Source organism: Nelumbo nucifera, chromosome 1 (genome assembly GCF_055504915.1).
Source record: "Nelumbo nucifera cultivar China Antique chromosome 1, China Antique-T2T, whole genome shotgun sequence".
NCBI lineage: Eukaryota > Viridiplantae > Streptophyta > Magnoliopsida > Proteales > Nelumbonaceae > Nelumbo > Nelumbo nucifera.
The window spans coordinates 64,817,660-64,889,748 of NC_142649.1; the positions used below are offsets into that span (position 1 = coordinate 64,817,660).

Genomic DNA, 72,089 nt, shown 5'->3' on the forward strand with positions numbered 1-72,089 from the left:
GAAAGAAATAAACTTGGGTGATGAAATGTTCACATTTCTGGTGGACAAGGACCCAATAACTTATCAGGAAATCATTACCTTACATGATGCAATATTTCGGAAAGAATCTATAAAAAGTGAAATAGACTCTTTACTCACTAATCACACTTGGGAACTTATAGATCTCCCTCTTGGAACTAAGGCATTAGATTGTAAATGGATCTTTAAGAAAAAAATTGAAAACAGATGAACAAAAGATAAATTCAAGGCCAGATTAATTGCTAAAGGGTTCAAACAAAAGAAAGATGTAGATTTCTTTTACACTTATTCCCTGATTGTAAGTGATGGAGGTTGATTTGGCCCGACCTCGCAGCACGGGTACACGTGGGCGTGACCTTGCTCAAACAGTGACTCAGCATGACAGCGCAAAGAGCGTGAGCACAACTCGGAGGGAAAGTCCCACCGAGTCCAGCTCGGCAACTCGATAGGTAAACTACTCGTCGGAAGCCTCCTTACCCGCACCTCCTCCCCAGGGTTAAGGCACTTCGGGGCATCCCGAGGTCGGGGCGCCCTGACCTCTCTTAAGGCCCGAGCTCCTCCCAATAGACCTCGGGCCACTCCCAGGAAAGAATGCACCGATCCATCTTTGGACACCCCGAGGCATAGACACCTCGGGTCAACTACCTCGGCATAACTGGCTACAGGCAACCCGTCACTCAAAGGATAGCCCGGCTCAGGGTAATTCGCGGGAGGCCAGTTCGGTATACCACAGGAGGGCTTCCTGCTTGACCGCCATACCCGACAAATCTGTGGACAGCAGACATGTCCCTCGTCAGATAGCGTCGCGTCTGCCACCTTTAGAAAGGTGTCCTGCACCTGACAGGCACATACCCTGCAACGACGGCCCCGCGCGTGCCACCTCAGCCTTGCCTGTAACGGATGTGGTAGACTGACAGTGGCGGTTATACCTGCCCTGTCAGAAGTCAGAGGGCCTGAAGCAATGGAATTCAGTTATAAGGGGCTTATTCTCAAGGAACAAGGTATCTTCGAATCATCTGCACAACCTGCACTCTTAGCCTTCGTTTTCCTTTTGCTTCTTGCACACAATACTGACTTAAGCATTAGAGCATTCCCGCCGGGAAACCTCCCAGGAGTTCTTCCTCTTTCCTCTCGTCTCAAGTACCTCTCAGGAGCCACGCGAGCGCCAGCTAGGAGTGACCGGATCGCGCTACATCAATTGGCGCCGTCTGTGGGAATATGCTTTAAAAGGCCTTTCTCTCTAAACTTTCCCAGTTCTTTTCTTCCTTGAAACAATCCAACGCTCATGGCTTCCTCTAGCAGCGTCGGACGAAGCACGAAAATGGATAACTCCAGGGAACAACCCCAGCTTCCTACTATCTGTATCGGATAGTTCACCATCCCCCTCTCAGCGGACGGAATCCCCAGCTTGAATGTGCCTCTCACAGTGGCACCTGTCATCGCCCCACTCCCTGCTACAGTCGGAGCAACTTTCATCGAACCTTTGGTCGTGCCCCCAGTGGCCAGCCCAAACCAACTATAAGACTTGATGCGGTGCATGCGGGCCATGCAGGCCCAAATGCAACAGTTCCAGCAACTTCAGCTCTATCAACAACACGTACTGCATCAGGTCTCCCAGTATCAGTATCAGCAACAGTTCCCCCAGTTGCCTCAACCTCAACTTCAGTAGCCGCAGTTCCCGCCTCGGCACCCAGCCTCGCAGCAAGACAAGTCTCGCCGCCAGGACGAGCGCCCCTCTGGCCAAGGAGAGGCCCCCCAAAACCTCCCAAAAAACCAAGCCTCCCCTTGCGGCAGACGAGAGAGACCGGCTACCCCAATCTCACCGCGGGCGGACAGGTCGGGAGGACCCCAGCTCGCCAGGTCTACATCACCTCGGCAATAAAAGTTTGAAACCCCGCTCCTTGAGAACCGGTTCGAGGTCCTGGCAACAGACTCCAAGCAGGATCCCTCTGTCCGCAGCCATCACCAGTAGACCGGGCTACTTCCTGCACAAACCATTCCGGACAGCGTAGAGGTGAGCAGCATGAACACTGAGCACACCAAGAAGCAGAGACGCCGCCGCCGAGCTCGCCGATCTGTCACCCGTGATTTGCCCGAGCTCATGGGCAAAGAAGAGGCAAGCTCGCCCGAAGTCAAAGTTCCCCTCCTCTCGGTTCCATCCCCCTATCTTTCGAACTCCTGGCAGTCCCAATGCCCAAAGACTTCAAGCTCCCCCGTCTTCATAATTATGACGGGTCATTTGACCCAAATGATCACGTAGATGCCTTTCAGTCACAGATGCACCTGGCGAGAGCCAGTGAGTCATGCATGTGCGTGGCTTTCTCCATTACTTTTAGGGGAGCAGCCCGCACGTGGTACCGGAACTTGGCACCTGGGTCGATAAGAAATTGGACACAGTTCGCACAAGCCTTCACGTCCCACTTCGTCACCAGCAAACGGTGCCCGTGAACTGAAGAAAGCCTCCTCAGCATAGTGCAAAGAGAGGGAGAGTCCATCTGGGGCTATATCAAGCGGTTCAATGATGCTTGTATGCAGATACCGCGCCTGGACCCCACCGTACACCTTGCAGCAGCCAAGAAAGACGTGACACACAAAGAGTTCAAATGGCACATGGTCGCCAACTAGCCAGCGACCATAACCGAGTTTCTAAAGCTCGCGGATAGGTTCATAGCCACCGAAGAGGAGATCAACCAAAAGGGCAAGGGCGCGCCCGAAAAAAGAAAGAGGGAAGGAGAGCTTTCTAGTCAAGGGGACAGCCGAAAGAAAAAGGATATAGTTCGGGGGGCAAAGCCGAGTCAATTGTTTCGAGCTCCTGTAGCAAACCGAGTTGACTACACCCCACTGAATGCGAAGCAAGCCGAAATCCTGATGGCGATCAAGGATGCCCCCATACGTGAAGTGGCCACCCCGTCTGAGGGGGAATCCCAATGAAAGAAATAAGAATCTGTATTGCAGTTTCCACAAAGATCACGGTCACAGTACCGAAAGTTGTAAAAACCTTCGCGACAAGATAGAGGAGCTCATCCATCGCGGATATTTGAGAAATTTGTACAAAACAATAATAACAGTAGTAATAAAACAGGTCGGCAAGGGGAGCACGATAAGGATGCTCCCGAGTCCAGCGGCAGGCCGGCCGAACAACTGCAGAGGCAGCCCCCGGAGGAGAGGCCAGTTTGGGGGACCATCCACATGATATGGGAGCTTCGATCGTCGCGGGTTGCACGTCTGCAGTAGCTCGGATGTCAGTTCGTGAGGCCACCCGGGAGGAGCTGAACCCCACAAAACGGTCGAGGACAGAAGAGCCAATCTTCTTCATAGAAGATGACGTGCGAGGGGTCCACTATCCCCATGATGACGTGCCTGTAATAAAGCTAAGAATCAACGACTTCGAGGTCAGACGTGTACTCGTCGACTCAGGCAGCTCAACCGACATCCTCTTCAAAGCCACGTTTGACCAGCTTCAGTTGCAGAGAGGCGACCTGAAGCCTGTAGACACTCCTTTGGTGGGCTTCAGCGGAGAAGAAGTCCGGCCCCTTAGGAAAGTAACATTACCTATGGAAGTCGGCACATGGCCCTGTGTGGCCAGTTTCAAACACGACTTCCTGGTGGTCGCGACCCCCTCCCCCTACAATGCCATAATAGGTCGACCGATCACCCATGTCCTGCGGGCGGTGGTCTCCACCTACCATCTGGCAATGAAGTTCCTTACAGACTTTGGTGTGGGGGTAGCGTGGGGCGACCAGCTCGAGTCCCGCAAGTGCTATGTCGCCGCCTTGAAAGGAAAGACCAAGGTAGTCGACGACCTCGAACTGGAACGACCTACGGAGCAAGGCGAAGAACGAGCCGCACCCACAGAAGAAACTGTCGCAGTCCCGACCTCAGCGGCAGACCCAACTCGGACGCTTCAAATCGGTGCTTCCGTCCAGGAACCTTTACGATCCGAACTGGTGAGCTTCTTACTCCAAAATTTAGATATTTTTGCATGGTCCGCGGCGGAGATGCCCGATAAAGACCCCGAACTCATAACTCACAAGCTGAATGCTGATCCTGTAGTTAGGCCCGTTAGACAGAAGAAACGCAACCTAGCCCCGGAGCGGTGGAAAGCGGTCGACGATGAGGTTGAGAAGCTCCTCGCAGCTGACTTCATAAGAGAAGTCCATTACCCGAGCTGGGTAGCCAACCCTGTTCTAGTAAAGAAGGCTAACGGCAAGTGGCGCATGTGCATCGACTATACTGACCTAAACCGAGCCTGCCCGAAAGACTGCTTCCCGCTCCCCAGAATTGACCGTTTGGCGGATGCGACTTCAGGGCACGAGTTGTTGAGTTTCTTAGACGCCTATTCGGGCTATAACCAAATCAAGATGTACCAGGCGGATGAAGAAAAGACTGCCTTCATCACAGAGTTCAGTCTGTACTTACAAGGTCATGCCCTTCGGGTTGAAAAACGCAGGGGAAACCTTCCAAAGACTTGTAAATAAGTTGTTTGCGCCATTAATTAGCAGAAAAGTAGAATGCTATGTAGACGACATGGTCGTCAAAACTCAATTCTCACATGAATTAATACAAGATTTGCCTTTTGTTTTTGAAATTTTGCGTAAGTTTAATATGAGACTAAACCCAAACAAGTGTGTGTTCGGCGTGACCTCAGGTAAGTTCCTAGGATACATTGTTAACCGGCGCGACATTGAGGCCAACCCGGATAAGATTAAGGCCATTTTAGATATGAAACCACCCCGGAAGTTGAAGGAGGTTCAGAGTTTGAACGGTCTTATAGCCGCCCTGAGCCGCTTCATGTCCAAGTCGGCGGACCGCTGCCTGCCGTTCTTTAAGGCAATTAAGAGCAAAGGGTTTGAATGGACCCAAGACTGCCAGCTCGCGTTCGACGAGCTCAAGAAATACCTCGCTAGTGTGTCGATCTTAACCCGGCCCGAGGAGGGCGATGTTTTAGAACTGTACCTCTCGGCGAGCGATGAAGTGGTCAATTCGGTACTAATAAAGGAAATAGATCGGGTCCAATGACCCATCTATTATGTTAGTAAAGTATTGCAAGGAGTAGAGACGAGATACCTGGAGATAGAAAAGCTAGTATACGCATTGGTAATTGCAGCTCGGAAGCTCCGCCCGTACTTCCAAGCTCATACTGTTATCGTCCTAACCGACAAACCTCTGAGGCAAGTATTACTTAAGCCCGAGGTCTCTGGTCGGTTGACGAAGTGGGCCGTTGATCTCAGCGAGTACGACCTCCAGTACAAGCCGCGAACTGCCATCAAGGCCCAAGCCTTAGTAGATTTCATAGCCGAATGCACATTCAGCTCCGAAGTCCCTAGGCCGGTTGAGCACAAGGCCCCCAGCTCGGTCGAGCCCGAAGCTTCCAGGTCGGTCGAGTCCGAACCCCGTGAGGTAGCAGCCAGTGTGGCATCTCTCCTAGCTCAGCCAACCGTGAGCTGGGATGAGGAGCCATGGATCCTTCACGTAGATGGCTCCTCCAACCAACAGGGCAGCAGAGCCGGAGTGGTTCTACACGTCCCAAGCGGCACGAAACTGGAGTACGTGCTACGCTTCGGGTTCGTGGCGTCTAACAATGAAGCAGAGTACGAGGCGTTGATAGCTGGACTAGTCCTAACCAGAGAAGTAAAAGCAAAGCACATTGTTATCTGCAGCGACTCCTAGCTCGTGGTCAACCAGGTCACCGGCGAGTACAAAGCTCGCGAGCCAACCATGATTGCCTACTTGACCAAAGTCAGAGAGGCCCTGCTCAACTTCCGGTCACACTTCATCTAGCAGATACCAAGGTCAGAGAACGCTGAGGCCAACGCCCTGTCCAGACTAGCCAGCGCCAGCGACATCACCATGAGGACTGTGTACATAGAGAACTTGCTCCGGCCTAGCATTCTCGGGGGGGGGGGGGGGGGGGGGGTAGAGGAGGTCACTCCCGTCGTTCAAGCAGAGCCGAGCTGGATTGACTCACTCACGAGCTTCCTGCTACACGGGACCCTCCCTGCAGATCGCAATGCAGCCAGAAGTGTGCAGCGCCAGGCAGCAAAATACGTCATGATAGACGAACGGCTGTACAGGAGATCCTACACGCTTCCCTATCTGCATTGCTTGCGACCTACCGAAGCCGAGCTCGTACTCCGTGACACTCATGAGGGATTATGCGGCGGACACTTGGGGGGAAGGGCCCTTGCCCAGAAGGCACTTCGATAGGGGTATTATTGGCCAACAATGAAAGCAGACGCTATTGAGTTCGTCAGAAAATGTGACAAATGCCAGAGACATGCTAATATTCACCATCAACCCGTTGCCGACCTCAAGTATCTTACCAGCCTGTGGCCCTTTGCACAATGGGGCATCGATCTACTCGGGCCATTCCCGCCAGTATCGGGTGGAAGGAAGTTCTTAGTAGTGGCAGTGGACTACTTTACCAAGTGGGTAGAGGCCGAACCCCTTGTAATGATCACAATCCGAAATGTCCAAAACTTCTTTTGGAAGAACATCGTGTGCCGCTTTGGATTACCTCGGGTATTGATTTCTGACAACGGCAAGCAGTTCGAAGATATCAAATTCAAGACTAGTGCCAGAACATGGGAATCCGACAGAATTTTACTTCAGTCGCACACCCTCAAGCAAATGGCCAGGCAGAAGTTACGAACAGAGCCATCCTCCGTGGACTGAAAGCACGACTGAACCGAGCTAAAGGATTATGGGCAAATGAACTACTCAGTGTTCTATGGGCCTACCGGACCACGGAGAAGACCGCCACGGGAGAAATGCCCTTTAATCTCACCTACGGCACCGAAGCGGTGATCCCCGCAGAGATCGAAGTACCTATGCTACGATTAGAAGCATACAGTGATCAGACAAACGAAGATGAGCTACGTACCAACCTCGATCTACTTGACGAAGTAAGGGACCTCGCGTACATCAGGACTGCAGCCTACCAGCAAAGAGTAGCCCGGTACTATAACGCCAGGGTCAGGAGGCGGAACCTCCGCATTGGCGACCTGGTCCTTCGTAAAGTTATGGTACCTGAGCCCGACGCTAGCAAGCTCGGGTCCAACTGGGAAGGTCCCTATAGAGTGAAGCGAGTGCTCGGGGAAGGAACTTACGAGCTCGAGACCCTCGAAGGGAAACAAGTACCTCGGGCATGGAATATTGTCAACCTAAGACAATACTATCTGTAAGAATCAAGTAGGCCACGAACCACTCCCAAAGCCGAAGGGCCAGAATACCGAGCTAATATGACCTCGGCACAACAGGACCCAGTCGCCTCTATGCCGTGGGCAGACTCCGAGAGTAGGCCACGAGCCACTCCTCCAGCCTAAGGGTTGAAGCGCCAAGCTAATGAAGGAACCTCGGCAATATTCAAAGCTAAGTTTCCCCATCAGCACGAACTAAGTACCAGCAACGCCTGAGGTGTAGGCGGCTCGGGCACGAACCTTACGACAAATAGCCTGCCCCGGCATGCGAAGAGTTAAACCCGTAAGGACAACTGACAGCAAACTACCTCGGGTGCAGACAGGTCGAGCATGAGCCCTACTATGCCCCTCACCCAGGCATACACAAGGCTACCCCTACTAAACAGTTCGGGGCCGCGATGGCCATTAAGGAACTCCCACTCGGAAGTTCAATTCGATAAATTAACAGTTTGGGGTGAATGACCACTCCGACAAGATAGAATGCATTCTTGGCAAAAAGAAAGAAAAAATCTCTTCATTACGGGAAGTTTGGCACACAAATTTCATTAAGAACGTCTTGATTTCAAGGGAGATTAAGTTTACAAATACAAGGAGCAAACTACTTCGGAAGCTCGTTGCCCCTGTTAGGGACCTCCTCGGGGGCAGTAACTGGGCCAGCATCCTCTGCTTCATACTCGGCACCCTCGTCTTCAAAATGTGGATCATCTTTTGACTGACGCACGATGTCGTCAGTGATCCGTGAAGTGGTGATGGCGCTCGTATCCTGGTCGGGGTAGAGGTGCCTGATCAGCCACCCACTAAGCTTGAAGCCCTTATGGTAGGCCTCCATCATCATGTCGTCGAACCTTGAAGAGTTGACATAGTCAATGACGGCCTGAGTCTTGGCCTCCTCGAGAGCACCCTCGAAGATTGCAGTCTTCTCTCTTATCTCTTCCAGGAGGTACTCCACTTCATGCTCCAGCTTCCCCTTTGCCCCCTTGAGGCCTTGCACCTCGAGCTTCAAGGCATCCCGCTCAGCCTTGAGGCTGTTCACCTTGAGCCCTAAGGCCTCCTGACCGACTTTGAGGCCGTTCACCTCGGCCCTCAGCTTGTCTTCGTCTTGGGCCAGGTCCCCCTTCTCTGCCATTAACACCTCGATGAAGCTCTTTTGAGCCGAGGCGTCACTCTCCAGGCGGTGGACCTGACAGCGAGCTGCCCTCAACTCAGTATGGGCTGCGCGGGATGACTTCTCAGCCTCTAGAGCCTGCCTCAGGTGCCAATCTGATTGAAGGGTCAAGGCGCGAATGGCGGTGTTCACCTGCAAAAGGGAAACCGGTCAAGAAGAAAAAAAAAAGAGAAAAGGGAAGGAGAAGAAAGACTCACCACCATAGTATGAGTAACAGCTCGGGCGCCGAGCTGACCAGGAGTGAGTTCAGCCCAATCGCGGACCTCCCCCGGGTATGCAGCCAGCTTGCTCTTCTTCAGGCTGCACTGGGGGTTCAGGACGGTTTGGCTCCCCTGACCCTCCGAGCTGGAAGCCGTCATCTCCACATCACGAGTGGAACTCTCAGAGGCCTCGGTGGTAGCTTCGGCAAGATGAGCCCTAGCGGCAACAGTAGTATTGGCCTCGGCAATGCTTTCACCAGTAGGTCTAGTGGGCTTGGCAGCAGGCTCGGTGGGCTTAACGGCAGCTTCCGCCATCACCTCGGGCCCCTTAGGCATGGCCCCTTCTTCCAAGTCGACGACAGGTGCGGCTACCACCTCGGGCCCCAAGGCAGAAGTCTACGGAGGTTGGGGCTCGGCTGAAGCTCGTGGGGACTCAATGCATGCCTTCTTGGCTATACGTTTTTTTCTCTTCATCTGGCGGAAGAGCTTCTGGTTGTCTATTCTCTCCGCCTCCATGGGACCTGCAGCGAAACACGACATCAGCAACCCGAAGTAAACATATGAACAGAAAGCCGAAGTGGAGGAAAACCTACCCGGGCTCAAGCTCGCCTAGACGAGCTTCTCCTCAGAAGTGAACTCTTTATAATTCAACCCGAGCTGAGCCAGTGAATGGAGCACCTTGTTGGTCTTTCCGTCTAGGATGACACCAGGGTCTTGAACGGCTATCCTCCAATCGGTGGGGAAGGGCCACCCCGTACTGCTCCGGACTACAAAGTAGTCCTGCTTCCAAGCTGAGACTTTGCTCGGGAGCTTGTGCATGAGTTTGAAACCCGGGCGGGGGGACAGGTAGTAGGATCACTTGTGCCCGGGGAGAGCGCCCAAAGCGCTCTTCTTTATAGCCAAAATTGTACTGAGAACATCTAAATCTATGGAGAGGGAACGATCAAAGCAAAGAGAGATGGACCCCACCACATTCCGTATGGAGTTTGGGTGGAGTTGGTCCAGGGTGATGTTAAAGTGTACCAACACCTCAACGATCAGAGGGTGAAGAGGAAGTCGGAGCTCGGCTATCAGTTGCTCCTTGAAGATCACGATCTCGTCAGGACCGTGCTCCCATGGGAAGTTGCCGGTGGGAAGGCTATACGAGTATTCCTTAGGGAGGTGGAACCTCTATATAAGGTCCTGAAGCCTCTCCGAAGTCATTATGGAAGGCCCGAACTGATCTGGTTCCCGACCTCGGTGGGAGGTGGACGCTAGATGACCCGAAGCCACCCGTACTTCGGATGGCTGGGCAGCAGAGGAGTCACCCCGAGCCGACGTACCCACCTCGGGCTCGTCGATCAGGCTGTCTACACTAGACGACATAGCGAACTAAAAGGAAGAAACAAATTGAAAAGGGGAAGGAAGCTTGGGGAGACTCACCAAAAGAAACGCGACCGGACTGGGAGAATAGGACGAACCGGAAGACCCGAGCTAAGAGACCTCCAACGCGAGCTCAAACGATAATGACGAGAGCTTTGTGGCGAAGAAAATGGCCAAGGGTCCCCCTATTTATAGCCAAAGCTGCGGGTTCCTCGAGGCGAAAACGGTTGAGCGCGGTTTTGACGTCCGCGAAGTCCAAATCGCGTGAGATCCGCGCGCAATCCAGACACGACTCGAGTCTTTTTTTATTAAACTGGGCGCTAGACCGGTCCATCTGGACGAAGCGCGCGACAAAGCGGCATGAATACCAACGCCAAATCCACCTAGTGCATCATGACCTCCCCGTGCTGGGTCATCGCTGCCAGCGCAGGGAGTGGGGGGCAATTTGGCCCGACCTCGCAGCATGGGTACACGTGGGCGTGACCTTGCTCAAACAGTGACTCAGCATGACAGTGCAACGAGCATGAGCACAACTCGGAGGGAAAGTTCCACTGAGTCCAGCTCGGCAACTCGGTAGGTAAACTACTCGCCGGAAGCCGCCTTGCCCGCACCTCCTCCCCGGGGTTAAGGCACTTCAGGGCGCCCTGACCTCTCTTAAGGCTCGAGCTCCTCCCAATAGACCTCGGGCCACTCCTAGGCAAGAACGCACCGATCCATCTCTGGACACCCCGAGGCATAGACACCTCGGGTCAGCTAGCTCGGCATAACTGGCTACAGGCAGCCCGTCACTCAAAGGACAGCCCGGCTCAAGGTAATTCGCAGGAGGCCAGTTCGGTATACCACAGGAGGGCTTCCTGCTCGACCGCCGTACCCGACAAATCTGTGGACAGCAGACATGTCCCTCGTCAGATAGCGCCGCGTCTGCCACCTTTAGAAAGGTGTCCCGCACCTGACAGGCACGTACCCTGCAACGACGGCCCCGCGTGTACCACCTTAGCCTTGCCTGTAATGGCTGTGGTAGACTGACAGTGGCGGTTATACCTGCCTTGTCAGAAGTCAGAGGGCCTGAAGCAACGGAATTCAGTTATAAGGGGCTTATTCTCAAGGAACAAGGTATCTCCGAATCATCTGCGCAACCTGCACTCTTAGCCTTTGTTTTCCTTTTGCTTCTTGCACACAATACTGACTTAAGCATCGGAGCGTTCCCGCCGGGAAACCCCCCGGGAGTTCTTCCTCTTTCCTCTCGTCTCAGGTACCTCTCAAGTTTCACGCGAGCGCCAGTTATGAGTGACTGGATCGCGCTACATCAGTAAGGTTAAGTACATTTAGTCTTGTTTGCTATAGAATCCATTTACAAACAGGTAGTTCATCAAATGGATGTAAAAACAACTTTCTTTAATGAGGATTAAAGGAAGAAATATATATTAAGCAACCTGAAGGCTTCATAATGACAGGACAAGAAAATAAAGTATGCAAGCTAATTAAGTCTCTATATGGCTTAAAACAAGCTTCCAAACAATGGCATGAAAATTTTGATAATGTATTAGTAACAAATGGATATAATAGAAATGATTTCGATAGATATGTCTATAGCAAGCTTGTAAATGATAAAGGGATTATGATTTGTTTATATGTTGATGATATGCTAATAATGGGAACAAGTCTTGAGGTAGCAAAAAAAAAACAATTTTTAATGTCCAAATTTGATACCAAAGACTTGAGTGATGCTGATGTAATATTAGGGATTAAAATCCATAAAAAAACAAGAAAACTTTATTCTCTCCCAATCACACTATATAGAAAGTATTATTAAAAATTTTGAATACTATGATTGTAAAACTGTTAAAACACCTCTTTACTGTAGTATTCACTTAAGTAAACATGTAGGAGAACATATTTCACAAAAGAAATATGCAAGTATAATTGGACCTGTGTCTTACTTAATGAATTGCACAAGACCATATATAACTATAACTGTTAGAAAATTAAGTAAACATACTCATAATCTTGGAAATGAACATTGGGAAGCTCTAGTAAGGTTATTAAAATATTTAAAAGGAACTATAAATTTTGGTTTACACTATTCAGGTTTTACTCTTGTTTTATAGGGCTTTACTGATTCGAATTGGATTTCAGATTCAAAGGATAGTACTTCCACTAGTAGATATGTTTTTACCCTAGGTGGTGGAGCAGTATCGTGGAAATCGGTAAAGCAGTCCTATAATACAAGCTCAACAATGGAGGCTGAATTCATTGTATTAGATTTGGCAAGGTCAGAGAAAGAGTGGCTAAGGAACTTATTAGCAGATATACCACTTGGGCCATGGCCGGTTCCATTTATATCTTTCCATTGTGATAGCTAAGCAACAATAGTTAGAGCCAAGAACAAAACTTACAATAGTAAAAGAAAGTATACCCGCCTAAGGCATAACCTAGTAAGCCAATACTTGAACGAAGGTACAATCGCTCTAGATTTTGTGAGGTTTGAAAAGAACCTTGCAGATTCGTTAACCAAACCACAGACTTCTAAAGTGGTTTATGAGGCATTGGTAGGAATGAGGCCCATTACATAAGTCATTAGTGATGGACACCCAACCTATGTGAAAGGAGATACCTAGAATTAGGTTGAATGGATAAAAACAAGTTGCTAGATGACTTGGGAAAGCACTATCATTTTGTGTCCCATTTCAGATGCTGAAGTAAGATAGTTCCTATTATAATTTGAGGAGGTTGAGTGTAAGGCTCTTAATCACTTAAGAATAGAGTATGCAATGCACACTAAATAAATGACCTAGGTGAGTGTGAAGTGTAGCCACTTCTAAGAGAGATTTAAGGGCTGACTCTCTAAAACACTCATGATTCCAAGAGGGGAATAAGGCTGAAATGATCTAAAAACAAAAGAACCACTAAAGAACTAGTGAGTTGAGTTGGTTGGTAAGTTAGTTACGACAAAGAGGAAAGGTTGGAGTCTGACTTCACTCGTACTTTGTAACATTGTATGTCATACCTAAGTGTTGATTAAAGTCCAAAAGACATCACCATGAATACTTTTCTCACCGTGATGCTTAGATTTCTCGATAATCTTGTGATTTTGAATCTTGTGGGGGACTGTTGAAGGGAGATTCAAAATTTCAAGAACTTCTCCTCCCTCCCTTGTACTCTTTTTGTCTTTTCCTCTTCCCTCCTTTGAATGCATGGAAAGACTCCTTGTCCCACATTGCTTGGGAAGGGTGTTGAGTTTGAGTATATCTATAGACTTGCTCTCTCTATGGGTAGGGACCCATAGGAGGAAAGCACTATAGATGTTCACACGTGCGTTGAGCCGAGTTGGGACGGGACGGGATTGTGCATGCACATGTACATGTATACGCACGCTACACCGAATCGTTCTAGTTTTGACCGATTTAAACAGTTTGACTTTTGAATTTCAAAAAAGTTATCTTTAAACGTTTTCCTTTTCTGTTTTGTGCCTTTTCAAATAGGTGCATTGTTTTGAAGAGACATCTCTCTAAAAGTGCACACAAATTAGTGCACACAACACAGCTTTCTCTCTCTGTCGAGTGTTGATTTTTTGAGCATATCCTTTGTGGTTTGCAGAGGCCTAGTAAGTGAGTGCACACCTACTAGTGGCCAATGGGCTGTTTTATCTTGGCAACTAATTTGTAATCACCCGGTTGCACTGTAGGGGGCAAATGCAGTTTTAAGGAGAGTGAGCAAGTGATACGACTCAACCCTCCTCTCTACAATTTCTTAGATCTATAGTTCTACAAGTTCTCGGTTTGGAAAGCGATTACCGATAAGTTCCATTCTGCCTTTTTTATTATTTTCCAACAGGAGAAAAATATGCAAAGGATGTTCAAGATATACTGGAGTTTGGGACATGCGACCATATCGATGGTTTCATTTATGAAGCCATTCAAGTAGCATTCCTATGTTTTTGACCCATCGTAGTGAGGGGATCATGAATACAAGTGAAGCTAGTGAGAAGATCATGAATGTCACCTTGACTAAAGAGATATTTTTCTCTTAACAAATTGACAAACCATAATCTTATCTTTTTGTTTTCCACATATCATTAAAGGAACCCTTTGAGTTTTTTTTTTTTTTTTTGAAGTGCCAATTCTGTCCACCTTTGAATGAAGCATGTTGTCTTGTTAGAGAGCTTGAATATGATATGCTTCTTTCCCTCTCTCTTGATCCTAAAACTCTTAAGACTCCTTTTGTAATCATGATTACTATTATTATAAATATACAGGGTTCGGCCTCTCATGGTCACTCATCCATTCTGACTTCAATCTATTGCGCTCTAGTTTCTTTAATTTGGTATCAAAGCCAAAATGCCATGGCTTCCAATGGTGACATAGCTTCAGTTCAAAACTCAGTACAATGCTCTCAGTCTATCACTTCCTTGCCTAGTGGTTCGATTTCTTCTTCAATCTTGACTACATCGCATTACCTCCCTATCAAGCTAACGGGAGAGAGCTATCTATTATGGAAAGTGCAATTGCTTCCGGTTTTCTATACCCACAAGGTCATGGGTATTGTTGATGGCACTACCGAAGCTCTTCCAAGGAAAGTTATTGACACAAATGATCCTAACAACAAACTGCCGAACCCTGCCTTTGCCAAGTGGTTTCAACAAGATCAACTTGTCCTTAGTTGGATTATTTCCATGCTCACTGAAGGGATTTTCTCTCAAGTGGTAGGACTTTAGTCATCTCATGAGGTATGGGCTGCACTTGTGAAATCATTTTTTTCACACTCTCATTCTTGTATACTTCATATGCGTAGATAGTTGTAAAGTCTTAAGAAGGGAACTCTTTCTATAACTGAATATATTAATCGAGCCAAATGTCTTTCTGATAATCTATCTGTTGTTGCCTACTATGTTAACTCTACAGATCTTATATTTTATGTTCTAGCTGGACTAGGTCCAAAATATGAATCGGTGGTTACCATTGTATCCAACCGATCTGATATGGATCAACTAGGAATCGATGATGTCTTGGGTATTTTACTTAGTCATGAAGCATAGCTGGATCAGCATCATACCCAAACTCTAGATAAATCATCAGTGTCCAACCACACCTCTTTCAAAGGAAAAAATCAGTCACCCCAGGAGTAGAACCGAATTTTTTCAAATAACCAAGGCCAGGGCCATGGTCATGGTGGTGGCTCCAATGGTTGTTTAAACAATAATGGTGGCAGGGGTTGTGGTCATTCTACCATTGTCTGTCAAGTTTGCAATGCTCCTAGACATGGAGTTCTTAAATGTCAATGATGGTATGGTCTTAATTATAATAATCTACAAGCTGATGATTCTTAAATGTCAAGTTTGCAGCTATTATGAGGACCCAATAGAGACGGGCTTTACTACTTCCCAAGTAGTCTTAGCATCAAGAACACTTCTCCAGGTCCTTTTTTCGGTGAACGCACTACAATACATGGTTAGCATCAATGGTTGGGTCATCTTACTCTTCGAGTGGTGAGGCAAGTGATATCCAAATTTGGGATACCGTTCTCTTGTAGCAGTGTTACCTTTGTTTGTGAGGCGTGTCAGTTAGGTAAAAGTCATAGATTGCACCTTTCTTCTTCCAATAGTTAATCTAGCATTCTAGAGTTAGTTTACTCAGATGTTTGGGGTCCTGCTCAAGTTCAGTCAAATAATGGTTATAGATACTATGTAATTCTTATTGATGATTATAATAAATTCACATGGTTGTTCTTGATGCAAAACAAATTTGATGTATTTGATATTTTTCTTAAGGTCACGAGTCATGTAGAAGTTTTATTTGAGAAAAAAAAAATTAAATTCCTCCAATCTAATTGGGGAGGAGAGTACTGACGTGTATCACCCTTTCTTGTTGCTCATGGCATCACACATCGACTTGCTTGCCCTCACACTCATAAATAGAACGGTGTTGCCGAACGCAAACACCACCACATCATCAAGTCTTCCCTGTCTCTACTGGCTTCCTCAACTCTCCCATATTCCTTCTAGGATGATGTCGCCTCCATTGTAGTCTATCTAATCAACCAGCTTCTTACACCCCTGCTACAAGGCACATCTCCTTTTGCCATGCTCTTTGGTAAGACACTCAATTTTAATCTGCTTCGTACTTTTGGTTGTGCCTACTACCCACTTCTCAAGTGATACAATCGCAACAAAGTATCTTATCAATCTCTTCAGTGCACATTCGTTGGCTATAGTGACTTTTAGAAATGATACAAATGTTTGCATCCTCCTTCTAGTCGATTATATATTGCCTATCATGTTATGTTCGTTGAGAGTTATTTCCCCGACATTGCTTCTTCAACTTTGGCTACTTCCACTAGCTGCACTAGTGCTACTATTAATGTGTCACTGAATATATCCTTATCAGCATCTCATTCGACCGATCCGTTGGATCCACTGCCACCCCATCATTTGCTCTTTATTCCTCTCCTCATCGGCTACATCTACCTCTATGACAGTACAACTTCTCCTCCACCACGAGGTACTCATTTATTATAGGACTTGTTTGATGCCATGCAACCCGTTCCGATGCCTGCTCCTCGTCAACATACTATGCTCACTCGATCTCAGACCGATACTCTACCACCTCGCTCCAACAATGTGACTCGGTACCCCATTCCGAAAGCATTATTAGCTACATTGCCAGATGCCATTACTGAACCATTGTGTTTCTCTAAAGCCTAAAAAGATCCTTGTTGGCACGAAGCTATGTCTCATGAGTTCAACACTCTTGTAGCTAACAACACATGGACCCTCGTTCTGTACCAATCACACATGCATGTCATCTGCACTAAGTGGGTTTAGAAGGTGAAATGGTGGGCTGATGGTTTTGTTGATTGTTGCAAAGCCCGCCTCATTGCTCAAGGTTTCAACTACGTTCCAGCCTTCCAGGGGTTCATTTCATAGACACTTTTCAATCTAATAGTGAAATTGCTCACCATCCACACCATTCTTGCTCTCACCACTACCCTTGGTTGGCCTCTTCAATAGTTGGACTTTGATAACGCTTTTCTTAATGGTTATGTCTCGGAAGAGATCGCTTGCCAACCTAAGGGCTTTGAGGATCCAATTTCTCCTTCTCATGTTTGTAAACTTAACAAAGCTCTATAGGGTCTTCGGTAGGCTCCACATGCATGGTACTCTCGCCTCGGAACTCATCTCTCTCAACTTGGTTTTCATATGTCAGCAGCTGATCCTTCCTTGATCATTTATCACAAGGGTTTTGTTATTCTCTATATGCTGGTCTATGTGGATGACATCCTTCTCACTAGCTCTTCTTCGTCTTCTCTTGATGATATAGTCGCTACGCTTGGTCGTACATTCTCCTTAAAGGATCTTGGCTCTGGTCGCTATTTTCTTGGCATTGAGATCATGCCACAACCTCATGGTATTGTTCTTACTCAACAACGATACATTCTGCATCTCTTTAACCACACCAACTTGGCCGAAGTTAAACCTCTCACTTCTTCCATGGAAGCTAATATTAAGCTTTTTAAGTTTAGTGGCGACTCTCTTTCTGATCCATTTGAGTATCGGAACATCGTTGGCACTCTTCAATATGTCACCATTACGAGGTTCGATATCCCCTTTTCTGTCAACAAGGCTTGTCAGTTTCTTCATTCTCCGACCATTAAACCTTGTGCTGCTGTTAAGAGGATCCTACGGTATCTTAAACAAATTGTTGATCATGGTTTGTATTTTTACTCCACACCGGCTTTGCTCACTCTTCGAGCCTTTTCCAATGCTGATTGGGCTAGCTATCCCAATGATAAACAAGCTATTGGAGGCTATCTCATTTATTTGGGTTGCAATGTTGTTGCTTGGAGTTCTAAAAAGCAACCCACCATTGCCTGATCTAGTACGGAGTCTGAATTCCGGGCTTGTGCAAATGTTGTCACCGAGCTTCGTTGGGTCATAGTTTTCAAGATGCCAAGGCAAGGCTAAGCATCGCCTAGGCCATGAATTTTTTTAAGTAAAAATCACATATCTTAGGGTAGTCCCCTAGGTTTCATAACCAACTTTCTTTAATAACTATCCATAATTTTAATAAAAGAATTATAAACTTCATGTTTAAGTCTAGAAAATCAACATATTTATGAGAAGAAAAAGAAGAAAGGAAAGAAATTTAAAAAATATAGGGGCTGAACCCCTATTTCTGTGATAGGAAAAGAAGAAAAGAAAAGGTGGAAGAATAAATGTGTTGATTAGATAAAATTTTAAGTTATTCCCTTATTGGTTCAGATTTTGAAGTCATTGAGGGTTCAATACAGTAGTTAGCAATGTTTATGTTGATTAAACCCTAACAAATAAGAAAATAATAAAAAGAAATTAGCTTACCCTTGGTGGTAAGCTTCCAAGGGCGCCTTGTCACCTAGGCGTTGCCTTGACAACTATGCTTTGGGTGTGTTCCTTGTTACATGATTTAAAACAATTTACTACACACGTACTTGTCATTTGGTGCGACAATATCAGAGTCACATATCTTGCCACGAACCTCGTGTTCCGTGCTTGTACGAGACATATTGAGGTTGACTTTCACTTCCTTCGAGACCTTGTTCTCAAGCGCTCCTTCTCTATTCAGTTCACTTCCTCTTATGATCAAGTGGCAGATCTTCTCACCAAACCACTTAGGTGGCATTTGATAAATCTGAAATTTCAGATATGAAAAGTTAAAAAGATATTTTTTGTGTCTGAAATTTGAAAAGAAGCATATGTGCTTTTCTACTTTTAGAGGCTCTGAATCCATAAGTTTGTTTGTGTTGGATCAACCCTTTGCCATTTGAAATTTACTGATTTTACTAATGGGTCAATCCTTTACCATCTGAAATTTATTGATTTTACTATTTTATCCCTAGAACATACTATTTGGAAATATTGAGTTCAATTTGCATTATCTCATAAAAAATAATTTTCAACCTAAAAATAATATTGAAACAATACAAATAAAAAATAAAAAAATTAATAATTAATAATCACAAATTAATAAATGAAATGGTTAAAATTTAAAAAATAATTAATGACTATAAAAATATTAAAATAATTAATAATTTACACAAATAAAAATTAAAATAATTTTTTAAAAAATAATGAAATAATTAAAAATTACTAGTTAATAAAAATAATTAATAATTAATAAATAATACAAGTAAAATTAATAAAAAATATTAAAATAATTAATAATTAATAAAATTAATTATTAATTAATAATATTAATTATTATTATTATTATTGTTCACTGAACTATTGCTGTTGCAAATTGCAGCAGTAGTGGCAGTGGAGGGAAGATAGGGGAGAGAGAGAACCACCGCTATAAGTTGTTGCGACGGTGGCGAGAAGACAGGAGAGAGAGAGAGAGAGAGAGAGAGAGACGCTGCTGCAAGTTGCAACGGCGATGGCAAGAAGATAGTGTTAGACAATTTTGTATGCCCTTAGCTTCAATCAAGAATGATGTACTTTATGAATTATTGTAAATGAATAAAAGTACATATTTGATTCATGTTCCCTTGGTATGTTTCTGTGTAATACCCTTAAACTGGACACTTAATGAGACTCGTGTTAGTTTAGAATGTTCACAGCCAGTGGATCGGTCTAGGGAGACCTATCCTGACAAGGCTAACACTGTAGTGCCACCAAGTCGGTTGGGGTGGCCTGTCTCAGCTGCCAGGGTGAGACCCTAGGCACATACAGTGTAGGATTAATAGAACCTTTGAACCGGACCAAATTTCCAGTATTGCCCTGGACCTTGGAGATAGATGGGCAAAACTGGAAAGTTACACCTAACCCCTAGACTCGATTATGATACTACACTAGATGTCGGATTGGGCTGTCTTTGATGTACCAATCAGTGAGATCCTTAGCAAGGGACAAAACCTAGGTATGTTGGGACAATCCGAGAATTCATCTGAGTGGGTGATCATAGTGAAAGGATCAGCTCCTTTGTCGGACAAAGGTAATGATCGGGGGTGCACTCTCTCTAATGGAAACCAAGACTGCCGGCAGCCGATTTCAACCGTTGAGATTTGTTTTTGCAAAGTATATTTTATATGAGATATAAAAGTATATATTATGGTTTCTAAAATGTTTGCAAAAGGTTTTAATTCCCGAGATCCATATAAGTAGAGAGTGCAACACTGTTCCTTGCAGCCGAGGGAGAGGTCCTCTCTTGTCGGGCAGTGTATGATCATTATGGGCTGAGAGGTTAAGTGTAAGATCATTGAGGATAATACCTGATGGGCTAATCTTGCATCTGCCCACAGTCCCTGGGTGTTACAGGGTGGCTTGGCCCAGGGACCACTTAGGGTAAGTGTTGGGCCCATAGAGCCCATAAGATGGGATTCAGGGGGTGCACTGTCCATAACAGTGTATTCGGCCAGGCCTTGTAACAAAGGCTGGGCCGAACCCATGTGGCTGATGTGTAGATCAATGTTTGGGTCCCACGCCATACAAGGAAGCCCAACTGAGCAGCAGTTTGGAAGGCTAATTGAGTACATAACCTTAAATGGGCCTTAAGCCCATTTCGAATTGGGCTGATTTGATCAGTCAATTATATGGGGCGAATTCTGAGATAGATTAGCAGACAGGATAGGGTCTTAATCCTATCCACTCAGAGAGTCCAGATCTGAATGTGGTTCAGATTTAGAAACCTCCTAATGGGATTAGGAAAAAGCTAATCTAATCTGCAGATAAGATAAGGGTTTATCCCTATCACCTAAAGAGAGATCTTATCCAAATATGATTTGGATAAGCAGCTCCTAATTGGATTAGGAGCTGATCTTTTAGGTTAACAAAAGAAGGGGGCGGCAGCCTAAGAAAGACACAGATCTGATTCTCTTCAAAGCTAAGAAAAATCACAGAAAGAGAGATTTCTGCACCCTGCGAATTCTCTCCTGTCGCCATTGCCTTTAGTTCGATCTCCAGTTCTTGGGAGAAATCAAGATCTGATCTTGATTCCAATCTTTTGGGGAAAAGATTGGTTGGAGCTGTACTCACAAGCCATCCAGTTGATTCTTGCGAAGGGTCAAATTCTTTTGGAAGAACATTGCTGATTCTGCTCCATCCTGCACTGCGCCATCTTCAGTGGGAGCAGATTTTGGATCCTTCCTTGGGCGTGAACACCTCCATTGGGAGATATTGATTCTCTGTATCAGGTATATTCTCCTTCTACTTCTTTTGGTTTAGATCTGATTTGGTTTTTGATTCAAGATTGATCATTGAAAATATGTTTTCTGAAATAGGGAATTCGATTCCTTGCAAAGATGGGAGAAATTTTTGAAATTCACCCTATCTTTTCCGCAAGATTTGGACGTCCATGAGATGGATATCCCATCCCTTCAGATAGGATGGGGAGAGAGAGAGAGTTGTATGAAGATGAGAGAGAGATGTTGAATGGGGAGAGGTATTTTTGACTTTAGGCCATGTTTGAAACACATCTGAGCATGTTAAGTGGCGGGCCTGAGTCTAAAAATTTTAGATTTGAAAAAGTTTTTCAAACCCTATTTAAGATGCAAACCACTACAAGAAAAACGACCTGATCCGGCGGTTTCAAGCTGGCGGTCTTTAAGGTTGCTGCTATAGAAAGATCTGAGGTGGCGTTCTTTCAAGGACCGCCGCCTAGAAAATTAAAATAAAGAAGAATAAAAATTGGGCGGCGGTCTTTAGAACTGAAACGTCACTTTTTAAACTGAACCGGTCTAAATAACCCGATGCTGAGAGATCCAAAAGCCAAAACTCCCGCGTGCTGCTAATTCCCACGCGGTCTTTAGAACTGAAACAACGCTTTTTAAATTGAACCGGTCTAAATAACTTAACGCTGAGAGGTCCAAAAGCCAAAACTCCCTCGTTCTTCTAATTCCCACTTTCGACAAAATTCTAACGAAAAAGGGTTCTCTCCATAGCAGAAAACCAGTTGCAGTGGTGAAAGTAAGATCTCTCTCTCTCTCTCACACACACACACTCACTCACTCTCATTCTCTCTCTCTCTCAAAATATCATCACTGCCTTCATCGTCAACGATTCTTAAGAGCAAGCACAAGAGGTATGTTCACCCAGACGTATGTAAACATTTTTTTTTTTTTCGTTTTGCTCCAACTGCGTGTTAACGATCTGATTTTGATATGTATTTACAGGATATGAAATTTGTTTAGCAGGGTTTCTTGGATACAATTATTGACTTCTTTGGAGTAGCTTTTGGGAGTGTGGGGGTGTTGGTGGTGGTGGGATCTTCATTCCCATGTTTACCCTTGTGAAATCATCAACAAAAATATTAAGATGTAAGAGATATGTTGTTATTGTTTCCTCTTAAGCTTTCTTTAGTAGTGTCGTAGACCTGACTTCTTTGGAAGAAACTCTGCAATTATGTTAAACCCTTCTTGTAAAGGGAAAGAGTTGTAAATTCTTCTACTTTATAGAATGAGGAGAAAATTAAGTGGGAAGAAACGATTTTCCAACTCAAATCCTTTCTTAAGATATGATTGTAGTTCTTTTCTTTTCTAGATAAATTTTGGTTGACTTATTTTTTAATCTATTACTGTAAGAGGATAGCTTACTTTTTTAAGTAATCCTGGTTCATCTAAGATTTTTTCTTTTCCTTTTTTTTTGAATTTATATGAGGATAATTTACATTTCAATTTGTCCTAATTCAAATGAGACGGTATTAAGAGGTTTCTTTAGGTAATCTTCTAATTTTGAGCCTTTGAGGATGTAATCGAGGCCTTTCCCTTGAGCTTCGTTCTTGTTATTGGGTTCTTAATTACAGCATCTCAAGATACATTGTTTCTATATTTCTTTCTAGTTCTTTGTATTCACATGCTTATTTAACTTATTTCTTCCTAAAGATATTTGAGAATCCTACCATTCTAAAATTTCTTCATATGAGAATTGTTCTTTTTTCTTCTCATTCACGTAGTTTAGTTTAATTATTGAACTTTTATATGTGTTCATTTTTCAAAGATATTTTAGAATTTTGGGTCTGACCATTCTATACTATAGATGGATAGAGATATTTTCATCCTGTTCTATACATAATCAAGCAGGATTAAGACATAATTTATAGTTTTGGCCTTCTATTGATGACTAATTGCTGGATTATAGTAAGAAATGGTGGTCAATGAAATGCTAGATGTGGCCTACTACTTTGTTTGTTGGCATGTCTTAATCTACAATTTGAAACCAACTTTTAGGGATCATATGTTTGATACAGAGTGCTTGTGATTGGTGTTTGGAGTTTAGGATTTGTTCTTTTATTTGGGTTGGGAGCCGGTTTAGGTTTCTTTTTTGGCGTTTGCCTGTAGCTCATATATGATATATAATATATCCATTTACCCTAGTTTTTGTCCCATCTTCCTTATTAGAATTATTGGCTCATTTATTCACTCTTGAGTTGACTTAGGAGTGTAGATTACAGTAAACTCTAGTTGGGTTGCATTTACTCAAAAGTGAATTAAGTGTTTTGGTCATATAGGACTAACTAGGGGAGGTAGCAAAAGGTCAGATCACATTCAGTTTGGTCATATTGGATCCAACAGGAGAGAGGAGGTGAAAAATTTGCTCTTTCTATTATTGCTCATAGTACTTTCTATCATTTGATTATGAACCATTTGGTTGGCCATAAGAAAAAAAGTGACATTTTGTAACCATGCAACCCATTTGGTGGTATTCTATAGCCTATTGCTTTTAGTTTTTTGAATCATGCAAACCCAAAAGAGAGTATCATGCTTGCATGAGTTTGGGTGTGGGCCAAGCAACTTACCACCTGGGTATTATTATATAATACATGAAAAAAGCTTGTTAGTACCATAAAGCAGGGGAGATAATTGCAAGACCATGGGATTTGTGGTCCTGGAATCAGAACTTTGGAGGTTCCTGATTCCAATTGATCAATGCTTGCATTATGTTTTAAATCAGAACTTTGGAGGTTCTTGATTCACATTCGATTATCTATGTGGTCGCCTGGTAGTATGTCTGCCCCTGTATGATAAAAATAGTATTATAGTTAATTTTACTCTTATTTGATCTTGATCTAATGAGTTATTTAAACATTGATCTTATAATTCTAGTGCTAATAGCAGTATTTTTGCTGCTAGTGAATGTTAATCCTTTTTCAATTTTTTTTTTTGATCAGCATTCTTTTGTCAAATATTCCATTAGTATTGAATTTATGAGAAATTGTAGGACCCACCTAAATTAGATCAAAACTTTTAATAATTGGGAGCAATTTTTAGACCATGTCAGGAGATCTTGAGATGGAGCTCAATCTAGCTCAGATTGAAGATGTCTCCTGCATTGAGAGGATCTCAGGCGACTATGTAGGTAATCCCAAATAGTTTCTTATGGTGGCCATTAGTTTTTTTTTTTTTTTTTTGGTTAGTTATGGTGGCCGACCAATCTTATTCTGGAATTCATAAATCTGGAAGCTGCAGACTTAAAGACTTCCATTACTTTTATATTGGTATTTGGAGCAACTTCTTGCTCCCACCTTTGATTAGTTTTCGTTCATCTGTTATTGCATTGATCATGTCTTTAAATCCTTGTGCTTTGAAACAAATAATGTGGCTGTGGAGAACCTGCTGATAAGTTGCATGATACCATTTGTTATCTGTCTTTGACATTGAAGAAGTTCTGAAGCAACAAAAGATGCTTAAGAAAAAAAGGAGGTTTATACCTAGATCTGAACAAGGATGTTTTCAGCTACAGGCTATGACAAAAATCCCTTTGTTTTTCTTTCTTTTACTTTTGAACCTTCTAAACTAGCTGCTTCATTTTCTGTTCATTGCTAGTATGCCTTTATGGATGCTACGGAATATTTTGAATTACTTTTGATATTCCAATTAATTGCTTAGAATTCGGCCCATGTAAATTTTAGTTACTATTCCTATCTTTATAGTTAAAATACTTGAATATAATTCTAATATTTATATCTTTTGATTTGTAGATTCAACCAATATGTTAAGTGGATTTGCATTGGAAGATGTGCTGCATTATTAAAGAATTTGATTATTTTTTTTAAAGTTCTTGTACTGGTTATAATTCGATTTGGATATTGTATTTGAACAATGTCTTGGGATACTTTAATATATAATCTTTGAATTAATAGATTTCATTTTAAATTGATTTTTATCAAATGGTTTTTCTGTATTAAATAGGTATGAAAATGCCAAATCAATAAACAATTCAGATATCACAAAATGTCAGAATTAACATGGTATAATTGTATAAATAAAAATGAAAAAAAAAAGAAATCTAAGCTGGCGGTCATGGAACCGCCGGTTTAGCCACAAACAACACCTAAGGCGGCGGTCATTTAACACCTAAGCCGGCGGTTTGGATTGCCACCTAAGAATCCTGTAGTGAACACCAAACAAAGGTGGTGTTTGAAAAGCAACTTTTTCAAATTCGGACGTGTAAAAAGTGGAATCAAATGCCACCTTAGTGGAGCTCGCTTTGCTTCTCTTCAGTTTAAGCTTCATGTCCTTCCCAGACACTTCACTTAAGAGGGCATGTTAGAGAGTTCGAATCTGATATGATTCTCTCCCTCTCTCCTGATCCTAATCTTCTCTCATCTTTATTATTCCTAATTATCATCTAATGTTGTACTCTATCTAAAACTCTTAAGACTCCTATTGTAATCATGATTACTATTATTATAAATATACAAGGTTCGGCCTCTCATGGTCACCCATCCATTCTGACTTCAATCTATTGCGCTGTATTTTCTTTAACTTGGCTCAGGGCTTTGATTGTTGTTCTTCGGAGGCTTTTGATGATGACACATTAACACCCTTGTTTTGTTTTGTCGCCCAAGCAACCTCTTCAAGCTGCTGAATGCTCTATAAAATGATTTAAGATTTTGATTTTCGCCTCCTGGGCGGCCGAAGAATGCCTCGAAATGGCCAGGAGTATGCATGGTTAGAAGAAGCTTTGTGATAAAGAGCTCCTCAAGGTATAGTCGTTCTTGATAAAGTAGACTGAAGTCCCTACCGGAATCTGTTTTAGATCTCCTCTTGAAGGACTCCCTCTGTTGTCATGCCATGCCGCAGGTCCAGAAGGGTCATGACACCTTGTCCACAGGTAACGTAGAAGACAGCATCAGCGCCCTCATGGAAATATGTTAGGAAGGTGTGTTGGGGTTAGCCTTGAAAGAGTCTTAAAGCTCTGTTTGTCAACTAAGGGTATATTAAACTTTTTTAGTTCGTCCATTTTGAAATGTGAAAAGAAAGAAGAGGTTTCAGTACTTAAGAGAAACGTGTAAGGGAGACTTAAGTCTTTTACCTTTAGTTTATTTGTTCTCACCTAATTTGGTAGTTCACGTTTAACTATTTCTTGACCAGCTTCTCAGTGACAAAAGGGGGATTCAAATAATAGCCCAAACTCTACAACTCCTGCTGGCCATCAACAGAGTAATAATAGCCCAAACTCTACAACTCCTATATCATAGTACATTCCCTAAACCGAATAACAAGCACCTTCAAGAGCAATTAAAACTGATTTTAACCTCCAAAGGGTCATGCGCCCATTGGAGATTGAAGACAAATTCTCACAAGATGGTTCAGATTTCTTTCTGGAGAAGGGTATTTGGATGATTGATAAAGAAAATTAGATGACACTTGAAGGGCATTTGTGCTTTTCAAATACCACTTAACAGCTGATTAATGACAGGTACTGGATTGACACATTCTGAAAGTTCGAGTATTGAATTGTCACATTATAAAGTTTGGGGACCAAAGTAACACTAGACACAAAGTACATGGTACTAATCAGGAATAAAAGAGGCAAGGATTTAGGACTGTTAATTTTTTATCAACGTTTGGATGGTTTATAAAAAAAATTAGATAACACTCGAAAGGCATTTATGCCTTTTTCAATTGCCATTTAACAATTGGTTAATAGTAGGTATTGGATTGACACATTTTGAAAGAAATTGGTTGAAGGAAAAAGAGAGGGAGAGAGTGAGCACAAAACAGCATTGCCACCACTAGAAGCGATAGAAGGCTTCGATGCAGAAGAAACATAGGGGGGGGGGGGCAGAGAAGAAACACGACGATCGAGGGAGAAAGAGAGGGAGGGAGAGTGAGCGCTCTCGCTGAATAAATAGGGCGCTCGATGTAGAAAGAGAGAGAGGTGAAGGCCATGAAGTAGGGGTGTCAAACGATCGGCTTTGGTTTGGATCCAATCTGATCCAAACCTTATCAAATCGGATTTGGATGGTCTATTATAATTATTGGATTGGGCCAATCCAAAATAAATTGGTTCATATTCTTATTGGTTTGTGATGGAGGACGATTTGACCCAACCTATGAAATAGTGACACATGGACGTTGACTCAACACGAGCGACAACTCAGCATTGTAGCCTAGTGCGACAAAGTGATGGGCCCATAAAGCAGCCCGCTACATTGTAGCTCACAAAAGGAGAAGCTCGCCACAACGCGAGCTCCGGGTTCCCCGAGCTACCTTTGAAGAGATACTCCGAGGCAACTTTAGCCCGCGAGCTAAAGTTATTAGCTCGTCCGAGCTCCCAAGCAGACAAGTCATCCCAAGGACCAATTCTACTAAGGATAATCCTGGAGTGTTCTAAGCTCGCTACAAAATAGCTCGCGAATGAGCTGCATGAGCGTCCCTCAGGAAGCTTCTGACTGACAGACCGTATCGGTCAGACTGCGCCATATCCCTTACTAACAGTGCAGTCCCAGTCCTTTCGGCAGTCTGCGTCCATATCTCTCAGCAGGCAAGGGCGTGCCTACCACTTTGGAGATGTGTCACTCACCCGGGCGAGACGTACGCCACAACAGCCACCTGCGCAGCCCTAGCAGGTAACGGCTGCGGGAGAAGCCCAGTGGCGGTTATGCCCGACCTGACGTGAGTGCCCCTATAAAAGCCCTCAGGGCAGAAGAGAAACTTCTTCTTGAGACCTTTAATCTCTCGAGTATAGTGAGAACGCGCTATCTGCAATCTTAGCCTTCGTCTCCTTTTTGCTTCTCCTACAGAGTACTAACTTAAGCATCGGAGTATCCCCACCAGGTAAACTCCCCGGGGATTCTTCTTCTTCTTCATCTCAAGTACCTTCCAGGAGCCACGCGAGTGCCAAATAGGAGTGACCGGATCGCGCTACATCATTTGGCGCTGTCCGTGGGAAAGACCAAGGTGGTCGACGACCTCGAACTGGAGCGGCCTACGGAGCAAGGCAAAGAACGAGCTGCACCCATGGAAGAAACAGTCGCAGTCCCGACCTCAGCAGCCGACCCAACTCGGATGCTTCAGATCGGTGCTTCCGTCCAGGAACCTCTACGATCCGAACTGGTAAGCTTCTTACTTCAAAATTTAGATATTTTTGCATGGTCTGCGGCAGAGATGTCCGGTATAGACCCCGACCTTATGACTCACAAGCTGAATACTGATCTTGTAGTTAGGCCCATTAGACAGAACAAACGCAACCTAGCCCCGGAGTGGTGGAAAGCGGTCGACGAGGAGGTCGAGAAGCTCCTCGCAGCTGACTTCATAAGAGAAGTCCACTACCCTATTTGGGTAGCCAACCTCGTCCTGGTAAAGAAGGCCAACGACAAGTGGTGCATGTGCGTCGACTACACCAACCTAAACCGGGCTTGCCCAAAAGACTGCTTCCCACTGCCCAGAATTGACCGCTTGGTGGACGCGACCTCATGGCACGAGTTGCTAAGTTTCTTGGACGCCTATTCGGGCTATAACCAAATCAAGATGGATTCGACAGAAGAAGAAAAGATTGCCTTCATCACGGAGTTCGGTCTATACTGTCACAAGGTTATGCCCTTCGGGTTGAAAAACGCAGGGGCAACATTTCAAAGGCTTGTAAATAAGTTGTTTGCGCCACTAATTGGCAGAAAAGTAGAATGCTATGTAGACGACATGGTCGTCAAAACTCAATTTTCACATAAATTAATACAAGACCTGCATTCTGTTTTTGAAATTTTGTGTAAGTTTAATATGAGACTGAACCCAAACAAGTGTGTATTCGGTGTGACCTCAAGCAAGTTCCTAGGATACATCGTTAACCGGCGCGGCATTGAGGCCAACCCGGACAAAATTAAGGCCATCTTAGATATGAGACCACCTCGGAAGTTGAAGGAGGTTCAGAGGTTGAATGGCCGCATAGCCGCCCTGAGCCACTTCATGTCCAAATCGGCGGACCGCTGTCTACCGTTCTTTAAGGCAATCAAAAGCAAAGGGTTCGAATGGACCCAAGACTGTCAGCTCGCGTTTGACGAGCTCAAGAAATACCTCGCTAGTGTGCCGATCTTAACCCGACCCGAGGAGGGTGATATTTTAGAACTGTATCTCTCGGCAAGCGACGAAGTGGTCAGTTCGGTACTAATAAAAGAAGTAGATCGGGTTCAACTATTATGTTAGTAAAGTATCGCAGGGAGCAGAGACGAGATACCCAGAGATAGAAAAGCTAGCATACACACTGGTAATTGCAGCTCGGAAGCTCCGCCCGTACTTCCAGGCCCACACTGTTATCGTTCTCACCGACAAGCCTTTGAGGCAAGTCTTACTTAAGCCCGAGGTCTCTGGTCGGTTGACAAAGTGGGCCGTTGAGCTCAGCGAGTACGACCTCTAGTACAAGCCGCGAACTGCCATTAAGGCCCAAGCCTTAGCAGATTTCATAGCCGAATGCACATTCAGCTCTGAAGTCCCCAGGCCGGTTGAGCATGAGGCTCCCATTTCAGGTGAGCCCGAAGCTCCCAGGCTGGTCGAGTCCGAACCTCGTGAGGTAGCAGCCAGTGTGGCATCTCTCCTAATTCGGCCAAGCGCGAGCTGGGATGAGGAGCCCTGGATCCTTCACGTAGATGGCTCCTCGAACCAACAGGGAAATGGAGCCGGAATTGTTCTGCACGGCCCAAGTGGCATGAAACTGAAGTACGCGCTACGCTTCGAGTTTGCGGCATCTAACAATGAAGCGGAGTACGAGGCGTTGATAGCTGGACTAGCCCTAGCTAGAGAAGTAGAAGCAAAGCACATCATTATCTGCAGCGACTCCCAGCTCGTGGTCAACCAGGTCACCGGTGAGTATGAAGCTCGCGAGCCAACCATGATAGCCTACTTAGCCAAAGTCAGAGAGGCCCTACTCAACTTCCAGTCACACTTTGTCAGGCAAATCCCAAGATCGGAGAACACTGAGACCGATGCCCTGTCCAGATTAGCCAACGCCAGCGACATCACCATGAGAACCGTGTACATAGAGGACTTGCCTCAGCCTAGCATTCTCAGGGGGGCAGAGGAGGTCGCTCCCGTCGTTCAAGCAGAGCCGAGCTGGATTGACCCACTCGCGAGCTTCTTGCTACACGGGACCCTCCCTGCAGATCACAATTCAGCCAGAAGGGTGCAGCGCCAGGCAGCCAAATATGTCATGATAGACGAACGACTATACCGGAGATCTTACACGCTCCCCTACCTGCGTTGCTTGCGACCTACCGAAGCTGAGCTCATCCTCCACGACACTCATGAGGGATTGTGCGGCGGACACTTGGGGGGCAGGGCCCTCGCCTAGAAGGCACTTCGACAGGGGTATTATTGGCCAACAATGAAGCCAGACGCTATTGAGCTTGTTAAAAAATGTGACAAATGCCAAAAGCACACCAATATTCACCACCAACTTGCCGCCGATCTCAAGTATCTCACCAGCCCGTGGCCCTTCGCACAATGGGGCATCGATCTACTCAGGTCATTCCTGCCAGCAACGGGTGGGAGGAAGTTCTTAATAGTAGCAGTGGACTACTTCACCAAGTGGGTAGAAGCTGAACCCCTTGTAACGACCACAGCCCGGAACACCCAAAACTTTTTTTGGAAGAACATCGTGTGCCGCTTTGGGTTACCTCGGGTATTGATTTCTGACAACAGCAAGCAGTTCGAGGACATCAAATTCCAAGACTGGTGCCAAGACATGGGAATCCGACAGAATTTTACTTCAGTCGCACACCCTCAAGCAAACGGTCAGGCAGAAGTCACGAACAGAGCCATCCTCCGTGGACTGAAGGCACGGCTGGACCGGGCTAAAGGGTTGTGAGTAGATGAGTTACCTAGTGTCCTATGGGCCTACCGGACCACAGAGAAGACCACCACGGGAGAAACACCCTTCAACCTCACCTACGGAACCGAAGCAGTTATCCCCGCAGAGATCGAAGTCCCTACGCTGCGACTAGAAGCATACAGTGATCAAATGAATGAAGATGAGCTCCGTACCAACCTCAATCTACTCGACGAAGTAAGGGACCTTGCGTATATCAGGACTGCAACCTACCAGTAGAGAGTAGCTCGGTACTATAACGCCAGGGTCAAGAAGCGGAACCTCTGCGTCGGCGACCTGGTTCTTCGAAAGGTTATGGTACCTAAGCCCAGTGCCGGTAAGCTTGGGTCTAACTGGTAAGGACCTTACCGAGTGAAACAAGTACTCGGGGAAGGAACGTACGAGCTCGAGACCCTCGAAGGGAAACAAGTACCTCGGGCATGGAATATTGTCAACTTAAGACAATACTATCTGTAACAACTGGGTAGGCCACGAGCCACTCCCAAAGCCTAAGGGCCGAAATGCCGAGCTAACACGATTTTGGCGCAATCAGACCTAGTCATCTCCATGACATGGGTGAACTTCAAGTGAGGTGTAAGCAGCTCGGGCTTAAACCCTACCAAGCATAGCTTGCTCTAGTATGATGATCGAACTAGAGAATAACCGACGAGGTTATAGTTCGGGCACACGTGGTAGTCACTTTGTCATGCATCATAGAGATGCCTTAAATGTTTTAAGGAGCAGTTTGAGATAACGATTATCGAGGAGTCCTACTTCAGGTATGTAGCTCTAATAGCTTGGGTGTTGAGATCACCTTAGCAAAGATAAAGAGAGCACATCATACTTGGAAGAAAAAAGGGGGAACTTCCATTATCATTTCAAAAAAAAAAAAAGAGAGAAAGAAAAATGACAATGCAATAACTGAGCTAAACAGCTCGGGAAAGTTTGACTATCACAGGGCACAACCGCCCAACCAAAGACCTTTGAAAGACCGGGTTTATGGCACCCGGAAGCCATCAGAAGTCCAGAGAAACACCGCCTCAAGGATCCGCCTCCTCATCCTCATCCTCTGGGGAGTCAGGCTCCTCTTCCTCCGCTTGGTCCGCCGTCTCAAGAGACAGACCCTTCATAGTGATGCCGTCGAGGTTGAGCCCAGAGAACTTTTTCCGAACCAGCCACTGACAGAGCTTAAACCCAGAGCGGTACGAACTCGAACCATATTCCACTCGGAGGTCGTGGTATTCCTAGGAGTCTCTAAAATCCCAGACCACTTTCTCTCATTCAGCCTCCACCATCTGATCAAAGTTTCGAGTCCGATCTAGAAGAGTGGACTCCAAGTCCTGTACCTGCTGCCTGAGGAGCTCCCTCTCCGCCGCCACCCTCGATGGCTCCTCCCTGTAACGCGCGCTCTCTTCAGAAAGCCGGGCAATTTGATCCTCTGGGTTGTGGACGAGCAGCTCTTGAGACTCGCTCCCCTTGCGAGTGTGATGGAGCTCGCCCTGGAGCATCTTATTAGTAGCACGCTGGTCGAGGGCGTCGCCGCGGTGGACGCACGTCTGGAGAGCCATGGCATGGATGGCGGAATTCACCTGCCAACAGAAGAGAAGATTAGAGGTTAGTGAAAGGGAGCAAGATGAGAGAAGAAAAAGGAAAGGAGTCACTTACCACCATGCAGTGGGCGGAGGCAAACGCGGCGAGGTCCCAGGGCTCCATATTCCCCCAGTGAGCAACCTCGTCGTTACTAATCGCCTTTTGGCTCCTTCGGTGAGCCACGAGGTAGTCGTTCACCCCTTCCCAGTTTCCCACTGGGAACTGGGGGTAAGGGCGTGACTGGAGCGGATTACAAGGAGCCTCCCCCTACTGAGGGAGCTCGTCCCCTCCGAAACCAACCCACTAGTTCCCTCGGGTGGGGGTGCCAGAATCTCAGGCGGAGGGGAGGATAAAACCGGCTCAGCAGACCCGAACTCAGTACCTCCCGAGCGGGGAGTCCACTCGGGACGCGTCCTCTTCGCTTGGTGCCTCTGGTTGCTCGAGAGAAGGCGGCGCGAATTAGTACTAGACATGATGGCTGCCAAAAAGAACATCAGTGTTAGTTCAGTAAGAATGAAATATATGCATGCGAATGTGAGTACGATGTCGTTACAGAAACCACGCGACCTAAAAAGACAACCTACCCGGGCTCAGGCCGGCCTGCACGAGCTTCTCCTCGGCCAAGTAGTCCGAGCAGAGGAAGCCTACCGATGCCCAAGACAACATCGTTTTCAGAGTTTTTGGGTCCAGCTCGGCCCCGGGGTCCTGGATGGCACCCCTCCAAGAAGTTGGGAAGGGCCACCCCTCAGGGTTGTAGACCACAAAGTAATCTCGCTTCCAGGCGGGAATCTTATTCGGCAGCTCATACAAGAGCTTATAGCTGCGACGGGGAGAGAGGTAGTAAAAGCACCTCTCCGGAGGAACCCCAAGAGCAGCATTTTTTATACAAAGAATAGAGGCAAAATTATCAAGGTTCAAGGGAAGACACTACTCGTAACACAAAGATATAGTCCCAACCATGTTTCGAATGGCGTTGGGATGAAGCTGGTCAATGGTGACGTTAAAATGATTTAGCACCTCCACTATCAAGGGGTGTAGGGGGAGACGCAAGCCAGCCTCGAGCTGTTCCTGGAAGATTACTATGTCATTGGGACCATGCTCCCAAGGGAAGTTGCCAGTAGGGAGACTGTAGACCAGGTCCCCAGGGAGGCGAAAGTAGCGGATTAGAAACCAGAGTCTCTCCGCTGTCATGGAGGAAGGGCCAAAAGTGTCAGACTCCCTCCCCCTAGAAGTAGATGCTACATCGTTGGAGGCCTCTCGAGCCTCCGGGATCTACTCCCAGGCTCCCCCCGAGCTCGAGGGAGCATCGTCGTCCTGGTTATTGCCCCGGTGGTAGGTGTGGTATGGGTACCCAGACATGGTTGACAGTGATTAGGACTAACCAGAAGAGACGAAACGAAGCAAACTGAGGAATTTTGGTAGACTAGATGAAGTGCGCGACCTCAGAATCCGAAGACAGCAAGATGGCATGGGAGAAAATGAGGCCCAGAAGGCCCCCTATTTATAGTCTCCACTCTTCCAAATTGACGGCCCATATCAAAGCAGATCCAACGGCCCGCGGGCGCACTGACCGCACGCCTTCTAAAAACTGAAGGTGATTGGCGGCACGTCTTCCATGATTAAGGAAATCACGGCCGCACGACGTTCAGAGTTAAGAGCCACTTCAGCACGTTTTCGGAATCCGAAAAGTCAGAAAAGTCAGAAAATCTCTTGATTCCCGCGAATGCATTTAATGTGAGTAGTCAATCAAGTTTGAATTTCGGTCAAATCTGTCCATCGCGCTTCATAAACTCCTCGCGCTAAGACCGTGCTCTCAGCCTGAGGAGTGGGGGGCAATTGATGGAGGACGATTTGACCCAACCTATGAAACAGTGACACATGGACGTTGACTCAGCACGAGCGACAGCTCAGGATTGTAGCCTAGTGTGACCAAGTGACGGGCCCATAAGCAGCCCGCTACATTGTAGCTCACAAAAGGAGAAGCTCGCCACAACGCGAGCTCCGGGTTCCCCGAGCTACCTTTGAAGAGATACTTCGAGGCAACTTTAGCCCGCGAGCTAAAGTTATTAGCTCGTTCGAGCTCCCAAGCAGACAAGTCGTCCCAAGGACCAATTCTACTAAGGATAATCCTGGAGTGTTCCAAGCTCGCTACAAAATAGCTCGCGAATGAGCCGCATGAGCGCCCCTCCGGAAGCTTCTAACTGACAGACCGTACCGGTCAGATTGCGCCATATCCCTTACTGACAGCGCAGTCCCAGTCCTTTTGGCAATCTGCGTCCACGTCTCTCAGCAGGCAAGGGCGTGCCTGCCACTTTGGAGACGTGTCACTCACCCGGGTGAGACGTACGCCACAACGGCCACCTGCGCAGCCCTGGCAGGTAACGACTGCGGCAGGAGCCCAGTGATGGTTATGTCCGACCTGACGTGAGTGCCCCTATAAAAGCCCTCAGGGCAGAAGAGAAACTTCTTCTTGAGACCTTTAATCTCTCGAGTATAGTGAGAACGTGCTATTTGCACTCTTAAGTCCTACAAAGTACTAACTTAAGCATCGGAGTATCCCCACCGGGTAAACTCCCCGGGGATTCTTCTTCTTCTTCATCTCCGGTACCTTCCAGGAGCCACGCGAATGCTAGCTAGGAGTGACCAGATCGCGCTACATCAGTTTGAATTAGACCTAAACCAAATTTCCAATAATCCAATTATGAGGCCAAAGCCTTGTCCAATTTGAAATCAATCAAAATTGAAAACAACATAAAATCACTTTTATGAAAGTACTTTTACGAAAACATTTTTATAAAAGCACTTTTATAAAAGTAATTTTATGAAAAGTATTTTTACGAAAGCACTTTTGTAAAATTTGTAAAAGCACTTTTACACAAGTGCTTTTATGAAAGCACTTTTACAGAAGTAGTTTTATAAAAGCACTTTTACAAAAGTGCTTTTTTAAAAGTACTTTCACACGCACTTTTATGAAATCACTTTCACAAAAACTTTTACGGAAGTACTTTTACGAAAGCACTTTTATAGAAATACTTTTATAAAAGCACTTTTATGGAAGCACTTTTAGAAAATCACTTTTATGGAAGAACTTTTATGAAAGCACTTTTACAAAAGTACTTGTATGAAACCACTTTTATAAAAAAACTTCTACGAAAGTACTTTTGTGAAAGCACTTTTTTAAAGTACAAAAGCACTTCTACAAAAATACTTTTATAAAAGCCTATGGAACTACTTTCAAAAAAGTGCTTTTACAAAAGCACTTTGCGAAGTATTTTCAATAAAGTGCTTTTGTAAAAGTACTTTTATGAAAATATTTTTATCAAAGTACTTTTACAAAAGCGTTTTTTCAATGCTAAAAGTGCTTTTATATAATTTTTGATATTTCATTCGGTTTGGATTGGATCCAATCCTATCCATTTACATTTTAATGGATTGGATTAAATTTGATTTGTATTGGATTTGGACTGAATTGGGTTCAGTCCATTTATAAGTGGACTCACATCGGACTGGATCGGGTTGGACCAAATTCGTCTAATTGACACCGGCTGAAGAGGAAATTGAGAGGGAGAGAGGGCGTGTGAACTAGGGGTGATCATTTCAGCTCGGGCCGGAAATTCTGGGCTTGGGCCTAGGTTTTGTGTTTAAGCCCAACCCGAGCCCGAGCCCCTATTAGGCCTGCAAATTTTAGGGCCGGGCTTGGGCTTAATACTTCAAGCCCGATCCGCATATATTTAAACTTACACATTTTGCGTATAATGTATACATATGTATACATGTTATTTTACATATATAATATTTTATATATAAATATATATAATATTTTATATATAAATATTATAACATGACATGTATAATTTATATTATATATTATATAATATATAAAATAAAAATTTATGTGCATGTTATGTCATTTAATATAAAATATTATAGATATGTAATATTTTATATATGAAAGATATTGGCCCGAAATCAGGCCCGGCCCGATTCGGGCCCATGAAAATTTGGGTTAGGGCTTATGTTACAAGTTCGGAACTCCGGACTGGGTCATGCCCGGGCCTAAGCTATAGCCCTTAGACTTGGACTAAAGCTTATGTTATAGGCCCAAAACCCCGGGCTGAGCCGGGCCCGAGCGTAAGCTATATCCCTTATCATAAATGCCAAGCCCGGCCCGGCCCATGATCACCTCTAGTGTGAACGCGAGATGAGGAGAGAGGGGAAATGAGAGGACAAGGGAAACGAAGCGATAGACAAAAGGTTTCTGACAGACAACCTCGAGCGGCAAGCCGTTACACGCGGCATGCTTTGATTACTAGAGACAACCGGTTTTTTGCCCAAATGAAATAGCATCACATTTTTAGGGCATTATAAGGAAAAAACCCAATAAATCACTTAGATTCCAAATAACGCATTCTCAGCCTTTCCTCCGTACACGTTTCATATATTTGATACATTGATATATCGATGGATTCTTTTTTGATAGAAGATATATTGATAGATTTTTTTTTTGGTAGAAATATTGATAGTTAGATACATTGTACATCGAGGCTCGAGGGTTAAAATGACGTCTCAGCTCACAATCTGCCCTGAAGGCCTCAATGAGTCAATGGAAGCCGTCTTTCTTTAATCCCAATTCTCAACAGACATTATACACCACGAGCCACAGCCACGGCGCGTAACCTCAAAGTCAGGAGTCCGATTCAGTTTTACAAGTTCCGAAAGGCCCGACGAGAGAGCTAGACGGGAACCGGAAAGAAGGGGTTTGAACTTTGAAGAAGATCTCTGCCGAAGAAAACCTCCTCCAGTTGCCCTGTATCGGTACGAAAATGTTGGGATGCCATGTGAAATGCCTCCACATGAATGACACGTGTTGATGGTTCTAACTCATGTCTGGAATGCTGGTTGTAACTCTTACAGCTCTAATTCATACAAGGTAAACAAGATATTCTCACCTGAAATGAAATTCCATGCAGTATACAATACACTGGGTCTGCTATTAAACCTATAGATTTTTCTCTTGCAGCCTTAAATAATTTAAACAAGGATTGAGAGCCCTGATTCTCTGTCTCAGAAGACTTGCTCAGGGATGATACTGATCGTTCAGCGGCTGCTGCAAGAAAACAAGCACGGATGGAAGAGAGGTATATACTACATGCATCTTAGCTGTGTTTCGGATGTGACAATGGTTTCCTTCGTTTCTATGCGAAACAGCCAAAGTGGGTCTTTTTATTTGGGATATTTTTTTTATGAAATATATATCATGCCTGCAACTTACATACAGCATACTGCCAATTTTCTGACTGAAATGACTGTCCAAGTTTTATCCCTGGGTAGGCTATAAAGAATTTAAAGTTTCCTTCTGGCATACAAAGCTTGTTGGTTTTTTTAATTTCCTTCTGTTTCTATTGCAGAGCAGACACTGAGCAATCCATGACATATTCATTCGTTTAGGATGCGATTGGCATAATTTAAGTGTGGTATGCATTTAGCTTGGGCCTTTTGTTTAGTTCAAGTGCATTTTGATGTAGGACTGAAAGGTGAAAATGGATGTTGCAAAGATATTAGAGCTTGGGTCAGTTACTCAGGTTAGCGGGAAATGGTCTTAAATTTCAGAATAAAACAGGTAAAATGGGGGAAACAAGAGTTTTGGCCGCCTAGATCACCAGAAGTGGGCAGTTGTATTTGTCTAAGGATATATTAGTTTGGGATGGCAGATTAAATGGGATAAATTGAGAAGCAGAAGAGGATAACAATGAGGAAGGATCAATCCACTCTTCATATGGCAATGTGGCACCTACCCTGTTAAATCCCCCATTGCACATGGTGTCTTCCCTTTTCATAGCTCATATCCCGCCATTATTGCCTTTGCATGCAACACAATTTCACAGTTAATCTGTTGCATAGAAATAATGATATAGTGCAGAATAATAGGGACCTACGTTCTCTACTTCCTTGTTTTACTCATGTTCCAAGCATAAGTTAAGCATTCATAAGATCTTAAATATTAAAGTTTATCCATCATGATTTTATAAATATTGTACACTGTCAATTGTTCTGTTTTTTTACTCCAAGTTTTGCTCAACTCTGGCACCATCTAATTGGTTCCATAAAAAAGTTCTGTGTTTGCGACTTCCCTGACTAGGGTTGTCTTAGTTTTTATATAATGTCAAAATTGCTTACCCTCAAAACAGTCCAAATGATCCTTTTTATCTCTATACTCAGTTGTTTCTCTCTAGCAAAGCTATTCTCCTATGGGGATTTACGTTGATATCTGCTCATGAATTGTAATTTTGAACCACATAGGCATAGATAAAATAATGGTTCTTGAACCACTTCGTTCTCTCTGATCTTCCCTATAGATTTTAGATAGGCAGATCTTACTTCCTTGCAGAACCATAAGAGCAAGGAACTCTGTCCTTTATTTGATTACAACCATGAAATTTGACCTAACGGAAATCAGAATACTGCCTCCTTCCTCAGACAGAAGCAGATGACAGATGATAAGGATGAGGTCCCTCTTGCTCATGTTTCATTCAGCTTGGTGAATTTTTGGCTTGAACCTCATGCTCAAATGCCTGTCCATTGCTAAGGTTACCTGCAGCAAGAAGCACTAAAGTGGAGGACATTGCTGGCACTTGTTTTCTTTTCTTTCCCTCACCAAACTGGTGACGCTATTACTCATAAATACAAAAAGCCATCTAGAAATTACATGGCAGCTGGTCAGAAGACAGAACTAGAGATGATGGTGCAAAGACTAAAAGAGGAGTAAATTTTGAGATTGAAGCATTATCAGCGACTTTAGTTTCTTTCTTGTTGTCTGAGGAGTTCATGTTACCTAAAGTTCCAGGTGGTCTGTACATCAAGCGACATAAATATTTGCCTTCACCATGCAAAATGCTATTTTCATTCTCAAGGAGCTCTTTCACGATGGAAAAATGCAAAGGGAAAAAGAACAGAGTGTCAGTTCTCTTCTTGGGATGATTGGGAAAGCAATAAGTCGGATGCTGACAATGTTCCTGACTGATCAACATCAAGATTTTCAAACTCCTCCATTAGAAGTGCGACATCCTCTTGGCTAATCTTTCCCATCTCTTTGAGTTTGTATATGATAAATTCAGCAGCACTGAGGGAAATGAAACACAAGAATCCATAATCATTAATTCATTAGAGGAAAAGTACGCCATTAGCAAAAGCTAAGCATATTTGGCAAAATAACATTGAGTGATGAAAAAAAAGTATGATTTCAGTCTCAGCATGTACATGTCCAATTTGATGCAAATCCCACTTACCCAACAACACCATCATCATCAAGATCTGCTGCCTCAAGATCTACAGACGTCATCCTCCTGGTGAGAACCCACTTAACAAGCAAGTGCTGTCTGTGCTCGGTGTTGAGCTCAGCAAAGTAGAGGAAAAACTGAGCTAGACAGATAGTACTGGTCAATATCCAAAACACAGCAAAAATACGGCCCATCTCAGTTGAGAAGCTTTTATCCCCATATCCTAAAGTCGTTATAGTGGAACACACACAGTAGAAGGCATCAACAAGATCTAAATTCTCAACTTTATTTAAAAAGATTGTCCCAACCATTATTAGCAGCAAAAGGAGGATTAAGATCACAAGAAACTTGTATTTCACTCTTTTGGTCTCAACTTCCTTGAGAATATCAATAGTTCCAATTTGATACATGTGTAAAGCTTTAACTAATAGCACTTCCTGTTTTTCTACAAGATAGTCCGCTGCATTACTAAGAATTAGCCCAACAAGAGCCATTCCCATAAAAACAAAAGCACAAGCAAGTAGTTTTGTGGGGGTGCTATCAGGCACAAGGTCTCCATATCCAACAGTAGTCATTGTAACAACACAGAAATACACAGCATCGAGAATCTCATTTGTTTTCTTGCCTTTGATAGGTTTATTAACAAGGGCGAAGCATATGGTGCCTACACCCAGGTAGAGAGTCAAGAACAAAACCACCTGTACAAAACTAGGATGGAATTTCCCAAAGATGGATTCAGAACGTGGAAGCAAGCCTCCACCATCTTTCAATCGGAGAGCAATTTCTGCAGTGGGAGCACTTTTACAGCGGCGGAACCTCCTTTTCTTAGTGGCATTCTTTTGACTTAGTTGAGAAGGAGGATCTAATAATCCCACAAGCAACGGCTGTTCTCCACTGTTATTGGCCATTGTATGATTCAACAGAGTTTTGTTTACCCTCAGGATTCCTGCACAACTATAGTAGCTTGTTATCTTAGCTTATGTTTGGAGCATTGCTGTCAAGGCAAGTAGGTGAACATAGTCGGCACTCGGCAGCAGTTGCTGATCCACCAAGGAACCAAGCCAGAGCTACTCTAATTCAATTGGAGATACGTAAGACTGGAGATGGGCAACGGGTCATTGACCATCCAGCACTCGCTATAATGCTGAAAAAGCCCTTTTAACCTCTACTCATGTCTCCTCAATCCAATTCATTGACCCATTTTAGGTCTGGATGCAATTTCAACCTACTTGAACAGAGTCCAGATTCTCTAGTCCAAATGATTGATGAATATCAAATTCCAGAGTAATTTTATCACTGAAACAGATACACTGATTTTGAAAAATGACCTGCATGTGCTACAGACATGGAGGACTAGAATATCTACTTCGGTTTACAGAATAAGAAATCAAAACTTATTTCCATTTGTTTTCTATTGGATCCAAGGGAGAAACTAATATCATTCCCATATTTGTTTCTAATGTTTAAATGACTTAGACAAGGGTTCTTAAGCACCATACCTGATACATCAACATAGTCTCATGCCAGGGGTAAATACCAAAACACTCAATTGCCTACTTGTCCCTGTCCCAACCTTAGCCATGCTCATGGTTCCTAGCAACCTAGGTGCCACATAGATGGTGCATTAGAAACACTGCTTTAGGCCAAAGGCATAGTATTACATTCCAAAATTAAACCGGGAAGTATTAAGTATAGTAAATACTCAGGATCAGCATAACCACCATACCAAAGTGGTTACAGATTGAATAAAATGCAAATATATAATATAGGCTGCTTGGTCTGTTCTTCACTTGTTAATTTCGATCAAGCATGAAGAAAGGAAATTAGAATGAAGCTTGGGGGCCTCAAAGTTTTATAACTTTATATATACAATAGAAGTAAACAGAAGATCACATGTTTAGTTTCCATGGTGCAATGAAAAGATGAAATCCCAATAGCACAAACAAAACAGAGAGTACGCCAGAAATCATCGGTGTTTCAGGGTATTGGAAGACGAGGAGGAATTACCAGCATTAGCATTGCGGTTGTGGCATATTGGTATCTACAATATTACAGTTTTGTTGTGTTCTAAGTAATTTAAAAATCATTTTATTGACTAAAATTTTCCTGTAAATTTACAAAAAAACAAAAGATTCGTTATCATCTAAAAATGAATTTAATTTGACAATAATTAAATTACCATCAAACTTGCATAGAATTATTCCAGCACTTAATTATCTGGGTGTAAGAGGGGGGGGGGGTCATATGAGAGGGAATCGTTTTATATCGGCCAGATGCATTCAGACAAGGACAAGAAAAAACAATAGTTAAACATTTCGAGATGTCCTTCACTCACCAAAGGGATAAGAGAAAAAAAAAACGGTAGAAATAAGGAGAAAAAGCCTGAAAGATGTCATTCACTCACCAAAGAAAAAGCCTGAAAGAAAGACCGTAACAACGGACATAGATTAAAGAAGGAAAGGAAGAGGAAAGAGAATCGGACTTTACCTCCGACAGAGAGATGGTTTGCTTTTGGAACTTGGAAGAGATTTGCTCAGGTCACCGCCCAGAATAAACTGGAAGATATGAAATCGACTATTAGTCCGTTACCCAGTAACTGTAATCCATCTTGTCTCCGCTTAGATTAGATTTAATTTTCAGTAGAATTGGGAATGTGCCTGCAATGACGATGTGACACAGAAGCAAGGTTCAGTGGTTGGCTCATGTGGCCGCAAGGTCCGCCGAGTCACTCCCTTTCACCGAGTTCAGATGATAAGATCCGAACTCCCATTCCGTTCCCTTTGACTGTGGCCGTATAATTTGCCACGTGGCATTACAGTGAGGACCCAACCTGTCGGGTTGGAGTCTATGTTCGCTCCTTCACTGAATCGAGCATTCCAGCGATGGGAAAAAATACTTTTCCATGAAGAAGCTCTTTGACACACTGCCGTCCTTGTTAATTTTACTCATGCCATTGTGAACGTCCTCGCGATTTATCTTCATTCTTCAACAATGATTTCGGGTGGAGTTCACTTTTGGGTTTTGGCTACTCGCACCACTTACCTCTTACATGGATATTTATATAAAAGTAGGGCTGCAACTGGGCCGGGCCTTGACCCAGTCCAAGCTTCTGCAGTTCTGCTCAAATTCAGCTTGAATTCTCAAGTTCTAGGAGACACATTGGACTTGGATTGGGTTGGGGCGAAGTTGGATTGGACTTGGGTTAGGGCCTAAGGTAGTCCAGCTTGACCCAAGTTCAACCTAACCTCACCTTCTACGATATACTTATCCATGTTTATATGCTTGTTCTATATTTCCGATGAGCACATATGTATATGTGTATATAAATTGTATTTTTATTTTGGGTCATTTATTAAAACCTCCTTTATAGTTTCATAAATTTACTAAAACCTATTTTATAGTTTGTGTTTTATTAAAACATTTCCTATAATTTGTAATCAATTTACTTAATCAATCTTCTATTAGATGAAAGTGGAAAATGACAGTTTTAACCAGTGTTTTCAAATTGTTGTTGACCCGGATGGTCAGACCATTCAGTTCGGGACTGGTTCCGTTTCACCCTTAATTTGTTTTTGGTCCAAAAACCATTGACTTGGTCAGAAAACTACTGACCTGGGCAGTCGAACCGTTAACCCATTTGACTCGAACAACAGTTCACGGTTAATAAGGAAGCAGAGGAGATTGAGAGGTGTGGAGGGACTGAGACAAAATGATCTCAGATCTGAGATCATCGGGATCCCTGAGAGAGAGAAGAGAAATCAAATCTCATATCTTAGAACTGAGATTTCAATTCTCATCTAAGATCAAAGACAGATACGAAGGTTGCCCCTTGCCACTGCATTTCTATTCCTGCCGTTGCCATCACCGGTGAATGCCGTCGTTGTTGCCGTCTCCTCCTCGTCCTTCTTCTCTCCTTCCCTCCATTTCTTCCTTTCTTTCTTTTCCCACATTCCTTTCTTTCCTTTCTTTCTCTCCTTGCTTTCTTTCATTTCTTTCTTACTTTCCTTCTTTTCTTTTTTTCTTCTTTCTCTTTCAGTTGACAACCACATATATGTCTCTCTTTTCTCATAAAACACTAAAATAATGAAGCCCTAATATTCAAGTCTCATCAAACCGCCTGAACTATTCGACCCAAACAATTGAACCCTTGACCTGGAAACCAGTGGCCACAACAATTCCATTTCCAGTCAGTTTTTAAAACCTTGGTTTTAACCCCAACATCTATTCAAATAAATTTAATCAAAATAAATTAAAAACAAAATACCATTTTCCCTTACTAAAATACAGACAACCACTCGATTTTTCTCTATTTGGTCAATTTTGTTTTCTATACAAAAAAAGTGTTAGGGGTACTTTTGGAATAAACAACCATGGGTTCAGGACCTTTAACATTTTCCCACTTATTTTATGTGATCATATTACTATTTTTAGATGGCAAAACAAATAGTTCTTAATGAAAGGTCGATTAAGTAAATAGCAGGGTGAGCATGAGTTGGTTTGGCTCCATGGCAGAACTTGGAACCTACCCTATAGGGTTCGTTCCAAGTTTTTGGAACTGGAACCTACCCGGTGAAGGTCGGTTCTGGCCTTGGTGGTTCTAGGGTCTACCCATGGAACCTGTACTTTCTTTACTCCTCCCTCACAAAAAAGTATGTTTTTTAAAAACTTGATTTTTAATAAATATAATATATAGTTTAAAACTTTTTTCTTAATTAAATTGGATAACTCAATAAGTAGATTATCATTATATGGTTAAAAACTTATAAATTAACTTTAAATTTTGTAAATATTATCTTTTTTTTTCGAACCCTAAACTTTACTCCAGGTGGAGGGGCAACCACCTTAAATTTTATTAACCATTTTCGAACCCCAAACTTAGCCTGCCTTGCCCCATAACCCAAGCATACATAGCTCTCTCTCACCATCTTAGGCCCACCCAAAGAAAAGCACAAAAAAAGTCTAACAAAACCTAATTAATTCTAAGGATAGGCAAACCCAAATTATCTTCGTGAACAAAACAAGCCAAATCTCTAGGAATTTGGGAATTACCATTGATCACTTTACGCGTGCATCTTTCACCAATTCCTTTGTTAGCTAGGAGATCAGCACAACGATTTCCCTCTCATAAGATATGGGTCCACCTAATATTCATTCTCTGCACTAAGTTCTTAATCCTATGCAAAATGTAAAGAAAATTCCAAGGATAATCCGATTTACCCATTAGAATGTCAATAATTATTCTGTTATCACTTTCAACCTCAATCTCTTTATAGCCTCCTTGCAAAGAAAGGCTTGGACCATCCACATTCATCTTGTGAGCAAAATTACTTGGAAATTTCCAGCTAACCCATTTGTATTTGTTTTGTTTTGAAGTTTTCCTAGGGTCATTATCCATATTTGAAGGATCATTAGTAAGAGTCCCTCAACCATTTCTTAATATTTTCTATAAGTAATAAGGATGAAGAACCTTACCTTCATATATACATTTATATTTTTCTTTCCATATGGTCCAAAGGATTATAGATGGAGTGATGCAAATAACTTGATTCACTTGAGTATCTCTTTTACAAACATTCCACCAATGGAGAATTAGATCCTACATGTTGAATAGGATAGATGGGAATGTTAAAGAGATTACTAAAGTAAGATTAAACTTTAGAAGCCATAACTCCAATGGAAAATAAATGATTAAATGATTCCACCCCATGATTACCACAACAAAAACAGTTGGAAGCCAAATTAACACCTCTTCATGATATGATCTCATCAACTGGAACAACACCATTCATAAATCTCCACATAAAAATGGTTATTTTAATTGAGAGATTAACCTTCCAAACAAATTTAAACCAGTAGATTGCTACCCATGATTCCTAATGATATTTCAAACAGATTTTGTAGTGAAAGAGCCACTTTGATTAAGTTTCCAAATTAACCTATCATCTTCATTGCTTAAACAACAATTTGAGTCCATAGCTCTCTGTTGAATGGCATGAGGATTAATTCCAACATCATGAAAAGACCATAGCCCTCTTGGTTCAAAACCTTATTTAAAGTAAAATCCACAACTTTAACATCACTTTCATCAATTTGACAAATCAAAGGCCCAAAAATCCAATCAGTTATCATATCAAAAGGAAATTTCACCTTTCCCTATTATCCATTGACAAGAATTAATAGCAATATCTTTGATCTCCAACATCTCTTTCCAAAATCTACTACTAGAGGAAGGAGTAGTGAGAAAAGTTAGACATGTGGATTTTATATATTTTGATTTCATAAACTTTGCCCACATGCCCTCTTTTTTAATGATTTTAAACCAAGCTTTTAACCAGAAAGTCTTAATAATATCGAACATGGATCGCATTCCCAAACTCCCTTCATCAATAGGGTTACAATTTTTTGTCCATCCAATCCAATGTTTTTTGTTTCCAAAATTTAAGGCTCCCCACAAAAAAAATATCCAACATTCAATGGACCATGTGGATCACTGTTTTGGGAGGAAAAACAACTCCAAGGACATGGATTAATTGACTTTGGAGGACATGCTTAATTAAATTCAAACGCCCCCCACTACTTAAAAGCTTGGCCCTCCAACCATCAATTTTGTTTTTTATTTTTTGCAAAATAGGTTCAAAGTCCTTAATTCAAAGACATTCTTTTTTTTCCAATAGGAGCACCCAAGTAAACTAGTTACCTATTTTTTGCAAAATAGGTTCAAAGTCCTTAATTCAAAAACTAGTTACCTGTTTGATCATATTCACCTTTGAAGCACCCATGTTTTGATGAACAATGAAGCAAGAATTTTCTTTATTCACCAATTGTCCTGAAGCTTTCTAAATAAATTGCATCAAGTTCTGCAGACCTCTTTTATTACCTTTTGAAAAAATCATTGTGTCATTAACAAACAGGCTATGAGAAATGAAGTCAACCTCTAGGAAGAGCAAAAAAAGGAACATCCATTTTCATAAATAACACGCAAACCTCTACTTGATACCTCTTCTGCTATAATAAACAAACTTGGTGAAAGAGGGTTTCCTTGTCTTAAACCTCTAGTTGAATGAAAGTATCCTACTGGAGTACCACTTATAATTACAGAAAACCAATAGCTGCACATGAACAATTTAATCACTTCTGTCCAGATACTGCTAAAACCAAAACATTGAAGAGCTAACAGGACAATTTTCCAATTCATTCTATCATAAGCTTTTGCAATATCCAATTTAAGAATAACATTACCTCCTCCTAATTTTCTATTCATCTCCCCATCCATTTCTTGCACCAAATTGATGTTATCACTTATATTTCTACCTTTGACAAAAGCAACTTGCTCTGTAGAAATAATCTTAAGTAGCACCCTTGCTAATCTGTTTGCCAGCAATTTTTCATAAATCTTATAACAAAAGTTACAAAGGCTTATTGGTCTTAAATCTGCCAAATACTTGGGATTTCCTTTCTTCGGGATCAAAACAATAAAAGTTGAAGTGTAGTATCTTGGCAAACACTTACTGTAAAATATTTCTTTAATGGCCTTAATTACATCCATGCCAACAATGTCCCAACAACTAATGAAGAATGAGCCATCAAAGCCATCTAGACCTGGAGCACTTTCATGGTTCATAGAAAAAACTATTGGATTTGATCTCTTCTTCATCAGTAGGATCCACTGCCTTTGCTTTAATATTATTAATGTTTGAGACTTCTTTGTCATCAACCCAAATTTTATTAATATGTGAATATTTTCTGTGGACCTTAATAGTGGAAGATAGTATTTAGAGTTTCGATCCCCTTCTCTAAACCGTTTCTCGCAAGATTTTAGTCCTAAAAATATCTCCCTTTAAGCTAACATTTGGTTTAAATTATCTCTAGAATTCTGGACAGCAGCTTTATTTTCATCAGAGTTGTCTCTCTCTACTTTAGCTTCTGCCTCACACACCTTCCCATTCAGCTTGTTGGACATTGGCAAAAACATTACCAAACACACTCTTATTCCATTCTTTTAATTTCCTCTTCAACAATTTTAGTTTCTTAGTTAAAATAAATAAGGTATTTCCATTCAACTGAATTTTCCAACAATCATTAACCAACTTTTTGAAATCGGGATGTAAAATCCACATCCTTTTAAAACGAAAAGGTCTTGGACCACTTTTAGGTTCATTGAGAATAGAAACAAGAAGAGGGGTGTTGTCAGAGCAATTTCTATATTCAGGTGGTAAACTTTAGTATTTTGGACATTCAAATTCTATTCTACATTCACCAAGCAACGATCAAGTCTTGCAAAGGATGTTCCATTTGACCAAGTAAAACGGCTGCTAATGAAACCCAATTCCACTAAACCAGCATTAGAGATGAAATCATTAAATTCAAAAATATATAGGTCTCATCACTACCTGCCTTCCCAATCTTTCATTGCTATTTCTAACCACATTAAAGTCTTTCCCCTATTAATTAAGGGAGATTACAGTTGTTTGAAAAAATCTTTAAGGCCTTGTTCGTTTTTCGGTAAGTTACTTATCCGGGTAAATGCAGTTACTTGGGTAAGTTTTTCCTAGGAAGTGCATTTACCCATATTCTTTTATTTATCATGTAAATAAGACAATAACCATTTTAACCATAAAAATCTATTATTAAAAGGGGCATTTTTGTCCCATTCAAGTGTTGGCAACTTCCCCCCTAGGTGGGAAAATTATTTATCCACCTAAGATATGGGTATCACTTACCCAGGTAAGTAATACGCCGGAAAATAAACTTTCCCTGGTTCCCACATAAATCTGAAAAAAGAACATGAAATTCTTGGTTAATGGGAACCAAAATCCCATTAACCAACTTTCCCCCCTCTCAAAATCTGAAAAAAGAACACCCCCTAAATGTCTCCACAAATCCCTCCTTTCTAAGTAATTACAACTAGCATAAACAGCAATAATATAGCAAGAATAGGCTCCTTGGATTATAGAGACTTTTAAGGTAATAAATTGCTTGTTAATTTCAACTTGCTCCACATCCAAGAATTGACTCCAAATTCCAAAAGGCCCAAATTTTACAAGCCATTACTATCACCTGTAAGAAAGCTATTAAGACCAAGATTTCTTGCAATTTGAGAGGCTTTAGAAGCTTCTATAAAAGGCTCCATTACCATTATTATGGAAATCTTATGGATTTGAATTATTATTTTTTTAAACAACGAACCGTTTTTGTGTTTCCAATTCTTATAGTATTCCAAAAAAGAGCATTTAACATGGCTAAAAAGTAGGAGAATTAGTTGGGATCTCACCTCCATAACTGGTTGGTTTTCTTACTCTCTTTGGATGAACCACCCAGTCATCCGATTCAGCTCCCGTTTCAATGTTTTGTCTGGCCTCCATGTGAGATGCCGGTGTCTCCACCACCGTTTCGTGTTCTTCCTCCATGATCGGAGTTTCATGCTGATAGGTGTCCTCAGTTTCAACAAATGAACCTTCCTCTTCATTGGTGGATTGCTCACCAACTTTTTTTTCCAAACTAGCATGAAAAACATTAAAAACTGAAATGTCAGTAGCTTGATTACCAATTTTATTCTTCAATCCATCCGATGACCTTGGTCTTACAATACCATCAGATTCCTTTACCATTATAGGAGTCAAATCATCTTTAGACTTTGCATAAGGAGAGGGTGCTCCAAATGCTTCTTGAAGCGCATCTTCAATGGACTGATGTATTTCAGTTGTATTGTAACTAATTCTTGATTGCACACAATGTTTATGATTTCATGCGTTGATGAAACTTCAACAAAATGAGATTTTTCTTTATTATTTGTGGAGCTTAATTCCCTAAATTTACTAATGGTACCCGTTGGCCTCCACTCCATTCTTGCCTCTATCATGATATCTTTCTCTTGTTTATTCTTCCTCATTCCACCCTAACTCTGATTTCATTTTGCTTTTTCTTATATTCCTTGGCTTCATGACCAATTTTCTTGCATTTCTCACAATAAACTGGAATATTTTCGTAAGTTACTTTTTGGAAGAAGCCATCTTTTCCTATACCGACCCACACCTGATCAATCAACGGCTTGGTATTGTCTACTTCCACACAAACTCTGGCTTCCTTAGCCATGGTACATTTCAGAGTCGCTACATAGACTTTCAACACTTTCCCAACATTACCTGTGACTGATCTTATGAAATCTTCACCAAAGAGATAGACTAGTAATTTGGGCTAACTGATCCAAAGTGGTAGGATGGTAGGATCTTGTCCAGGGTTGAACAAAGTTGTCCATTTAAAGAATCTGAAAAGAAAGCCTTTAAGATAAATTATTTCCCAGAGCCAAACTTTCAAGAAATCTTCTTCACATTGAAAACAAATGATTAGCTTTTACACTAATTATTCTACACATTCAACTATTAAAATAAAAATAAATGATCAAATCACTTAAGTAACTCAATGGTTAACTTAGGCCATGGCCTTTGTAACCATAAATGCTTGGGTTCAAATTGTCACATCCCCAAAATTATTTTGGGATTTATTTCAAGGCAAGTTCAGTTCTAAGGCAGGTCCCAACTAGGTTGGATCCACTAAGGCCCACCAAGGTCAGTTTGGGTAGGGTAAACCCCTAGCCCGTGAAACTGGTTGGGTGGGGGCCAGTTCCAAGAATTTGGAAGCAGACCCTACCTTGTAACAGATTGGGTAGGGTTGGTTTGAGGTCAGTTCCATTGGGTTCTAGGTATAAGTATAACCTATCTATTTTCTCACCCCTAATAAATATGTTGCAAACTATAGGGGGTGTTTTAGTAAAATGCAAACTATGGGGTAACTTTGTGAAACTATAGGGGGTTCTAGAAAATGACCCTTTTATTTTTTACACTAGCATATACATTCTAAAGTATATTTTTAATATGTGTAAGATTAATTTGGGCCTACACCCATTTCACAAAACATGTACGTAAGGATACATTCCATGGGCAATTATTGGAGATCTAAACGCTATAACAAACAACAAAGAAATATCAGGTGGTTGGGCTGTTAGTGACAGAGAGACAAGAGTGTTCAATTCTTTCATAAATGATTGTGAACTCCTGGACGTGGGCTTCCATGGCCCGGTTTATACCTGGACAAATAGAAGATCAGCGCACCTGCTCATTAAGGAGTGTTTGGACATACTCTTATCCCATCCGTTCACTTTAGCTTTATCCATATGGAACCTTTCAAGTACCTTGTTAATGTACCGTTCCTGTGACATGTACAACTTCTTTTTCCTATCTCAACAAATTCGAATGCCAAGAATTTGTTTTGCTGGTCCCAAGTCTTTCATGGCAAAGGACTTACTTAACTGTTTCTTCAGATTCTCAATCCTTGAAGAATTTCTGCCAACAATCAACATGTCATCAACGTAAAGTAATAAGATAATAAAATCATCACCAGAGAATTTCTGCACAAAAACACAGTGATTAGAAGTAGACCTGTTCATGGGTCGGGTGGCCCGACGGGCCGGCCCTGTTCGGCCCGACTCCCGGACGGGCTTGAACAGGATTTTTGGCCCGCGGGCTTAACCTCGGGCCAAAAAGCCCGGCCCGCATAAAATTCGAGCCGGGCTCGGGCTTTGCTAAAATAGCCCGGCCCGAGCTCGGCCCGGCCCGACTTATAGTTAAACTTAAGTAAATCCGGCCCGACCTATAGTTAAACCTAAGTAAAAACCCTATGTGATGTCTTTTTGAATAAATTTTTTGATTTGAGGTCATTGATTCACTTGTAGATCCATTGTTCATTTAAATAAGGGAAAAAACATTTAAATTAAAATAGAAAATGTCAGAAAATTTTGAATTTCTTTTATTAGATCGGGCTTCGGGCTCGGGCTCGGGCTTCGGGCTTTTCATCAGGGCCGGGCTCGGGCCCAAATTGTAGGCCCGTTGGTCGGGCCGGGCTCGGGCTCGGGCCTAACAGTTTTCTGTTAATAAAGAGTCAAAGCCCGGCCCGAGCCCGGCCCGGCCCGACCCATGAACAGGTCTAATCAGAAGTAGTCTTCTTATAGCCATGCTCCCCCATAACTGACTCAAACTTCTTATACCATTGTCTGGGTGCTTGTTTCAAACCATAAAGGCTTTTATTTAACCGGTAAACATAACTCTCTTTTTCTTTCACCTCAAAACCCTCTGGTTGCTCCATATAGATCTCTTCCTCCAATTCACCCTGAAGAAATGCATTTTTCACATCCATCTGCTCAATCTCTAAATCCAGGCTAGTTGCTAAGCCTAAAACAACACGTATGGAAGACATTTTCACAACATGAGAGAAAATTTCATCAAAATCAATACCTTTTCTCTGACTGAATCCCTTGACAACCAATCTGGCTTTGTATCGTGGTTGTGAAGTATGTTCTTCTTTCTTCACCCTGTAGACTCACTTGTTCTTCAAAGCTCTCTTACCCTTAGGCAACTTTATCAGCTCAAACGTGTGATTGTCACACAAAGATTGCATCTCATCTTTCATAGCACCAACCCAATGTGCATTGTTTTCATCTTCCATGGCTTATGCAAAACATTGAGGCTCTCTCTCATCTGTTAATAATACATACTCATTTGCATCATACCGTGTGGAAGGACGTCGATCTCTAGTAGACCTTCTGAGTGGAATTTCTGGTTCTAGCAACTGATCAATAGTCTGATGATCTGTCTTGACCTGTGTTAGAGCATTTACATCATCAGTACCTTATTGATCATCCTGGGTATTTTCCGTCTGTGCTGATAAAGGAATCGGATCCAAGTCAATCAAATCATCACTGTATTGATGGACTGTTTTTTCTGTCTTCTCAACATCTTGTATAGTCTGATTTTCTATAAACACAACATCACGACTCCTAACAAGCTTTTTCTCAACTGGATCATATAATCTGTACCCAAATTCATCTAAACCATAACCAACAAAGATGCATTGTCGTGTCTTCACATCAAGCTTAGACCTCTCGTCTTTTGGGATGTGCACAAATGGCTTGCAACCGAAAATACGCAGATGATCATAAGAAATATCCTTGCCAGTCCAAACTCTGTTTGGAACATTAAACTGAAGAGGAACACATGGTGTGAGATTAAGAACATGTACAATTGTATTCAAAACCTCACCCCAGAAAGATCTTGGCAACTGAGCCTGCGAAAGAAGACATCTTACTCTTTCAACTAGAGTCATGTTCATTCTCTCAGCCAAACCATTCAACTGAGGAGTCTTGGGAGGTGTCTTTTGATGTCGAATGCCTTGATGCTTGCAGTACTCATCAAAAGGACCTAAATACTCTCCCCCATTATCTGTTCTGATGCATTGCAATTTCTTCCCAGTCTGTCACTCAACTAGAGCCTGAAACTGCTTGAACACGTCTAACACTTGATATTTGCTCTTCAAAGTATACACCCATAACTTTCTTGAATAATCATCTATGAATGTCACAAAATAACAGGCACCACCTAGAGTTCTTGTCTTCATAGGGCCACACACATCTGAATGTACTAGATCAAGTATACCGTGTTTTCTTGAAGAAGGGGAACTGCTGAAAAAAACTCTATTTTGCTTCCCTGCCAAGCAATGAGTACACTTTTTCAAATGTGGATCATTCATACCAGAAAGAAGATTCTTCTTAGCCAATACTGTCAAGCCTTTCTCGCTTATGTGAGCAAGTCTCTTATGCCACAACTCTGATGTAAGCTTATCTTTCATAGCATTGATAGCGCCTTGTGAGAGTCCTGCTTGTAGTATATACAAGCTAGAATGCTTGTTTCCACGAGCAACAATCATAGCACCTTTAATAAGCTTCCACTGACCATTACTAAAGGTGTTGCAATATCCTTCATCATCAAGTTTACCTGCAAAGATCAAATTCAAACGAATGTCAAGAATATGCTTTACCCCTCTAAGAAGTAGCTTCGTGCCATTGTTCATCTCCAAGCACACATATCCAATACCAACGACTTTGGCCAAGCCATCATTGCCCATCTTTACTGTACCAAAGTCACCTGCCGTGTAGGATGTAAAGAAGTTCTTTCGAGATGTGGCATGAATGGAGGCTCCACTATCAATAACCCAACTGGTCTCATGACATGCAACATTGACAACATCACTATCATAAAAAGCAAGAAAGTCTTCAGTAGAAGTGGTAGCAACTCTATCATTTTCCTTGTTATCACCACCCTCTTGTTCTTTGCCTTTCTTCTTATTCTCCCGTTTCAACTGTCTACAATATTTCTTGATGTGTCCTTTCATGTCGCAGTGATGACAGTCAACATTAGCAAACCTATTGGACTTACTTCTTCCTTTATCTTTGTTCCTGGAATCTTTGCTCTTACTCCACTCTCTTCTTTTTGTAACCAAAATCTCTGACTACTAAGAAGACCCATGTGACTTTCTTCTTGATTCTTCATTTAAAATACTACTCTTAACCAGATCCATATTAATTATACCATTTGGAGCTGACTTACTCAATGACATTCTGAATGTCTCCCAAGAGTCAGGCAATGTACCCAGTAGACACAACCCCTGAATCTCATTATCAAACTTGATACCCATTCCAGCTAGTTGATTAATTATACCTTGGAACATATTCAAGTGATCTGTCAACGGAGTTCCATCTCGATACCTCAAAGCCATCAACTACTTGATGAGAATCATTTTATTATTTCTCGTTTTTCAAGCATACAACTCTTCAAGTTTATTCCAGAGTGTTCGTGCATGTGTTTCTCCACTAATATGATTCAAAACGTTATCATCTACCCACTGCCTTATATACCCACAAACCTGTCGATGTAACAAGGTCCATTGTTCCTCAGACATATTTTCTAGCTTCTCAGTGGCAAACATCGGTAAATGAAATTGTTTAACATAAAGGAGATCTTCCAATTTTCTTTTCCAAGTATGGTAATTTGCACCATTCAAAGTAATCATTCTACTCAAATTAGCTTCCATATTCAACACAAGATATTCAGTAACAATAACCACAAGCTCTGATACCACCTGTAGGGAGAATCACGAAATCAAGCAAACTCTAACCAAGTTTCAAAACAACGGAAATAATATTTTTCTCCCTCTTTGTGTGAATCTGTTAGGAAACAATTTAGTAGAGCTTAAAACCAAAGAACAAGCACACAGAACACAATCAAATTTACGTGGAAAAACCTTCCGGTGTGGGAAGGAAAAAACCACGGTCACCCAAAAACTTCCATGATCAAGAAAGTAATTGTACAAGGGTTCTCTCTAGATAAAAACTAGAGGCATACAATCAGCAAATCATCAAGAAAATACATTTCTTGGAAACTAACAAATATCTCAAGATAATGGAGAAATCTCACCCAAAACAGAGGTACTGTTTACAGACTCAGATTTCACAAATCAGTGAGCCAAACCAGATCTCCACTGTTCAGATTGAAGAACCTTAAGTCGCGAACATTCCTGCAAATTTCAGCTCAATCGGACCACAAACGACCTTTGACCGAAGCACAAGATGAAAACTACGTAGGCTGGAATTCGAAAAGTCTGCTCCTTTCCTCTTCTCTGTTTTTACACGGGATTCTCTTCTTTTTCTTTTCTTCTTGCAATCTTTTAGCAACCAACACCACTAAAAGGTTATTTCCTTTGACTATTTTCATTTGGGCAAAAATACCCTCATCCATGGGCTCCAAAATACCACATGGGCTTCTTAGGCCATCCTCCACATAAGAGGGAAACCCAACACACTCTACCTCTACAAATTCTCAGTTCTTGTCATCCTGCTTCCTGCTTTACCTTCTTCCAATTTCTATTACTGTTCGGTGTACAACTCTACTTCTTTAGGACAGAGATGGTGAAGACGAGTGAAAATAGCTCATGTCAAGACAAGAAGCCTTACTTCTTCAAGATTATGCTGTCGGGACTCCCCACCCAACAGTTGGTACTCTCAATCTTTTACCTCTGTTAGTTCATTTCCCCTTTTCTTGGCCTTTTTGGTTTTTAATATGTGAAAATGCTTTACTAAAAGTGAATGACGAGCTTTTTTTCCCTTTCTATGTTGTTTTGCAGTGGATTCCTCCAAATTTTACGATGCACATTTCAAAAAAAGCAGTTGGAAGAGCAATCCTAGAAGATCGTAGTGGTTATCGTTGGTTCACCAAATTAAGACAGACTTCAAGTGGCACATATCTAGGGGAAGGGTGGCATGATTTTTCAGTAGATCACTTTATACTGGATAATGAATTTTTACTATTTTGATATGATGGACATCTAATATTCAATGTGAAGATTTTTGGCAAGAATGGATGTGAGAGAGATGCTAGTACATTTACGGTTAGAATACAATTTTTATCTTTTATAATATCAATGGGCTCATATATTGACATTTTACATGTGTATTATATTTAGATGATTGACAATAATTATTATAATATTTGCAACAATTGATTAAATTAAATGTCAACAATTAAAATGATAATTGGCAATAGTTAAGGTAACAATTGCTTGATTGTTGGTACTTCAACAACAGTTTAGAAAAACCGTTGCTATAAATAAGCATAAGAAACAATTGTCCCCCCCGTGCTGCCAATTTAGTTGACATGATTGTTGTATATGAACCTTAGGGCGACAACTGAATGATTGTTGCCTATTTAACAACAGTCTAGAAGGGTTGTTGCCTAAGATCCTAATTAGAGACAAAATTTCAACTGTTGCAAATTTATAATTAACATCAGCTAGTATGATTGTGGTCAAAGGTACCATTGGGCAACATTTAAGCAGTTGTTGTTGCTAAAAATTTATATGGGCAACGATTTTTATTAATTGTTGCTGAAACAAAAAATTTGGCATCAATTTCAATTGGTTGTGGCAAAGCACTATTGCTGCCAATAGTTGGTCCAACTGTTGTGAATAATATATTTTAAAACAATTTATTGTTAAAAAGTTTTAACAACGGCTTCGCTACCCACAAGTTGTTCAGTTGTAACTAAAACATTAGGCAACAATTTTTCTTGTATTGGGAACAATTTTTGACTATTTCCAAAGCTCAATTTTCTTGTAGTGGATATGAGATTTAATGAGAGAGAATAGGAAAATAGTTTTATTTCCAATTGGTTTTAAATTTTACATTCCATTTCCATTATTAATAAAAACCTTTCTTACTTATCATTGTTTAATTTGTCGGATATATGATATTAAAAATGTTTCTAATTTTTTCATTTTATATATTTTTTTCATTTTATTTATTAATTGTGGCAATATGAATATTTATTTTAACAATTATTTTTATTTAATATGATGAATATAGAATATTAGAAATGTTCCCAAATATTTTTGACAAAATTCTATACTTTTTCATTTTTTGTACTCTACTTTTTTTTTCAAATATTTATTATTTAATTATGACATCATGAGTTTCTTCGACAACTTGGATCATTGATCCACCATCTATTGGATCAGTTTTAAATTATATATTTCATGTACATTATATAAATAAATTTTACTTATGATATTTAATTTTTGTTTGACATAATTAATATATAATTTTTTATGTCTCCTTTTGAATACTTGTACTTTTCTAATTTTTAAATATTTATTACTTAACTATCATATCATCGATTAATCCATTTAACGCAAACCACTAACCCGTAACCTAGAAAGAAAAATAGTTTGGTTTCTAGGTTGACATTAAATTTTGTATTATATTTCCATTAGTGATGAAATTATTTATTATGTAAAATACTTATTTTTGTTCATTACAATGATTGTGTAATATTAAAGTTGTATCCAATATTTTATTTTTTTATAAATGCGTAAAATTAGATATGTCCCCAAAAGTTTTTTAATTTATTTATTTTTGTGTTTTTAGTATTTTCTATTTTTAAAAATTTTATTACTTGACTATGATATCATTTCATTTCTAAGTTGATTTTAAATTTTGTATTTTATTTTCATCATTAATAAAAATACTTCTTACATTTCGTAATTATTTTTGTTTAGTATCATAGATATACAATATTAGAGATATGTCCAATTCTTTTTATTTTTTGTATTACATATTTTGTATTTTAATTTTTTATTATTTAACCATGGCATTATTTATTAATTCATATGACCCAAATGGTTGAATTGCTTACCCACCACTGGGAGGGAAGAAAATGTTAATTTTTCAAATTAATTTTTAAATGTATAATTTCATACTATTAAAATTAGTGTTGTGGATTTAATTAGTAGAATCTAATGATGAAAAATATATCTTAAATATAAGATTTAATGAGAGGATATACTTTAGATTATAGATTTAATGCGAGAGAATATGAAAATAGTTTTATTTCCAATTGGTTTTAAATTTTATATTACATTTCCATCATTAATGAAAATATTTCTCATTTATGATACCTATTATTGTTTAATATGTTAAATAGATGTTAAAAATGTTTCCATTTTTTAATTTCTACATATTTTTTGTATATTATCTATTTTTGAATTTTATTATTTAATTATGACAACCTGGATTGACCCATTTGACCCAAAATGGTTTAATTTCTTACCATCACCTAGATGAAAACACTATTTTTTGGGTAGATTTTAAAATTATACGTTTTTATGTTATTATAATTATTAATTTATTATGTATGAATTTAATTAATAGAATTTAATGGTAAAAATAAACAAAAATGCTTTAAACATATGATTGGATGAAGGTGAATGCAAGTTAACAACTTAATACCTTAAATAATGAGAATGAGACATAGACCCCCCTTTACTTTCTTTTGCCACAAAGACCCCTTGTACCCATACTACCCTTGTACGAAAACACTGTTCATCTTCCCTGACCTCACATCCAGGAACAACAACGATGGTAATCTCTTTTACCTCAGATTCCTTTACATTTCTCTCTCTCCCTCTGTCTCTCTCCCCCAATCTCTCTTCTTCCCCTTCCCCTTTCTTTCCTCCCCTTCTTCAAGGCTATAGCCTAGAGGACAACAATTATTTTCCCCTTTCTTTCTATTTTTCACGCCTCTCTCTCTCTCTCTCCACATCGACAAAATGTCGACCAATCCCTCCAGCGGTGGTGCACACATACTAGTATTTCCTTTTCCTGCGCAGGGACACATGCTACCGCTTCTGAATCTCACCCACCTTTGGCCATCTATAGCTTAACCATCATCCACTAGTTGGCGCACACAAACCCTCGTCTTCCCTTTCCTCCATCACCCATATCTTCCCCCCTGCCGTTGAGAACGTTAAGGACATTGGAAACCGTGGCAATACTCCCGTCATGCGCGCCCTTTCTGCACTTTCCGATCCCATCACCCATCTCACGCCTAGTCGATGTCGTTGACCTGAGCCGATTGAAGTGAAAAACCAGGTAAAGGAAATGAAGAAAAAGTTAAAAATTAAACAATCAATAAATAAAGGCAAAAGAGAGGGGAGGCTAGAGCCTGCTCTTTCTTCTCTCTCAAATCCAAACACAACCCTGAAATAGAGGAAGGCAGGGATGAGAAGCTATTTAATGTTCATCGACCTCCTCTGAACTCTCTCTCTCTCTCTCCCTCTCTCTCTCTCTCCATTTAAGACTGAACATTGTTGTCTTTCTTCTCCTGTGCTCAAAAACCATTTGTTTTCTCTTGTTCCCTGTGTTTGGTTGGAACCCCCCCCCCCCCCCCCAGAAGAGGATGGATAGCTGGGCAAAAAAAGCTATCTGAGCTTGAGCTTTGTATAATTTATCTCATCTTTTTCAGCTATTAGAATCAACTTTCTTTCATTTCCCATTGTGTATAATTTTCTAGTTTTCTTGAGTGCAAGGGATGAGTAAAGAAGAGTTCTTGAAGATCCATGTATATATGCTATTTCCTCTTCTTTATTCTTTTTACTGGGCTTTCCTTGTTTTAAGCTCAAGATCCAGGTGTCCTTTTCCTTGTGTTGTTTCTTCTTTCATTCATCTCTCTGCGGTTTATCTTCATCCATTTGCAAATCGAAATTTATCCCTGATATTCTTTTTGTTCTCTCTGTTGCTCTGTGCTTGGGTTACTTGTGCTTGCAAACTTGTGTTCTCAAAGTGAACATTCACTGTTATGGATGTAAGCGGAAGGTGAAGAAATTATTGCAGAAAATTGATGGTATATTTTCATTTCTAGAAACTTTTTTTTCTTTTAGAAAAAAAATACTGGTTTTTGTGCAAAAACATTTTATTTTCCCAGCATTATAATTTCTAAAGTGGGTTAGCTGGAATTTATTGGTACTTTAAGCCATTTTTGTTGATTTTCACTTCAATTGGTTCAAGTTGACGACATCGACTAAGGGGAGAGAGAGAGGGAAAGAGAGAAATGTGAAGATGAACAGTGTTTTTCTTACAAGGATAGTATGGAGATTAAAAATATTGCAACGGCGGATTTCAACGAAAAGCTAACGGAAGGGGGTATTTGTCTCACGGTCATAGTGCAAGGAGGGTCTTTGTCACAAAACAAAGTACAGGGGGGTCTTTGTTATAGACCCCATAGTACAAGGGGGTCTTTGTAATTTACCCTAAATATAGAAGATAAATTTTATCCATAGAAAATTCCAAAAATATTCTTGGAGCTATTCATGTTTTTTAAAATAAGGTAGTATAGATTAGGGGTGATTATTTCCGCTCGGCCCGACCCAACCTACACAAGCCTGGCCCAAAAATTCCGAGCTTGGGCCTAGGTTTTGTGTTCAGGCCCGGCCTGGGCCCAGGCCCACATCAGGCCCGTAAATTTTAGGGCTAGGCTTGGGTTTAATACTTCAAGCCTGGCCCGACCCGCATATATTTTAAATTACACATTTTGTGTATAATGTATACATATATACATGTTATTTTACATTAGATTATATATTTTATATATAAATATTATAACATGACATGCACAATTATATTATATGTAATATTTTATATTATATAATGTATAAAATAGATTTATATGCATGTTATGTCATTTAATATAAAATGTTACAGATATGTAATGTTTTATATATGGAAGACATTGACCCAAAACAGGCCTGACCCAGCCCGGGCCCTATAGACCTGGGCTAGGGCTTATGTTTCAGGCCTAGAACCTCGAGCCTGGGCCTAAGCTATAGCCCTTATCATAAGTGCAAAGCCCGTCCCAGCCTAGCCCATGATCACCCCTAGTATAGATCTACTTGTCTCTAACGACTCATTCAACTTGTTTATTTCTTATGCAAATAAGGACATTTATAACTACATACTTAAAGCATTGGGAAGATGTATGGGGGCATTTGGAGGTTGACATGTGGTTTGCTCTTGTATTAACAGGCATGTTCTAAATTATTGATACGTGTTTCTCCCTCCCTTCTCTCCTTTACTCTCTCTCTCTCTCTCTCCCACCTCTCTTTACTCTCACAATTGAAAATTATGAGAATGCCACATATAAGACAAATCTCCATCTCTCTATATATAATTGATTTTGCAATATTTGAAAATTACAGAAATGCCACATATAAAACAAATGCACTTTCTTTACTTTACCATATAATTGCATGTAGATATCCACAAATTATAGGAGTGCCACATATAAGACAAACTTCCTTATGTAATTGATTTTATGGCATTCAAAAATTATAGGAGTGTCACATACAATTATTTACGATTATGCCATCATATAAATAAAGTGCCATCTCTCTTTTTTCTTGATTCTCTCTCTCCTCCTATTCTATGTCTCAATTTTTATTTATTCATTTATTTATTTTATTATTATTATCTAAAAATTTATTTATTTAATAAAATAAAATAAATTATTTATTTTAATAAAATAAAAGGGGATGTGACATTGAGAGAATGATTTTAATAAATATTTATTTATTCATTTTACTAAATTATTTATTTATTAAGAAATAATTTACTAACAAATTATTCTCTCCCCTCGAGCCCATATTTAGGGCTGTCAACAGGTCGGGTCTAGTTTGAGATAGCCTATACCAATCCTATCCCAATCCTATCCCAATAAACTTTTATTTATTTATTTATTGTATTCAATTTAATAAATTATTATATAAACGTTAATTTATTTAAGAAAAAATAGAGCTGAACCAATGGGTTGGATCTACTCTGATAGAGCTAAATTGACTGAGCATAATTATAATGGTTTTGGTTCCATGATTTTTTCTTGATTAATTATTGGATTGGTTCTCGTTCTTACCTGTCCTGAATTGATTCAAGTCCGGAACCAAATATTTTATGAAATATATATATTTTTTTTCTTTCTTGTAATTTTTATCATGTTTCAAAAATTGCTAAATAATAAATAAGATAATATTAGTTAAAAATCTCTAACTTATTAACATAAAAATAAATTAGTATTATTTTAACTATTGTTTTCAATATAATCGGGTCTATGATTTAATCCTAATTAAATAATTGGTTCAAGACTGATTCTACTTAGTCCTAACTTATTGATAACCCTAAACCAGATTGGAACCCACTATAGTTATTTATTATTATCTATGATGCCGAAAAGATATGGTATGGGAAGAGTTTTGACTAATCAAAACCCATCCATGAATTTTGATAAATAACATTTAATTGGCTACCAAGTTTATGATTCCAGTTGATTGATCAGAAGTTTTTCAGATATCATATCTTTTCCATATCATAGTCGAACCCTTTATAATAATATAATTATAGTTATGTATCTTCAAATGGCATTTATTCACATTAGTAAAAAGGTGAAGTCTCGTACTCTTTTAGACACGGATACACGAAAATCTTGGTCTTTCCATAAGAGCATTTTCGGTCCAACCAGACGGAAGGTGGTTGGATAAAAAAAGTGTTATCCACAACGAAGAATGGAGACAATTTTGTAACACCCAATGGCACAATGCCCTGCCTCACATGGAATTTGTGTTCATGGGCATATCCCACTCTTCACTCCTTTTAAGATCTCGCCCAGGCCCAACCCACCATAACCAACATTGAAAGTGGGAAAGTTCACTGTTCGCATTCACTTAATTGCCACCCAATAAAATACTGACACGTCACTCTTAAATAATTTAACAAATGCTGCGTGTTTGCATTTTACTGGGAGTTGCAAAAAAGTGCTGCAACCGTGATCCCAGCAAGCATATATGAGCTACATTTGATATACATTTATGATTGGTGATGGAAGAAGGAAAAAAAAAGGTAAAAGAAGCATTTTAACTTTTAAATACACCAGTAGTTGAGTGACAGGTGGAAAAGTTAGAGAAGAGAGATAACAGGAAATTAAATGCAGTGAAGTTTTTGGAATGGTTGTCTGAAGTCTGAACGTGATGTAAACGAAAGCAGCTGTCCCTTGTAGCCATGGTCATGGAAGAGAAGCTGATGCCTTACTTTAATAATAGTCACAAGAAACATCAAGCCTTCACTTAATCTTTTCGGGAGCAGAGAAGGTTCTTTTGCCCTGTTGGTTTTGCAGAGAAAGGTGGTCTGCCCCTCTAAAATTTTCTCTTAACTACGAGAAAAAAAAGATGTGTTTTAAGTTCTAACTACTGTACAATCGTCGTCCCAAAAATCCATAGTAGGTTGGATTTTGAGAATCCAAATTTTTTTTGTACATGAAAATGCAAAACCCTTTCCGACTCTATCATTCTCTTGTTCAAGGGTAGGGATAGGTTGGATTTAGAATCCACATCTAATTTCCTATTATTTTTTGTCATGTACAAGTAATAAATAAGTAAGATGCCACATTAAATAACAAAATTTCCAATTATTCCAGTAAGCTAGGCATATAAAAAGCGAATTGGGATGTATTCCTCACAGGTGTGCCTCACACCAATCTCACAAACACATGCCACGATGTATTGAGAACATCTCCCCATGAATAATAAATACAAATACGAGAGATGCTCCCGATATACGATCAAGACATGCTGTGAGGTCGGTGTAAGGCGTGTTCTATGAGTAGATCCAATCTCGTAAAACAACACATATACGTGGATTAGGGAGGGTCAATACATCAAATTTAAAATATTAATAAATTCAAAACCCAGTACATCAAATTTATATGCTTTCCAACAATACTTGGGTTAGGGATGGTCAGGTTTAACCAAATACTGTACGGGATGTAGAATCAATCCCAAACCCCATCCCCACCTCAAAATCCATTCTTCAACCAAAACACCCGCCCATCGAGAGGATAGGGGCCGGTACTAACCGGATAGGGTAGAAATTACCATCCCAAGTCGTCTGAGGCACCCTCTCTGGGCTGTAGCAATATCTCTGCTCATCTTATTTGACTTGAGAGTCATAATGCCTGATAGCGTCCAAATGTACCTTTAGGCGGGTCTCCCTCCCCACACCCCACACCCCACAACCCTAGGATCACTAATTTGATCCACTGTCCTCAGATCCCCTACATCACCGATCAACCACAGCAATTGATAGCTACCATCTATGCATCCATTACCAAGATGGGGTGAAAGGCACTGCCAAAACTAGGGGAAAAATAAAAAAGGAAAAACAATCTACAAAACTGATGGTGATGGCTAATGGTTACTTGGTTAGAGAGGATGGTTGGTTGGACCAGGTTGAATTGCGATTGTACCCTGGCCTAATGCACAAAGTAAGTCAGGTTCACCACCGGTCCCATTTGTTTCGTCTAGTTGTAAACTACTCAGTACTGTTGTCTCTGTCTTTGCCTCTTTGGATAGACGTATATATGTAATGTATGTAACTGGAGTTAAGACTCTGACAGAAGCACCCGGAGTATCAGAACAAGAACATTGCTTACGGTAGTACTCTTCCCATTCATCTTAATTTCTCTCTTTTTCCATAACGAAAAGACACAATTCTGCTAATAAGTACTAACCCTTGATTGTCGAATTCAAGGGATAATCGCTTAGTGGGCTTCCTCCCATTTCCACTTATCCTTTCGTCCTCTTCCGCAAGAACCATCCCGCTTGTCAGTGGGCACTTGCATGGTAGCTTCCGAACGAAAAACCCCATTTTTAACAGTCCCAGACAACGCCATTACCGATATGCGAACTCAGGTCGAGCTTAAATTTAAAAGGGTCTAGTATATGTATATCAGAAGTTTATCATGTCGCGTACCTACTGCTGCTGTGCTTAACCTTCTCTTCTGAAATTCTCCATCAATTGTATCAAATATCAACCATTATATGTTTAATCACGATGACAAATGCAATTAATGCAAATTGGAACGTTTACACAATTAAGCTTATTATTTCTATATAAACCTGAAAGCAGTACCCATTTTTATACACATTTCGGTTACATTACACCACCTATATAGAACATGAGAGAAAAGAAAAATATAATTGTCAGAACACAACATCCACTGTTACGGGATCAACTGATTAATACAAAGAGAGGAAAAAAAAAAAAAAAACAGTAGTTAACAAACATGGAATGTTAAGTAATAACTGATGCCTGAAAGCTCCTCAATTCACAGTGGCCGGCCGTCAATCCCTCATCAGTTGTTGAGCTTCGTTCCTTAGTCCTTCTTTCATCCTTTTAATAAAATCGTCGAATTTTTTATTCAATTCCTCTGTACTTAACAACCCGTTTTCCTCCTCTCTCTCTTCTTCGACACCTTCTGTATTCAAGAACCCATTTCCGATGACTTCTTTTTCTACTACAACGACAGCGATGTTCTCTGAAAACCCAATGTTTTCCACGCCAACTTCCATGTCTACAACCGATGCTTCCATCTCCGATACTTGAGGGACAGATCGTAGGCCATCCCCATCTCCCTCGCTTTTGAAGAAATCATCATGAATGTCGGTCTTGAGTGGAGACGAGCCGATGAGACCCGAGTTTGTGGCCAGGAAAACAAGTATTCCATTGCAAAGGAGGAACATGTATTTCCTGTCAACGTTGTAGTTGAACAAGTGCTGGAATGAGAATAAATTGAATGAATGGAGATAGAAGGAGAGCCATGAAGTATAGGATATGAGGAAGGAGAAGATGAAGAGTGAGAGCAGGAACTGGAGGACCATCCCAGAAAAGAGAGATTTGTTGAGTTTGCGTACAGTTGTAAGATGTTGGAGTTTAATTTGTTCCATCTCTTATCTCTATGTAAGATAGCAAGAGTAGAGCTGTTTGGATGGTGAAGGTGTAGGAGAGGTGATTGTTGGTTCCTTTATATAATATTTCAGTTAAATTAGTTACAAACTTAACGTACTGATTTTGACAGAATTACCAATGTAAGATTCCTTTCATTAAAGATGGAATACTTCAGGGTTGAAGAGAAGACCTCTAAGACTCCACAAATCAAGTCTCCTCTTTTCAACTTTCTAGCTAGCTTTTACCATATGAAGCCAGCAGGTACACCAATTTGAGGATTACCTCTGTGATTTGTCCCGTATGAAAGGTGAGACCGCCTAATTAGTATTAGATTCTACCAAATAAGCATTCAAATCCCCCACCTAACAAGGCAGACACCCAGAAAGAGAAAAAAAAATCAAAAAAGGTGTTATCTTCATGATTCATATGAGCTCATTCAATAACTCTTTCTTTTTCACCTTTTTTTCTGTTTAATTTGGGCAAACTCCTAATGCACATGAACCGCGGACTGCAGCTGATACAGTCCGGCCATAGACTGGGAATCTTTGCATAATTAATTGCATTACCATGGCCTAAACTAAGTACTTCTTTCCCACTCGGGGAGGGCCAGAGGGGGTATTAACTTCAGATATATTATTTGGATGCTGAGGTATGGCGTGGGGAAGAGTTTATATGTGTTTACTTTTCTGGGTTAATTTCAAGGAGCAATTTATTGGTGACTATGAGGATCAGACTCCAAATATTTAAACTAACTTTGTTCTATATACTTTAGTGCGTTTGATTACATGTTACTGGAGATGAATTATTGAATTGTTCAAATAGTTTTATCAATTCTTTATTCATTTGTGCAGGTATTCATGTTAAATTTAGTGGCAGGCAAGGGTCAGAGCAAGTCCCTCAAGTAAATATTCCTGCTATTTGGTTTAGGATCTCACCAGAAAGAGAATAAAAATAATTAAGAGATATAGGACTAAGATGGAAAAGTCATTGCTTCAATTCAGATGTCCAAGTGGAGAAGAAAAATTATACAGGATAATTAAACATGCTTAAATGATTCACCCAGTTTGCATTTTCTTTTTTTTTTAATTTTTTTTTTGAAGGAAACTTCGTTGCAGCCCGCAGGCAACCTTGAATTACCATGAAGCCTCATAAATTTGCAGATCCAACAATACAGTTTGCAGATCCAAGAATTGTATAGAGGGAGAGATGGATCATCTGAGTCTGGTTTGTTGAATTCATGTCCAAACTTAAGTAGACTCATCATGGGTGGTAGACAACAAGCAAGCAACATGCATGCTGGTGTATATATATTTGTTGTTGCGTGATCTGACTACTCTCAGCTGTAGGGCGATTTGGCTTCCATTTGAGCATCGAGCTGGATGAATCTGCAAGATAGTGAATTAGATAACCTGGGGTGGCTAACCCGGCGAGGTCGCTCAAATGCTTCAATTAGTATATGCGAGCTGAGTGCTTTGAGAATTTAAGAGCTTGAGAGCTAGAGAGTAGAATAATCACGCATACTTAGGCCCTGGAGGGGTTGTTGCTCTTATATAGCTGAGCTGTCGTGGGTCTCACGAAATGGTTCCGGGATCTTCAGCCTGAATGGATGAGATCCGTTTCCGCTTTAGTCGGTGAGTAACGTATCAGTCAATGAAGTCTATCATTTCCGCCCGATCCAGGCGGGGAGAGGATAAGGCCTACCATTACGTGGCGTGATCCCGTGAGGTTCGGAGTCTGCTGGAGAAACTTTTGAAGTCGTTACGTGGTGATTCGGGTTGTTAGCCCCGAGCTGATACTTCGGTTCTTTAGTTCCGAACTAGATTGAATGCCGAGGTGCCCCGACGCCGAAGTGAGTTTTGGGCTGAGGTGGATGAATACCCGAGCTCAAACGTTGCGAATTAGGCTTGCCAGGCTGAGCTGTCATCCCTTAGTCAGGTCGCGTCCACGTGTCCCCTTCTCGCTAGGTCGGGTCAAAACACCCTTCATCATATATATATATATATATATATATATACATGGTTGCAGATTTGCATTTGCAGGGATTAGTAACCATTTGGGTCAGAAGACATAGAGGACACACCCTTTCTATTTCCAATTGTCTTACTTGGTATGTAGATCTTCAATTTATTATCTCAGCACTCTCAAATGATTGTAATCCGAGCCATTAATCAATGAAATTTTTTCTTCCTTTTTCGTGGAATAAAAAAGGGTAAAATACAAAACCCTCCCCTAAAGTTTCTAACAATCATAAAAACCTCTCTTATATATAGTTTCATTTTAACAAATACCTCCCCTTAACTTATGAAAAATTTGACAAAAATTTCCCTTCTGTCACCTTCCTAGATAGAAAATGGTAGACGGATGCACCAATTTTTTTTCCAAATACCCATTCTACCCTTTTATAAACCATTTTACATACAAAATTACTGAAATAACCGTATTTTCACTCAACAAAAACTTTAGAAGATGATCGTTAGAGGAGGTTTTGTCAAGTTAAAATAGGGTTATTTCAGTAATTTTGTATGTAAAATAATTTATAAAAGGGTATAATGGGTATTTGGAAAAAACTGGTGCATTAATCTAATGTTTTGTGTCTGGGAAGGTGATGTTAGGGAGGATTTTGTCAAGTTTTTCAAAAGTTCAAGGGAGGTATTTATTAAAATGAAACTATAGGGGAGGTTTTTATGATTGTCAAAAACTTCAGGGGAGGTTTTTATATTTAACCCTAAAAAAATAATGAGCAATAGCATCGCTCCATAGTCCGAGACCAGATTTGCTGCTCACACATGGCGCCTCACACAGACCTCATAGGCACATCCCACCGTGCATTGGGAACATCTTCCGTATTTATGTTTTTTTATTTACGGGAGATGTTCCAATGCACGGTGGAATGTGCCTGTAAGGTAGTTGTGAGACCCCCAGTGAGGATCTGATCCCATCCAGCCTCCATGACTATAGACTGCAAGATATTCCTGGGTTTGTTCTATCGTAAGTTCGTAACTATGGATCTGCTACAATTATGACGTGTACAATTGGCTGTAACACCCAACCTAGAAAAAAGAGACCCGTTTGCTCACGATTATTGGGTTTCGTAACCAGTTGTACATTGTACCATGCAGCAGATCCAGAGTAATCAAATGTGCAATAGAGAAGTACGGATACACCCGATCCAAAATTCTGAATAACAACCCCCCCCCCCCTACTACTAGCCCTCTCCCCCCTATAAACCACATCCTGCCCATGAATTTAGCATCAATTCACGGTTAGGATGCATTCACCCTGTACTATGGGGCTATAAAATTCTGATCTGGGCTGATTGGTCATTCTCCCAATGGGCAATGGGGAGGGTCTGACCTGAGGCTAAGGCATGACCAAGAAATCACAATGTCTGTACGTTGGAGGGTAGGAAGCCACCATGACTTGGTAGTGAATACGGGTTTTTATTGTTTAGTTCAGTTCCCATAAAAAATCTATGAGTTTGTACAGTTAGGAATGATGTAAGGAGAAATCTATAGAATTGAAAGGGAGGAGGTAGGGATGTCAACGGGTTGGGTTTGGCATGGGTTTGTCTCAACCCGAACATGACCCGACCCGCTTTAAAATACATAATTTTAACCCAACCCTATAGGGTCTAACCTACTATCGACCCGACCTGACCTATAGCATTTCAATTGTATTTTTTAACATGTTTTGGAGACCTAAAATCCTTTAATTTGAATTAGGAAATTGTTTTATAAAATCTAAGATGTCACTTTTCCTATTAAAAAAAAAGGAAAAAAATCAAAACCAACATGTAAATAAATCTTAAACTTTAAAGCTATAGAATTAGAAGTCAAAAAGTTACAATAATACTTTGTATATATGCAAGGTATCATGACCTGGCAGAGCGGGTCAGCCAAAACTCAAACCCAACCTGGTTTGAATAAACAAAACTCCAACCCGACCCTATAAAGTTGAGTCAAGTTGAATTGACCATTTAATTCGACCCATTGACATCCCTTGGAGAGGTGTAGCATAGATGGGTTTGGGACAATACACATACAGAAAACCAATAAAAAGTTTTAAGGGGGATTGAAGTAGACCATTAATTTCCCAAGCTTCATCATGTTACACTGATTTTAATGCTCCACTGAAAGACAAAGTAAAAGAAGCCATTTATTTTGGGCATTTTCCAGTTTTGACACTTATACCAGATAAATCTGCAAGTACATAGCCCAACCCATCATTACAAACTTTATTAGCTAGAAAATGAGGATAAAAGATGCTTGCTAACTACTCTCTATCTAATTTGCCGACTACTCTCTATCTAATTGTAGTGGAGACTTGGGATCAATTGAGGGGTATATTTTGTGTATCCCCTTGTAAAAAATAAAAATAAAAATAAAAAGAAATCATTGGACTAGTATGACAAAAAGATGTCACATTGGGGTATCTCTTGCTCTACGTCATTTCTTCACATATCTAATTTTTTATTCAATTTTTTATATATCATCAATTAATATAATGTCACTTAAAAAATCAATTTTTTTGGTAAAAAAATTCATACTATTAAGAAACAAAAGCAATTACAGAGAAGGCGGTGAAACCAACCAATTTGCTAGCCACAGGGGTATCGCTTCAGTATATACACCTATTTCTGATAGTCCTTTTTTTTCAAGGTTGTGATTTAGCAAATTGTTTTCCCGCATTGAGAAAGTAAAAGAGTAGTCCAAATCTTTACATTCATCTAAAATATCTTTACAAAAGAAGAAAGCATCAAGAGCTTCAAGAGGATTCCTTGAGACTAGAGCCTATATTAAGGTTTTGTTGTCGCTTTCAACCACAAAAGGACCCTTGCTGACGGCCTTTGCTAGTTTAACACCTTGAAGACAAGTGTAAGCTTCTATTTGGAGAGATGAAGCAGCAATTGAGGGACCAAACTTGATGGCTTCAAAAAGACCCAAATGGTTTCTAGCCACCACTCCAAAACCTGCTTTACCCTCACTCAAAAAGCTTCCATCTACGTTAAATTTCAAAACATTTGGCTTTGGGGGTTGCCACAAAAGGACTGACCTATCTTCTTTAAGCACTTGGAAAGTACTTGACCATTTTCTCAGCAAAGTCTTCTTCCTCTCCTTCCAAGCCCTGATAAGAGGCATAAGATTTTTGTAAGGGTTAGGCACTTCATTATCAAACACATATTTATTCCTACTTTTCCAAATTATCCATAGCAATAACACCGAGTAGTTTAGGAGTTCTTCTTTTCTGTTCTTCAACTAATTGTAGGTTTCAATCCATCTTGAAAACCAAATACTAAAATCATTTGGAGATATCTGAATTGTATCCAAACACATAACTAAACCATAAAAATCTGGCATGGTCACATTTGAACAAAGCATGCATTTTTTATTCTCGCTCCTTTGCACAGATGGGGCAGATTGTGGATTGGATCAGCTTTCTTTTTGCTAAATTCATTTTGACAGTTATAGCATTCCACAGACATCTCCAGATGAAATGTTTAATTTTGGGATCTATTTTTAATTTTCGTAGCACCTTCCAGGGTTGGATGTAGACTCTAGTGAGTGTTTGATCTGTTGATGGGGATTCAAACCTTTCCCTGCTTGCTATGAAGTAAGCTGATTTAATGGTAAATTTCCCAGATGAGCTTCCTTCTAGATTAATCTGTCCTCCCAATTTCCTAACACTAGGGGGATATTTTTAATTTGATTTTCCAATTCGTTTGTGATGTAATCCCTTAAAATGGTAGAACTCTAGCATCTCCTCTCCTAGTCTATTAGATCTTTGACCTAGATAGGGCCATTGTTACCTGGGTCAGGGCCCATTAGTTTGAAATCTGGCAAATCCTTTAGCCTAGGGTCGCCCTAGATCCTGACCTTTTCTCCTGAGTTGACTTCCTAAAATGCTCCTTTTTTTCTTAAATTTCTCTCCCAGCTAAGATGCTTTGCCACCCCCATGAGCCCCTATGAGGAAAGTTGTCAGTTAGGAAATTTTTTTCCTTTAATGTATATAGCTTGAATCACTCTACACCATAAGTTTTGCTCTTCAGTGCAAAGTCTCCAAGCTTGTTTAGCTAGGAGGGCCTTGTTGAAATAGTGAGGGTCTTTAAAACCCAACCCTCCATCATTTTTGTTCCTGCTTATTGTGTCCCAATTAACCCAATTGATCTTCTTCTTTTCTCGGGACTAAGTGCCAAGACTAGGACAAAGAGATAAGGACTAACTTTCAAGCTTTGGATAAATCCCATC

At 41.2% G+C, this 72,089-nt stretch overlaps 2 protein-coding genes and 2 long non-coding RNA genes across 16 annotated transcripts; 2 read left to right on the forward strand and 2 right to left on the reverse strand.

Annotated features, from left to right (window-relative positions):
* Nucleotides 1-21,512: 21,512 nt before the first annotated feature.
* Nucleotides 21,513-25,663, forward strand: LOC104594236 (uncharacterized). 2 transcript variants are annotated; one of them, XR_016081289.1, is made up of 4 exons: nucleotides 21,513-21,994; nucleotides 22,086-22,229; nucleotides 24,180-24,267; nucleotides 24,890-25,663. It is a non-coding gene; the product is annotated as an uncharacterized LOC104594236 (long non-coding RNA). The 2 variants fall into 2 exon arrangements; XR_734703.2 differs by lacking the exon at nucleotides 24,180-24,267 and having other exon boundaries at nucleotides 21,526-21,994; nucleotides 24,890-25,657.
* An 11,416-nt stretch (nucleotides 25,664-37,079) lies between these two features.
* Nucleotides 37,080-40,633, forward strand: LOC104594234 (uncharacterized). 9 transcript variants are annotated; one of them, XR_016082560.1, is made up of 4 exons: nucleotides 37,080-37,513; nucleotides 37,604-37,721; nucleotides 37,992-38,057; nucleotides 40,495-40,633. It is a non-coding gene; the product is annotated as an uncharacterized LOC104594234 (long non-coding RNA). The 9 variants fall into 9 exon arrangements; XR_016082562.1 differs by having other exon boundaries at nucleotides 37,997-38,057; XR_016082559.1 differs by lacking the exon at nucleotides 40,495-40,633 and adding an exon at nucleotides 39,041-39,199.
* LOC104594235 (two pore potassium channel a-like) lies at nucleotides 39,343-42,887 on the reverse strand. Of its 4 annotated transcripts, XM_088898256.1 has the most exons (5): nucleotides 42,518-42,887; nucleotides 42,348-42,415; nucleotides 41,360-41,461; nucleotides 39,870-40,806; nucleotides 39,343-39,703 (listed from the first exon to the last, which is right to left on the reverse strand). In XM_088898256.1, exons 4-5 carry the CDS (start codon nucleotides 40,766-40,768, stop codon nucleotides 39,541-39,543), a joined length of 1,062 nt encoding a protein of 353 aa, XP_088754382.1. In that variant the 5' UTR covers nucleotides 40,769-40,806; nucleotides 41,360-41,461; nucleotides 42,348-42,415; nucleotides 42,518-42,887; the 3' UTR covers nucleotides 39,343-39,540. The 4 variants fall into 4 exon arrangements, with proteins under 4 accessions (XP_088754382.1, XP_010252752.1, XP_010252751.1 ...); XM_010254450.3 differs by having other exon boundaries at nucleotides 42,348-42,872; XM_010254449.3 differs by having other exon boundaries at nucleotides 39,870-40,814; nucleotides 42,348-42,872.
* A 22,123-nt stretch (nucleotides 42,888-65,010) lies between these two features.
* Nucleotides 65,011-65,907, reverse strand: LOC104594431 (uncharacterized). Its single transcript, XM_010254715.3, has one exon. The coding sequence runs from the start codon at nucleotides 65,841-65,843 to the stop codon at nucleotides 65,241-65,243; it is 603 nt and encodes a 200-aa protein (XP_010253017.1). The 5' UTR covers nucleotides 65,844-65,907; the 3' UTR covers nucleotides 65,011-65,240.
* Nucleotides 65,908-72,089: the final 6,182 nt, after the last annotated feature.

What these genes read in the sequence shown, in the direction of transcription:
- LOC104594235 (XM_088898256.1), bottom strand. Translation starts at nt 40,768, where the DNA reads ATGGCCAATAACAGTGGAGAACAGCCGTTGCTTGTGGGATTATTAGAT. An exon ending in GATGATGATGGTGTTGTTGG is followed by an intron (nt 39,704 to 39,869) that starts GTAAGTGGGATT and finishes CATTTCCCTCAG; the next exon opens with TGCTGCTGAATTTATCATAT.
- LOC104594431 (XM_010254715.3), bottom strand. Translation starts at nt 65,843, where the DNA reads ATGGAACAAATTAAACTCCAACATCTTACAACTGTACGCAAACTCAAC.